At 40.2% G+C, this 72,089-nt stretch overlaps 2 protein-coding genes across 2 annotated transcripts; both read left to right on the forward strand.

Annotated features, from left to right (window-relative positions):
- Positions 1 to 933: 933 nt before the first annotated feature.
- Positions 934 to 4,674, forward strand: LOC113016372 (claudin-18). Its single transcript, XM_026159158.1, has 5 exons — positions 934 to 1,554; positions 3,703 to 3,867; positions 3,951 to 4,080; positions 4,173 to 4,283; positions 4,450 to 4,674. The coding sequence occupies exons 1-5, from the start codon at positions 1,335 to 1,337 to the stop codon at positions 4,589 to 4,591; spliced, it is 768 nt and encodes a 255-aa protein (XP_026014943.1). The 5' UTR covers positions 934 to 1,334; the 3' UTR covers positions 4,592 to 4,674.
- Positions 4,675 to 12,152: 7,478 nt separating this feature from the next.
- Positions 12,153 to 27,827, forward strand: hs2st1b (heparan sulfate 2-O-sulfotransferase 1b). The gene is made up of 7 exons (XM_026159290.1): positions 12,153 to 12,752; positions 16,772 to 17,013; positions 20,982 to 21,067; positions 21,450 to 21,588; positions 21,676 to 21,773; positions 26,440 to 26,597; positions 26,802 to 27,827. Exons 1-7 carry the CDS (start codon positions 12,629 to 12,631, stop codon positions 27,026 to 27,028), a joined length of 1,074 nt encoding a protein of 357 aa, XP_026015075.1. The 5' UTR covers positions 12,153 to 12,628; the 3' UTR covers positions 27,029 to 27,827.
- Positions 27,828 to 72,089: the final 44,262 nt, after the last annotated feature.

Raw genomic sequence — 72,089 nt, forward strand, 5'->3', positions numbered from 1 at the left:
GATCCCATCTCACCAATATGAAATTGTTTACACAGCTTTTGTATTGTTTGTACTGTAAATTTGGATTTTTCCAATATTTGTCTTTTCCTGCATCATTCTTGGGGGGGGGTGTAAGTGATGATTCAATCCAAAAGTTTCACATATACTCATCACTTCCTGTTGCCATGGTTTTCAATTTAGTTCTTGGGGAATTTGGCCTCTTGGTGTTTTCTCTCCTCTTCCTTAAAATATTCTTGAGGTTGTTTTTGTGACAGTCGCCCTTCTACTGAGACCATTTCTGTTGAGGGTTTAGCGAACAGTAGATGGATCAATGGTCCCTGAAAGATTCTTGTCAGTTTTGAATGGTAGCATGTTGGCTAGCTTAACAACTTTGCAGAAAGTGCTTATGACGTTACGATTAAATATTAAAAGACTGCTTGTTTTTTGAAACTTTCAAGAGGCGTGTGCTGACATTTGCAATCAGAGTCTGCTGTGTAATGCCTGACTGTGCAGTTTCAAGGTCCAAATGTGAGCACGCCCCTCTTGAGCCAAGTCCCCACAATCTGACTGTCTTGTATTGTTCTGGATTGTTTGGCTTTGGCTTTACTTTTATAAAACAGCAACGTATGATCCTCATTTTCCAGCTACTGTCACTCAAATCTGACCAAACCAAGTCTGAACAGTCCAGGTAGAAAGAACCTATTGGACTTAGTTATAAAAAACCAGTCTGCACACTATGTGTTCAGATTCGTTCAGAATCAGGAAGTAGGTCATTCTTGTGACACATTTATTGTGGTGACGTGTTTAAAGCAGAAGAAAATAGTGTAAAAGGATCAATTTCATGGCATGACTAAAACATGACCTTGAGTGTTTGTTAATCTAAAATCAAATTAAGTGGTCTAACTTTATTTCTTTTTAGATTAACGAACACTCAGATGATTGTTGTATAAAGCACTTTGAGTGTTCCAAAAGAGTAGAAAAGCGCTATATAAGAACCAGTCTGTTTACCATTTCTACCCAACAAATCTGGTATAGAAGCTGAATGACCTCCTTTTACCAATTTACCAACAGACCATCATCATTTCCCCATTTTAGATTTTCAAAGACCATTTACACAAACTCACAAACAGACTTCCAACCCTCTACACGACGAACACTCCTTACCAACATTAATCGACACTGATACTGATACGCTCCACCCAAATCTGTACATAAGTGCAAACACGCGGGGTTACTGGTAAAGTCCTTTTAGACTTCATACTGGACGATATCATATTCAAACACAGCTGCAGTGCTGAGGAAAGGCTGAGCTGAGAGCACTTGACGGTTTCCAGCGGCAGAAAGAAGACGCCAGCATGGCGGCCACGTTGTGTCAGGGTTTAGGCTTCGTTCTGAGTTTGATAGGAATAGCGGGAATAATCGCCGCGACGGGGATGGACCAGTGGGCCACACAAGACCTCTTTGACAACGTTGTGACAGCCGTGTACTCGTACTCGGGCCTGTGGAGGTCCTGTGTTAGGCAGAGCTCCGGCTTCACAGAGTGTCGACCATACTTCACCATCCTCGGCCTGCCAGGTATGTTTTAAATCAATAATACCAACGGACATGGCAAAAAAATGAAATTGACTTTTTTTTGGGGGGGGGGTTATGCAATACATGTAGGTGGTTTAAATATTAATTCAGAAAGAAGAACAATACAAAGAACCATGTTTGGCGTGTGTTTTCACACCCTGTTTCGAAAGGAGGGGAAAATGTGCTCCCCACAGTTTCCCGGAACCTGGAAGTAAGTCTTGGGTAAACATCAGATAAGGTCTGTTCCATGTCGAAGCCTACATAACAGCAGGCAGCAGTCAAACACTGCCATTTCATGACTGTCTGACTCTGGTGGTAACTCAGTTTGAGTGGAACATCTAAAATGGCTGCCACAATGACCCAGTTAATAGGATTCATGTTGTCGACGTTGGGCCTGTTTTTAATATCGGCTGCAACAACAATGGACGAGTGGAGCTTACAAGACCGATCTTTTACAGTAATAACAAATTTTTATACCTATTCTGGTTTATGGAAGTCGTGTGTAGGGACGACGTACGGTACCACACAGTGTCGGCCTTATTTCACCATACTTGGCCTGCCAGGTAAGAGAATTACACTCCAAGAGAAAAAGACATTTATCAAATATTTCTCGACATGTCGGATTAAGGAGAACATTTTCTAAAGGACCTCGGAAGGTACTTTAGAATATTTGGGAGGTTTTAGGGCAGATTTTCCCCCCCATTTCCACCCCCTGCCACTTTTCCGACCAGCCCTGGAATAAAAATGCAGTCGACTGCAGAAAAGATGGTGTCTCTCCGGAATCAAATAGAAATTTGATGAGACATCCAAAGCTTAGCTGAGCAAGCACAAGCTTTAGCAGAGTGTCACACAATGTAAAGTACATTTCCACACTCTGTACTTAACAGCTGAATGTAGTGTAGAGCATATTGTATATAAGGTCTTAAGGGATTAAATCTAGAATAATACAGGTACAATATCTGAGGACGCTGAAAGATGGCATTTAGTTCAGTGTGTTTCACCACACGCTGCTTTGATTTATGAGTGCTGGAAAATAACTGTAATGTGCTTTTTTTTCTCCCTTTTTAAAACATTTTAATTGAAAGTGAATGCCGTGAGTGTCGGGCTTTTCCTGCCTCTATTCATGATGCACATGTGCATCAGTAAAACTAATATATTTATTATTGCCGGGGATTTTGATCCCCTTTCAGAGACTTTTTAGAACTACTGCTAAACTTGTAATTCAGCCCAGTTATTCTTGTATGTCTATGGATTCATATATTTCCATAATATATGTAGAAGAAGGTAGAAATCCTTGCATAATAGTTGATTGTATTATGCTGTAAAACACCTTGATCTCTTTTTGTATTACATTTTACTCATTTTAACCACGGTTTCAAACTAATTACGAAAATAAAAGCAAGTTCAGTTTCTAATGACGATATCTCTTGTCTCTTTCATGCCAGATATTATCTTCAGCGGAAACTTTTAATGATGGCCGACCTGCCGTTTTCCTGTGACAAAATATATTGAACTATTGAAGCTGCTACCTTACAGTTATAATTAGTTTCTAGTGTGTGATTTGTATTATGGTGGCCATGATCAAAGAAGTACTCAGAAGTAAAAGTACAAAAATATAATTAGCGAAATGTATTGTCAAAACTTCAAGTGGTTTTTAAAAAGAGCTGATTATGACTGGATGAATATAAATGATGCTGAGTAAAAGTTAATTTAAACCTTTTAATATAATGTTGCGTAGTCAAATCATAATCACATTTTTTGTATATATTACCTTTAGTACATAATAACTAAAGCTGTACAAGGCACAGTGTTGCCTTCTAAAACATACAGCGCAGTACATTAACCATAAAAAGAAGATATTTTAACATGCATGCTTAACTTGCAACACTCCAGAAATATTTAAACCTAAAATTTGAACTTATGTATTATAATACAGTTCAATTTTCTACTCATTTGAAATATATTTAGGTTTGGGTTGTTTGAATATTGTATATCTTTTATTTATTTAAACTCATTGAGTTAATTGGCAGCATTTTCTTTTTCTTTTTTCATTTTCTTTTTGATAAATCTTAAAGTATCTACAAGGTAATACCAATCTCACAAACAGATATATCCTAAACATATGCTAAATGTCATAACTTTGATTTTCAGCTCTGCTCCAAGCCGTCCGAGCCTTGATGATTGTTGGGATCGTCCTTGGCGCTATCGGCTTACTGATCGCCATATTCTCGCTGAAGTGCTTGAAAATGGGGAACATGGAGGACAACTTGAAAGCCACCATGACTCTGTCGGCTGGGATCATGCTTCTCCTTGCAGGTTACTTCACTAACAATGCTCAGGTGATATCGAAGAAGAACGGTTTTGCGATAATACCAGCATTAATTCGGTTTTTTTTTCAGGTGTCTGTGGGATTGCTGGGGTGTCAGCCTTTGCTAATTTGATTGTACAAAGTTTTCAGTTCACTACATTTGCCAGTGGATTCAGCAGTACAGGCAATGTTGGTGGACTAACGGGAGCTCTGACGCCAAGGTAAAGATAAACTGAAATTAGCATATATATATATAGTAATATATTACCTGCTGAATTAATTTTGGTAATGTTTAACCTTAATAATCTTTCAGGTATACTTTTGGCCCTGCACTTTTCGTGGGTTGGATCGGTGGCGCTATCTTGTTCATCGGTGGCATCTTGATGTGCCTGGCCTGCCGTGCAATGACACCAGAGAAACACCGGTAATTTATAACTATTTGTGATCTTTAAAAAGATTGGTAGGGACAGTAACCTCTCTGTTCCTGAACAATAAAGTAGCAGAGATGTGAAAACTGCAAAATAGGGCAAAATACAGTACGCACATAGATTATATTTTCAGTGTTTGATGTATGTGACGCTATCCCTCAGGTATGATGGGATGGCCTACAAAGCTGCCTCCCAGAACACGATGTACAGGCCTGACACCAGATCCCGGCCCGTCTACAACGACTCCTACAAAGCTCAGAGTATGGATGAAAGGCAGACAAACCAGAGGTTTGACTACGTGTAGAACCATGTCTGTTTTAATACGCTCTGTGATAACTTTTCTACATTCAGCATTCATTTTTTATTTCTCTCTACTTTAATTTGGAAGACCGGTTTCAGGCCTAATTTCATGTTACTTTTTCAAATGTAATCACAATTATAAAGTCTGTGCTGTATATTTTGTATGTGTGTCTGTGTTAAATAAAAGGTGATTCTTACCTGTTCTGACACTAAATTCAGTAGCACAACACATAACGCATATATTAAACTCAGTGGAGGAATGTGCAAATGTCATGTTTGACAGGGATAAAAAATAAAAAATTAAAACAAAGGGATATTTGCACAGGTTCTTGTGAAATCTACCCAGTAGGGAAGCACTAAGATGCAATACAACAACTACTACTACCTACTGCTCCCACAGAAATTAAGAAATCCATATGCTAATTAAATGTACTTGATTTACTGATTATCAGCAAGTGTGAGCGCCTCTACAAAAGCAGAGGTTTTGGCAGTTTGCTGGTCTCGAGCTGTCGGACGTGTGTTGACATAATGTCCCTGCAAATTCACCTCAAGGTCAGATTGTACAGTGCTCAGAGATGTTGGAAAACTCCAGCAGCTACATCTCAGAATCCACAGTCTTTAGTTATTATGTAAATGTTAAAGTTCATGACAGTTAAATTAGAAAAACACTGAACAAGTATGGCTCTTCCAAGCAGAGGTGTTCATACATCCGTCAGCACGGTGTGTGAAGGTTGATGAGTTGTTGTGAAATTCTTCCACAACAACGTGAGACTGAGTCATACAGAAAATCATTCAAGTTACTGAATCATGAGGTGGAGTTTAGTTTTTCACAGGAACAGAGTCTTGCGAAAACGTTCTTTTTCACATGACCCACCTCTTGTTTTAAATGCTCCCAAGTTTTTTTTTAACAGTTTTGTTTGTGATATTATGTCAGTAACGTATCTTCTACTTACTTGGATGAAGGTCTGTTTCCAGGTTGGGGCTTTCCAGTCAAAGTCTTAATAGACAAACCTTTGCTATGCCTTTCGAGGAATTTAGACACACATCAGCTCAGTGGAACCACGGTTAAATTGTATCTGAGAGCCTCTTTAAGTGAACCTTTCTTTTCTTTACAAAGTCTTACAGAGTCTCTTTATGGACCCTTCCTTAACATCATACTATTTTTTTCAAAATGCAGCTACTGTTGCCAGCTAGCTTAGTCAACGTTAGCATTAGCAAATTAGCATTAGCTTGCTAATGCATCCCCATTTTGAACTGGAGTGGAAAAGACAACATGTTTGCCACATTAACCTGATACTTTAATAAATAAACAAATAATAAATAAATAGAAATAGAAAATGTCATGTCTAATTCTTGCCTAACTGAGCAAATGTTGTTGTTGGTACTATTGGTTAAATGGAATTAAAGTTTATTTTATGAATGTATTATTTTAATGTGCATTCATACATGCAGCAAAGTCATACCTGCTCTAACATGACTAACCTTAAGGCCTTTTATCCACCTAAAACTACTGTTTTAGGGATTATTTTACAACCTATAAAAATACAATGGCTTTGTTTTTACAGAGGCTAGTTTACTCTCCTCTTGAGCATGAATATAGCTTCTGGGTCTGAAAAGTAAAACAAATGCAAATGTATTTTGAAGGGGCCACTCTTCTGGTTGCAAAAAGAAATAATCTCAGTCAGAATCTGATAGACAACTCAGCAAGTGTTATAAAATACCAAGATCTGCTACTGTTTTCCAGACAGGACTTTATTAGCCAGAGCTCCCTCCTTACCATACAGTCTATGAGCCATATATACTGAAGTGTTTACTTTCTAGGACATTGGTTATGTTCTAATGGTGCAGCGACATTTAGTAGGTTTGTACAGTTTGAAACTAACCAGTGGAAAATGAGTGTGAAGAGGCTTGTGAAATGTACATATAATGTAGTTATTAATTTAGGGACAGCTGATTTTTCATAAGACTGCACCATAGTTTTGACACTCTTATACTTTGAAAGTTTTAACATGATTAAATTTTCTGCACTTTGTAAAATGTGTACTTGAAAGAAATCTTGAGAAAAATGAAATTACATTTATCAAAAGCCAAAACAGTTTATTTCTGCTTTCATACAAGTCATGCTCCAACCATCTGAAACAACACTCATATTGATTATTGTGTTGTTTATCCTATTAGCGTTATCAAAACAAGTGGTCATCAGTTACATGTTATCTCTTGCCCTGCAGCGCCCAATGATAAATAAAATTACTTCCACATTGTTTCAGTGTAATTGAATAAAATCTGTGCTCCTTCCTCAGATAGATGCTGTGTCTTTGGTATAATCCTTGCTGACTGTTCAGATGTAACAGGACTGATCTTTCATACCACGACAGCACAGCTGTCTGTTACTCTGCTGGATTATGCCCTTAAATCCAGCAAAGAGAGTTTCAGTGATTTGCATGAAATCACATTTCTTGATAATTGAAATTAATGAAAGTATTAAGTAGTAGTTACATTTAATAACATTTAATCACTCTTAAAGTGAGTCATTAATTGTTTTAATTTAATTTTAAAGGAAGTTATTGAGACTATGAGACAACCCTTCTTAAGCTTCTTTTCTGCTTAACAATTTTTGGCACAGCAGAATCATGTTCTATTTTCTTTTCCTAAAGCTTCACCAGTTATTAAGTAAATGTAACTGCGTTGGGATTGCAAAGTATTGCTCATGCATTACTTATTAACTCCCTAAGAAAAGTAATGTGGCACATTAACAGTATGAAACCTCGCGTGTTCATATGTTACACCTGATCACTGCAATTTTGCAATCTCAATCTTGTCCTTTCTGCAAAGCAAATCCACAGTACTTTGATCTAAAGTCACAATTATGGCAAAAGCACACACGAAAATGTTAGGATGCTTGGGTCGTTGACCCAGGGTTTTTGAGTTTATTATATTATTTATCATTTCTAGTCTTTGGTTTCTTTGAGTTCTGTCTTATGGTTTATGTCTCTGTCTTCTCTAGTTGCTCTGTCTCCCTTGTCAGCTGTATTCCCTTGTCTAGTTCGCATCTCTGTGTATCCTTAGTTGCTATATCCCCGTGTCCAGTCAGTGTCTGTGTCTGCCCTGGTCCCACTGTAGTGCCTGCATGTGAGTCTGTGTCTTTTGTTCAGTCTGTGTTTTGTGTTTCCTGTTTTACTTTGAAGGTCTCTGTCTTATCTCAGTGTGTTCAGGTTACGCTTCCTTGTCTCGTCAGTTCTGATTTGCCCCAGCTGTGTTTCCCTCCTGTTACCCATTCCCTGATTGCTCCCTCTGTGTATTTAAGCCCTGTGTTTCTTTGTGTCTGTGTTGTGATCTACCGTTTACTTAGCTGTGTGTTCTGTCAGTCTGCCGGTGTAAGTTTATTTTGATTTTTCCAGTTATGTTATATTTGAGTTTAACATTAAAGTTGTTTTGAGTTCACATCTGTCTCCGGAGTCTGCACCTTGGGTCCTATTCCTGTCTGCACACAGCCACTCACAACAGAAAAGGCCTGAACTAAAGTGATACAATTGTTTGATGAATAATAACAAATTGGGCAATGATTTTATGAACAGTGTTTCTTTAGACAAATAATATGATTACAATAATGTATTGCTTTTTTTTTTCTTGCCCCTTGCTTACAATGCATGAAAATTTTAATATTTTCACCGACACCTAGGCACCAGGGATTACTCTAGAGCTGAATAAATTAGCTGATTAGTTATTTGACAGAAAATTAGTTTCTTAAATGTGAATATTTGATCATTTTGCATGTTTCTGTGGTATAAACTCCACGTTTGGAAGTTTCTGAAAGTTAGTCAGACAACTAAAGATGTCTAAATAGGTTCATTTGGCACTAAAAGAATAATAATCCCTGTTTTTCGTTTCTTTCTGACATTTTATGCACAGACAGATTTCAAATATTCAGATGTTTTACAAATACACCTGACGACTGGCTGCAGTCTTGAAGTTCACTATGAAAAATATTACCTTTCTGGAGGATTTCTAGCCTGAAGTCCATTGGGGGTCCAAAAACCAGTAATCTAAAGCTTTGCAAGGCCGGGGCCACAAGGCCGAGCATGGACCCATTACATTTCATAGTGCTCTTCAGTAACGTCCAGCGGACAGGGCCCAGTTTCCATCACACTGGTCTTTGAAAAATGGCTCTTTTACTGAAAACATGTCCTCATACCCGGACCTCTGGCACCACCTAGCGGATCAGTTCAGCATCACTGCTTTTTTAATGAAGCGTAAATTCACGATTGAAGATCTTTTTTCCTTTTGTTGTTCTTATTTCCTGATCACTCTAAGAATCTGATCTTATCTACAGTACCTTCCTTAAAAAAATGCAGGAAAACAAAATATTTGGGCGGTTTTTCTTTCTCCCAATGTTGGAAGCCTAATAATCATCCCTGTATGACAGTGCAATCCAAACACTCCTGATTTTAAAATAGCAGGACCATAAAATAAAAATGTAAAAGTATAAATAATTTGAATCCATGTGTCCATGTACCCAGTGTATTACTCCAAATCAATAGGAAGTTGTTATGAGTGATGACCTTTATCCTTAAAATGAGGCACGGGGCATTCCACATCTATAAGGCGACAGTGGGTTTGGTGAGCACTACCATGAAGAAATCAGTAAATGATTCTACTGCGTATCCAAGTCCAGCTGCGACCAAAGCACAATGATGCAGTTTTTCTAGAACATGTCCCAGCAAAGCCAAAGATCTGTTAGTTATTTGACAGAAATACTAAGCTTAATTGAAAGTCTAAAAACTAGAAATGTGAACCTCTACATGACCACCGTAGTTGAAAAAAATATGAATTGTAGTGGGAAAAAAAGTAAATAGAAGTAAAAATTCAAAAGCAACAATAACTACTTTTAACACTATTTAATGTAGAAAATAATTAAGAGAGATCAGCCACAATATTAAAACCTTCTCCATAACTCTAAAACAGCTGTAGCCAGTCGTTGAGTGGACAGCAGATCTCTGAAACTGGTTGCTTTGCATTAGGATGTTGGAGGTTAGACCTCTGGATCTGTGGGCTTTAGCGGTGGTACCTCTCTGACCCGGGCTGGTTCAGTTGTATCCTTAAGATGCTCAAAAATATTGTGATCAACATCTGAGCAGATGTTGTCATGTGGCAGGGGTTTTTGTTTTTATCATTCTAGTGAGGTGTCGTTTAAAACCCTGGGTACTGGCTGGAATACATTTACTACACTTTAGTTGTTCTCAAACATCTTCTAGGGTCAAAGCTCGCATCCAATGGCCGCTTATACAATTTGAGTTTGCTGTGTTCACTGAGAGGAAGCGTCAAGATCCAACTCACAACACAGATTTATGAGGGAAACTAAAGGTTACCTGATACATCTCAATGCTCTGATAACTCACTTTGGTATCTCCCCCCTCTTCCCTACTCACATTGGACAAGGAAGTTAACTTATCTGTGAACAGCACACGTGCAATGAGACTTCTGTTTGACCTTTGAGGTGTGGATCAGCTCTGTTACCACCACCTCATGCATGCTTTTTTTTAAGCCCGAGTTCCGTCAGCAACCTGAACTTCTGCTGACAACGTTATCAGTACAATACCAAAAACATGCATTCACTTACAGAAATCAGTTGTCAGACCTCTGAATAGCTGCAATGGTGAAAAACTTGAGTTTCTTTATAATCATATCAAGTTTCTAAATATTTGGCTTTTGCCTGAAATTCAAAAATCCTGTAAGGTTTTTCATCTTTACTCACCCACAGATCCAAATTACATTCATTCCCCTCTGTGTTTAATTGGGAAGAGGCCTCCACACTATGTCAGTTGTGCAATGTAGTGGAGAACTAAGAGCATGTTCAGCATTTTAATAACTCTTTGAGATGGAGATGTGAGATAAGTTAAACATCTTCATAAAGCAGGTGATAGATTGGATGAGGTTAAGAGATTAAAACAGAACAAACAGTTTAAGAGATCTGTAGAAGATTTGTGCTTACAATAAAACAGCAAAATACACAGCCAGTAACAACATAACATGCAAACAATACTAAATAAATAACATGAAATATTTTACAAGCTTTTAAACCATGGATTTCCCAAATGACTAAAATCATCACTGCCACCAAAACAGTTCTTGATTTATAAAGACATTTCATAAAAATAGATTCTTAACTCCTCCTAATAACAATAAAATACCAAAATTCTCATCTTTTCCCAAAATCTGCCAAGATCAGGTTCAAGTGGAAGGATCTCTGTTGCAATTATGCAAATACACTTCTTGCTAAGGTTGCAGTTATCCAGGGTTCAGGGGTGTAGTTCTTCAGATTTGGAAAGTAACTTCTTTTTCCTTGTTTGTTTCCAGCTTAATGTAACCTTTTATAAAATAAATAATATTTTTAACCGTTTACTACCTTGCTACCATAATCATAGTGGAGAAAAACCTTTAAATCAGATGAAAAGTTATTGCTAAAAACAGAGTAGCACCTTTCATTCAAGTACTTCCTTGTGGAAATTTGTCAAACTTACCTTTCTTAATTTCTGGTACATTTTTTGCATTAATTTATGAAGGAAATGTCTTTATTTATATAGAGAAAAATACAAAAATAAGACACATGGTTGATAGTCGAACTTATAATGGAATGTAAAGCAAACCTTCTGTTATTTTTGGGGTTGTCCTGTGTCCTCACATGAGAGCCAGACTGCAACAGTGTGTTTTTTTTAGTCAGAAGTAACTTAAAATGTGTGAGCGTCACATGATCAACCCTTGGATTGTAGTAGATTAGATGTGTTTTAACAAAGTTTCTGCACATCTTTAAAACTTTCTGTGTATTTACATACCACAAATATATGTTTGTTGGGTTGTTTTAATGAATCGTGTATATCTGAACTATTGTATTGAGTTTATTTACTGACTTTGTTTTCTAAAAAACTAAACAAATACTACATTTATTAAATTACATGCATAACTATACCTCTTAGATTGTGACAGAAACAGCAGTGTAAGAATTTAAATATGGTTTTTGTATAGTCAGTGATGATGAACCATCTTTAAAGACAGCAAAATTAAGGTTTTATATATCTATTGGACTGTTGGGCTAAGCATGGTGGTTCTAACCTTTACTTATTTTCCGTCTCGTCTTCTTTTGATTGGTCCCTTTAGGGCAGGAATGGATCATCTACCTTACCCACCCTACCCCAAGCACCCTCCTGTTTCTGTATGGTCTTCTGCTTTTTCTATTGCCTGGCAGCTTCTATTTCAGCAACCTTTGTTCACTGTATGCGCTCTCTCTTCCGTGCACATGTCCACACCATCTCAGCCTTGCCTCTCTAACTCTGTAAGCACCTGTCCTGAACTGTCCTTCTGACATGTTTCTAATGCTGTCCATTCTGGTCACTCCCAGTGACCCTTCTCCATCTCAGCCTCCTTTCTTTTTGTCAGCGCCACCATTTCCAAATCATACAAAACAGCTTGTCTCACTAACATCTTGTGAACTTTCTCTATGCATTGTGGGGAATAATTGTTGCACACACTGCCGTCCAGTAGGTGGCGACATGAGCCTTTAGAGTTCTTCTGAGGTTGTCCAATGAAAACACAGGATGAAGAAGAAGCGACACTCCTGCTAGAAGCTTAGTTTGGACTCGGTTATCTTTCATGCAGTCACCTGTGTTTCACTGCCTTCATGTCTGTGAGCTCAGCACGAACTCGCGGTTGGCAAAGCAGGTTAAGTCCAAAATAAAACACGAACAGCGAAGCTGGTTTTGAAATATGCCGGTAGTGTGAGGTTGGCCAGTGTTAGCACGGAGCTAGCTGCTGTTAGTTTGTTTTGCTAACGCTGAGTTAACCCTGCAGGATGGCTGCTGAGCTCTATATCTACTAATGATGCTCAGCAACTAACCTCGGCGTCCGGATTTCGATTTGCAATATATAAATCAAAACATCCGAGTCAGTCCAGTTTCCAGCAGCAGACGCTTGTGCTGGGTTAAACGTTATCAGTGGATGTGAAACCTGAAGCTACCGGCATCCACGGCATGATTCATTCGGTTGTTTGATGGGGATTTTAAGGATCATGATGCTGCCGAAGATCCAGCTTTTGGCTGTTTTGGCATTCGGAGTGGCGATGCTGCTGATCGAGAATCAGATCCAGAAATTGGACGAGTCCAGAGCCAAACTAGGTAAGACCACAGCAAAGGTGGGTTCACCTAGTAACCCAGCTTATTGAGGCTTGAAAACTGCGGCAATGCAACATAGAATTTGTAATTTATAAAAAGTGAAAACATTCGGACAAGTTTTTACCAAAAATTACATTATAGGAAAAAAGTCAGGAGATTTTTAAAACTTAAAAATCATTTACATAACAATGCTGAAAGTCCTCAAACATCGACGTTATTGTGATCAATTTATTTTCATTTTTATTTTCAGTTCAGTTTGGTTTCAGCTAGTTTCCATAGTGGCTTTGCTTATTATTGAATTCAGTGTTTATTATACTCTTTGTTATTATCATCAGATTGTAAGACTGTAAGATAATTTAGAAGAGTAGTGTTTATCAACATAGACATGTGACACACATACATAGATATTCCAGTCTCAATAAGCTTATGCACCAAAGCCTCCCCAGGCTAATTGTGTACACGGATTTGACCTAATTGGAAAAGGATAAACCTGAAAACAACGCCAGTATGTTTTAATTTTGATTTTGATGGAAATCCATATTTTTCCACCCATCAGAAGTATATCCCTTCAAGCACAGGGTTTTCCCTGTTTATGTAAATAAATAAATAAAAACTTGGCACCCACCAAAGAATCTTTGGTCATCAACATAAGAATATAATATATAGACATTTTTTTCAAAAGTAATTTTAAACATTTATTGCAGAAAAGTACACACAAGTGATGACAATTTTTTGTAATCTAGCCATGTTGTTTCCTTACTGCACAATTACTTCTTTCACTTGTACCTTTCAAATGTGAAAACAGAGTGCAGCCATCACCTGCGCAGACTGCCAGACATTCCACATTAATATTCAGTAAAGATTCCTGGAAACACAGACAAGTTCCATGTTGGGTTACAAGCACAAAACGTCAAGCGTGGTTGAACACAGAAATGCTGCAATGAATCATTTTGTTTGGATCAGAGCTCTGTGAGGCCAAATCATCTACAGCAGGATCTGATCTTCATTTGGCTCTGTGTGTCTGCAAGTTTGAGCTCGTTTCCCAACTTTAGAAGAAATTTGGGACACTGAAAAACGCTGACACTGGAGGCTATATCCGTTTAGAAACCAGAAGATTAGTAGTAGTTTTGTGCAATGGACTTCTAAGATAAACACAAACAGTGTTTTTCATCACTTACTAATAAAGTTTGATTGAAGCGAGCTGTACACGTGTATATCGGGAATATGTGCTCACAGCAAAATGTGAAATAGTGACTTATAATAAATCTTATTAGTTTATATTCAAGGATAATAATTATCACATTTTTTTTGACTAAATTTATTCAGAGGGGATGTGTCGCCCTGGCAACCAAGAAAATTAACCCTGGTCATCTGCATTTTATAAGCCTAATCAAGCAGATGTTGTGGAAGTGATAATTAAGTATTTTAATGTTTAAAATAATACAAATGAATACAATAGAATAGAAGATGTTTCACCTCTCATTTGAGAAGCTTCTTCAGTTTTAAGTCCAAATGGCAGAGAGTCCCAGCTTTTTAAGCTGTATTGGGAGTTGTCCCTTAAGAGGGTCGTAGACTCATCACATGAGCCAAGGTATGAAAAAGGGTGTGGGTCATTATTAACAGAGGTATTGGGTGAAACCATTTTAAGACCTTGCCTCACCCTGTCCTGTGACCTATTGAGATCAAGTGACGTGAGTGGGTGTTAAGGTGCTTCGGAAGGGATCTCAACACTGGATTGCGGGTGGCAGACAGTTGGTGTTGGAAGCCACCCCCTCTGTGCACATACAGTGGCTTGCAAAATGAATCAATTTTATTGGAATTCCACGTGAAAGACCAACACAAAGTGGTGTACACGTGAGAAGTGGAACGAAAATCATACATGATTCCAAACATTTTTTACAAATAAATAACTGCAAAGTTCAAGGGGGCCGAATACTTTTGCAAGCCACTGTAGATGGCTCTTTCAGTCCATCTGTCTTCTTTGTCTTTTAGATGCAGATGTACAGCTGAGTCTTGTCCTGTTGAGGTGGCTCTTCCGTGTTGTGCCATGTGTTTATGGACTGGCTCTTTGTTTTCTCCACTGTAGAGGTCTGAGCGCTCCTCGATGCAGAAAACAGCATATATTACGTAGTTTAGTTTTTGTTTAGGAGTTTTGTCCTTGGGAAGAACCAGTGTTTGTCTGAGTGTATTGGTGGGTTTGAGGTATACTGGGATGTCATAGTTGGAGAAGATTCTCCCGAGTTTCTCTGATAAACTTGCTACATAAGAGATAACAATATTGTTCTGTTTGTCATTCATTTTCTCCTTAGTTGGTGTAATATTTTAAGAGCTTTCTTTACCTATGTGTGTTCCCTTTCTTTCCCTTCTGGCTTAGAGGGAATGTTTTTGGCTCAGTGTTGCAGGGTCCTGATTACTTCAAGTTTGTGTTCCAGAGGGTGGTGGGAGTCAAAGAATAGGTACTGATCTGGGTGTGTGGGCTTCCGGTAAACTTCAATGTTGAGGTTTCCTTTCTCTTCAAAGAGGAAGTCCAGTCGCTTTTCTTTCCAAGTGCCTTAAATTTCCATGACCTGGATGACTGAGAACCTACACAGACATTGTGTGCATTCCACAACATATCTGAAGTCATCGCTCATGATTCCACCCTTCTCTCAGTTAATGCCACATTGACGCCCTGCGAGATCAAGGCCAAAACTCATCAATCAAAGATGATTTAAAAGGCTAAAAACACACCCAAATCTGCAAACATAAAATTTCCAACTGAAAAAATCATGATCTTAAATATCAAAAGTTATACTGTATCAAAGTAAAGATGAAAGTAATTAATGCTTACAGGAAATTAACACAGAAAAAATAACTGTACATGTTTTTTTTAGTTTGAATAAACTGTTGAAGTTGTAGTTTCAGTATTTTTATTCCTCAGCCATCAAAGGTTCCCTGAAAATCTTCTGAATTCGATAACAAGAAGTCATATGTGTATCTACTAGGATGCTGAGTAGCACTGACGCCTGCCAGTGTACTTAGTTTAATCTTTTTTCTTGAGAAAGATTTTGTTCCAGATTCGGCTCCATAGCCATCTCAACAGCATTTTGACATTTTTACGTCATACAAAATATGCTTTCAAGCGGCTCTCATTAAATACAAATGCATTAGTTTAACCTCACCACTTACACTGTGCTCAATTTGGACTGCTTTCACTGTCGTTCTTGCTTAAAGACTGGTCTGACTATTTTTTCTTCCATTTAATCAACCCGTAAATAAGTTACCAGGAACACACGCCTAACAGAAAAATATGCACACATCCCATTTTCTTTAATCTTTAATATAAGTGACCATCCATCTGCCTTAAAATGGAGACAAAAGGAACTCAAACAGCCTCCACCCCCCGAGCTTCATCAGCCTTCATCGTGTCAGACAGTAAAGGATTTGCTGGACTGCTGGATGTTGCAGCATACTGAGCGCCACACATCCGGTCTAAGAGACACAAGGCCATTCGCGTAATTGTCTTTAATTAACATTGCAGTGGAGAAAAGAAGAGGGAGAAAACACCTTTAATTATGCCTCCTGTCAATGTTATCATCAAAAGCCTAATTACTTGTTTTGATGTTATTGTGCTTTGAAGGACTTGTTGTTTTCTTTAATTAAGGCATGCTAACTAACAAGCTTCACTGGCCTTATGCCATGTTCCTGTGGGAGGGGAGAATCTCATCTCAGGGTTTATTTCATCTGGCAGCTGCCAGTCTGCTCCTGCTCCTCACTCATTCCAGCTGTTTAGCTAATCAGCAAATACAAAGAAGACGAATAGGAAGACATAAAGGTTAAATAAATCTCTTCGAACAACATCCAGCTACCTGGCATGCAAATTGCTCCCTAAAACTACTGACTGACTATTTCATGGTGGTGTGATAAGCTGGAGTGACTGTCCTTTTTTAGTGCTAAATCGAATATTATAATATTGTGCTTATTCAGTTGTGCGCTGTTTAATTAAAATGTTAACAACAGACTGTGTTTACTTGCTTGTTCAGAACGCACCATAGCCAGACACGAGGTGGCCGAAGTAGAGCAGCGTCACAGCGAATACGGGGGTGGGCGGGAAGTTTCGCCGATAGTAGAAAACGACGACACGGTCATCATCTACAACAGAGTGCCCAAAACAGCCAGCACGTCCTTCACTAACATCGCCTACGACCTGTGTGGGAAGAATCGCTTCCACGTTCTGCACATCAACACAACCAAGAACAACCCTGTCATGTCTCTACAAGACCAAGTAAGACTTCACACACTCAGCCAAAATGACAGAGTAACGTTTATTATATTTTGCGCAGGAATACATTTTTAAAGGCTCTGTTTATGCTTCTATACCTAGACAGATCGCAGTGGAGTATTTTCCACTAATGTTTCTTCTGTATCTTAGAAATATTCATTATTGTCCCTCATCTCACTAGGTTGAGCTAACTTTGTTTTTGACATATTTCTGCAACTCTTACATGCTGAAGTCCTAGAGAGAATATTTAAGAATGTGCAATCTTCAGGTCAGAGAAAATGTGTTTTAACATTTAGTATCCTGTTTGCTTCCTTGTTTACTTGCAAGCGATCCCCTTTCCTGCTTTTGTGCCAGTGTTGGCACATTGCTGCATCTCTTATTCTCATTAATAACACTTGTAATAAACAGAGTTGCCAATTTCACGCTATTCTGATGATCCACATCACTCATGAAAAAGGTACTCTGTGGTGGTGGAAGGGAAAATCATCTGCGGCTGTTGTCTGTTAATGAATCCCTCTCTCCGGTGTGTTTGTTTGCACGTTGAAAATAATGAAACCTGATGATATTTTGGTTTGAGAATTGTCTGTGTCTTTCTCCGCATCCTGTTACTCTTAGTGAATGTTTACTGCTGAGAGCAGCTCAGTTCACACAGTGTAAATGCCCTGAAGCTATAGTGGTGTTATTTGTAGTTGCCAAAGTAATATCCTGTCTGCCGTCTCACAACAGGCTCGCACCTACTCACCACCCCCACCTCACACACACACGCACGCACACACACACACGTATGAGGGTAAACAACAGTCTGCAGTCCCGTCACGGCCAAGATTCATTTTTACATATGAACACTTTTGTATCAAGTTAAAACATCCAGTCCAGCCAAGGTATGTTTGACTTTGCGATATTTATTAATAGTGTAGGGTGATATTAATCTGTGTATGTTTCAAATGTCATAATTAATTGTCCATAATATTGTCCATGTGTGTAATGTGTTGTGTTTTTATGCTGTTGATCAGTGGCATAATTTACACTAGAAGCTAAAGTTTATAACGTCTAAGGCGTTTAGTTATTTAATAGTTTAGATCAGTGGTCCCCAATCTTTTTTGCGCCACGGACCGATTTAATGTCAGACAATATTTTCACGGACCGGCCTTTAAGGTATCGTGGATAAATACGACATAATAAAATGATACGACCAAGACAAAAACGGTGGTATTTGTAAATATAATAATAAACGCAAATTCACAGTGTAATTGTGTAACTTTATTAGCAGCATCCTCCTGAAATGTGACTAACATCCTCCTCTCTGCCCCTTAATGCTCTCTGGTCGCTATGGTAACACGTAAATACTTCTTTCAAAATAAGACAGAGAAGTACAACAACGGGAAAAGACCCAGGGAAACAGAGTTAACGATAAAAACCCTGAAAACCATAGATTTCACACCCGAGCCTCAACTCTCGCGGCCCGGTACTGGTCCGCTGGTTTAGACTGGTGGTGTACCCTAAAGCAAGTCCAAGGGGCCTCATTAATCAAAGAGTGGATGGGCTCCATATTAAGCGTGAGCAGAAAAAACAAAAATAGTTTGAGCAAATAAAAGGCAGATTTTAAAAAGGTACATATTCCACTTTGTAAATAATAATAATAATAATAATAGTCCATCTGGGAATGTATCTACACCAGCCTCATATCTAAACCTCTTTATGTTTACCACCCTCATTCCACAAATGGTCAAAGCACCCCATGAATATCTATGGATCATATTTAGGTTGGTGTTCATTGGTTCTTCTTACTGCAGTGATGTGTGTCACCGTAATTTGGTGAGTGTATTTTATTTGAGTTGGTGCATTATAATAAAAACATCTATTACCAGGCAGTGGATATGTGCAGGTGGTGATGATATGCAGGTGAGAGCTGCCACTGCGCATCCAGTGTATTCGTGGAGAGGCCATGTTTGCAGAATCTGAAAGAAAACTTAACATCATCCTGGTCATTTATACAGTTAAATACTGATGGAACCAACTGACCCTAACATTCTTCAGTGCTCTCAAATTTTCTGAAATTCATTACGGTAATTTGTCTTTCAAGGTAATAAGCATCATATATAAGGCAAACCAGACTTTCCTGAACCCTGCCACCAGCTTGATATCAACCCGCAGTCCAGTTGCCTTCTCTCTGCTCTGAAGGTGGTGGATGTGATAGGGAGATGGTGTAATACATATTAGACTGTTTTTATTAGGTTAGATTTGGTTTATATTTATCAACACTGCTGGTTTTGGTGTCTGTGATGAAATACATTTATAAGCGATGCGTTATATGCTAAGAGTGTTTACATATTGTGATTCAGCACGTCACCGTCTGCGTCGCCAGTATGTTTGCAGTCTTTCTGTCATGCTTGGTTTTATAACTCCAACTGTGGGCTGTTGTATACTGAATACTGTTCATACAAGCAGATATGATTGCAAATGTGAATGAGGTCTTGTGTTGTGCCTTGGGCACAAAAAGTCCCTGAACTTCAGATTAGCTTAGTGTTTGTTTGCTTCTGTTTTGTTTTCCTGACTGCAGCATTCAAGAACCAGTTTTATTCCAGAAGATTTCAATATTCCCATCACCCTGTTTCCCTGTGGGCTTGATATGCTGTGGTATAATTCTGTATGTGTCCTTACATTTCACTTTTCTGTAATAAAGTTTTGTTCACATCTAAATCTGTCTTTCTTAACCCTCTCAAAGTTTTTGGCCTTGTTTGCTCTCCTCAGCATTTGGTCACAGATGCTGCTCGTCCTCTCAGCATGTAAACGGCCTTTCTTTGACAGTATTCTTTCTATTTAGAGGCTTTTGTTCTCTATTTAGAAAATTCTATGAATCTATGAAGTAATTTTCAGTGATTTGTGCTTTGGTTCCACCTGATCCACTTTCCAGTGTTTTAGTGCTCCATGTGCAGTTTCCTTAGAAACCTTTTAGTAGACACACAATTTAATCATCTTCATTTCATCCGAACACTGTTTGAACACAATGTTACAGCTTAAGGAACCTTTTATACAGACGTCGGTGCCAGAATTTGATTGAAATAATTTTTTTAATGTTACCAGATTATGTGCCTTATTTAAGTAAGAACTTCTTTTCAAGCTTACATAAACACATTTTAAGTAATCTCAGAGTTTTAGATCATTACGTTATCATCATGTAATGTGTACACCATTAATACTCATGTTTCATTTCTGTAGTATCTTTATGATAAAGAATTTCTGTACTCCAGTTTCCTCCCACAAGCTGAAGACACGCATGTTAGATCAGAGTGCGATTGTGTCTCTCTATGTTAGCCGTTCAGTGGACTGACAGACGACCTGTTCGGTATGTATCCTGGCTCTGTGACAGCTGGGTTAGGCTCAAGCCCTCTAAATTGGATAAGTGGTTTAGAAAATGGATGGACATTAGCTACTTAACGCTTGTTTTTACTTTGACATTCTACTTTGAACTTCTTCTCCTTAAACGGCAGCTTTTGTGACTCATCCAGACCAAAAACATGCATGGATAAATATTCTGTCCATTCAGTGGCGCAGTGTAAGAGGAAAGACTCTGTCAAGGATGTTTTAGTGACTGGAGCTGTATGTGAAATTCAAGTGCTCAAAATCTGCAGCTTGTTCAGAGCTTGTGCTTGAAAACAGACGAAGAAGTGACAGGCATGTACTTCTTTGGGATTCACCTGCATGTTATAACAGCGTTTTGACCTACAGGGCTCCACCCTGTCACATGACCAAAAATTATTAGTATTTATTATTCATTATCAAAATGTGTTCCAGTTATAAATATGAATGCAAATGCTCATTTGTTCATTGGGAAGGGTTGACACTTTTGCTGTATTTGAACTCTGCGCTGTAACTGAGTAAAGTTTGTAGCAACATGTAGCACAAACATTTCTGTTGTGGCTCCGTTTCCCCGCGGCTCCGTAATTAGTTTCCATTATCTTTGTCTCCAGGTGCGCTTTGTCAGGAACGTCACCTCATGGAGAGAGATGAAGCCCGGCTTCTACCACGGCCATGTAGCTTATCTGGACTTCTCAAAGTAAGGCCCTTCATTTCCTGTAATACCATTAATATCCAGATTAGTTACAAACAGCCAGCAGAGCAGATAAAGGGAGGTCACGTATTGATCGCTAACATGTGCTTTAGTGTTGATTAATGGCATTGTTGTCCTTATCTCCCCTGACACTATCATCTCTGTGATCACAGGTAATTATTCTAATGGTCTAAGTGTTTCTCAGTGAGAGAGATTCGGTTAACTTGCACTCTCACTCCCTGATGCTGCTCCATGCTTTCACTAGGGAGAATATGCTTTTTGAATGCAATAAAATTCAGCAGCACAGCTTCATGTGCTGCTGCAGTGAAGTATAAATTAAGTCTCGAAAGATTTTAAAGAATGTGCCCTCCCTTTTCTTTTTGTTCAGACATGGCATGAAAGGTAAACCACTGTACATCAATGTGGTGCGTGATCCCATAGAGCGCCTTGTATCGTACTACTATTTTTTACGTTTTGGAGATGACTACAGACCAGGCCTTCGACGAAGGAAACAAGGAGACAAGAAGGTGCTTCTTTTACAGCTTGCATCCTTTTCGAATGACCTGTTTTTTGTCTGGATAATACAATGACAAGCGTTTCGCATTGTGTTTCAGACCTTTGATGAGTGTGTGTCATCAGGTGGGTCTGACTGTGCTCCGGAGAAACTGTGGTTGCAGATCCCTTTCTTCTGTGGTCACTATTCAGAGTGCTGGTGAGTGGGCTGCACCTGACAGCCCGATCATTCTCTTTCTCTGAACTGCTACAACTCCTGTTTAGGCTGCTAGCTTAGCATCAACGGGATGCAGCAGTGGCGCAGGGCAGAAGTCGTTTCGAAGGGACAAAATGGGAAATACAAATAAATGTAGAGAGGGTGCATGTCCAGCATGTCCCGGGTCATGCCACAGGGCGTCCTCCTGATGGGACATCCCCAGAACACGTCAGCCAGGAGCCATCCTTGTCAGATGCCCAAACCACTTCAAATGACTCCTTTCAAAGTGAGGAATAGTGGCTCTACTCTGAGGGCCTACCAGATGGCTGAACTCATCACCCTGTCTCTAAGGGAGACGCCAGCCACCCTTTGAGGAAAGCAAATTTCTGCCACTTGTATATATGATCTCATTCTTTCAGCCACTACCCAAAGCTCGTGACCGTAGATGAGGGTAGGAATGTAGATCGGCCGGTAAATACAGAGCTTTGCCTTTACACTCAGCTCTCTCTTCACCACGACGGACCCAATCCGTCTGTCGATCGCCCGCTCCCATCAATTGTGAGCTTCAGAGGACCATGGCTTCAGACTTGGAGTTGCTCATTCCCACTGCTTCACACTCAGCTGCGAACTGCTTCAGTGCGAGCTGGAGGCCACCACCTGACGAAGCCATCAGAACCAAGGTTCAAGGTTCTTTATTTGTCACATGCATAGTTATACAAGTATAACACACAGTGAAATGTAGCCTGACACGCTCCCCGACATGTGCAAAAATTGGGGGGGGGGGGGTGTAGAGGAAGAACATTTTATATATATATATATATATATATATATATATATATATATATTAGGGGTGCAACGATACACAAAATTCACGGTTCGGTTCGATACTTTGGTGTCACGGTTCGATATTTTTTCGATACAAAAAAAATGTTCATGCATTTTTTATTTGTCATTTATTAAAATTATAAATATATATTTTAACTCAAAAGTACAGTTCTTAAATTTAACCCTAACCCTTGTGCGTGTTTTTTATTTTGACAGCGAATGCGCACCTGCGGACCACTTATGTGCAGCCCTGGTTATTTAGCTCGTCATATTGCAGCCACAGAAATTCTTTTGTCCATGAAACCATAAAGCTGCACTTTCTTTTTGCCTTATAGTCTGATTTGTCATAACTTCTCCGTTTTGTGGTAAGCTTTTCTTTGGCTGTCACTTCTTCACCCTGACCTGTCTTATTTGGCTCAGCAGAACTGAAATGCTTTTACACACGCACTCACATAAGCTCAGCGATTCTCTGCGCGATCAACCTCTCACATGTTTAAGCTTGCTGCGGGAGATTTCACTTGTCATGTTTGCATAGTAAGCTAACGATTAATAAGACTATGTCAGAGGAATTGGTGCACAAATTATCATCACTCACAGATCAGTGCTGTCACTCTCTATACACAGTTCGCAGGATTGCAAAGTGAAAGCAAAAAAACAAGCGCAAATTCAAACGCGATTTCAATATGTCACATATTGACAGTGGCTCACCGATGCCAATGACATAATTACCCAGCTACATTTCTGAAAGAATGCAAAAGCATTGACCTTTATTTTTCCTACAATAGCCCGACGGGCAGGGAAGAGATAGATTTTGGTAGCCCGACTGAAAAAATCGCTAGCTCCGGGACGTCGGGCTAGCGATATTGCGAGCCCTGTATCTGATTGAGGAATCACTCATCTTTGGAAAAGAGAGTTTATTACAGAGAAATGGCTCTTTCCAAAATAAAAGCTATACTATCCGCTTCTTCTGGGCTATATTCTCAGCAGCATAAGGAGAATCATGTGCTAACAGCTGTCTAAATGACTCGGCTAAAGTTAGTAGCATGCTTGTTGTTTTTGTCTTTGCACTAGGATGATGTCGGCGTAAATGTGCAGTCATATTCGTTGTGTTCCCACTAGTGCTTTCAGGTTAATCTCGTTGAAATGACCTTAACGCCACAACACGGCAAATCTCCGTTAACGAGCTACCGCCGATCGCTCCGTGCATGGGGCTAGACGGCCAACACTTAACGAGCTAACTGCGCTAACACACTAGTTCACACCACATGAAAACCAAAATAGTTCCAAACGCCAGATCTGAATGAGGTTCAATTTGCCTGTTACAAGGAGAGCTTAACTTCTGTCTCGCTAGCTTGCCCTGCGCTCTTCCTTCTGACTATGCTGTCTGTGTTGAGCGCTCAGTGAATCTGCATTCGACTACTCCGCCTAGGCTGCACTGTCGAGCCTAGGCGGAGTAGTCGAATGCAGATTCACTGAGCGCTCAACACAGACAGCATCGCCAGAAGGAAAATTGATAAAATAAATTACAAATGTTGTATTGCTCGATACATATGCGTACCGAACCGAAAGCACTGTATCGAACGGTTCAATATCGATACGAATATCGTTGCACCCCTAATATATATATATATATATATATACATACATACATATAGTATATACACTGGGTGAATGTGCAGTAGTAGCAGCAAGCAGGTGAATTCTGTACATTAATATGAATAGACATCTGACTATTTTACAGGAAACATCATCTGCGAAAAGCAGAGATGAGATTCTGAGATCGCCCAAGTGAAAGCCTTCCACCACTTGGCTACGCCTAGAAATTCTGTCCCCTAAAAATTATGAAAAGCATCAGTGACAAAGGCGGAGTCCAACACCCACCTGGAAACGAGTCCAACTTATTGCCGGCTATACGGACCAAGCTCTTGCAAGGATCAAATGGCTCGTGGCAATGGGCCAGAAGCCCTATACTTCCGAGGCACTTTCCACAGAAGACTCAGAGGGACACGGTAAAACGCCTTCTTCAGAGTCCACAAAACACATGTAGACTGGTTGTGCAAACTCCTGTGTACCCTCAAGTAATCTCGAGAGGGTAAAGAGCTGGTCCAGTGTTCCGTGAAAAGGACGCAAACCACATATTTCCTCCTGTATCCGAGGTTCAGCTAACGGACAGACTCTCCTTTCCAGCACCCTGGCATAGATTTCCCTGGGGAGGCTGAGGACTGTGATCCCTCTATAGTTGGAGCACACTGTCCAGTTTCCTCTTCTTAAAGATCCATTCCAGAGGTATGGCCTCTAACCTCCAACAACATTGTAGAGGCATTGATAACCAAGACAGCCTTGCAGCATTGCCTCTACCAGGCATTCTTAGCGCACCTTCACTATACCTTTAGGGGCCCGCAGGTCTCTCCAGTATCATCCCCTGCCACAGGGTCCAACACACCACCAGGTGGTGATCAGTTGACAGTTCAGCACCTCTCTTCACCCAAGTGTCCAGAACATACTGCTGCAGATCTGATGATACATTTACAAAATTGATGATCAACCTGTGGCCTAGGGTGTCGTGATGCCACGTGCACTTATGGATACGCTAGGGTTCAGATCTGGGAGGCCGTTCCTCCCTTCACGCCCCTTCAGGTCTCACTGTCGTTGTTGACATGAGCGTTCAAGTCTCCAAGTGAGACGACGGAGCCCCCAGGTGGAACACCCTCAAGCACTCCACCCACGGATACCAAGAAGGTCTGGTACTCTAAACTGTCGTTGGAGGAGTGTCATTACATCTTAATAGAATCTTAATGTAAGGATTAATTGAATGTAATGTAATTAACTATCTACTAAAGTGTAATTCACTGTCAGTGTCTGTTATAAAATGTTAGATGACTGTTTTGAATTAGTCGCAGTGTGACAATTTATTCTTTCTCCAAGCTGAGTGAAAGAAAAGGCTCCATCTGTTGTTTGTAAACAGTGATGAGGATATGGTATAGTTCTGTTTAGGGTTTTTTTCTCCTCACTAATCACATATTACACAGACGATGTAAACAGCACATATATAGATATATAGTCCACAATCTGTGTACTCAGACTCATTAGTGACTGAACAGCCTGTGGCAGAAGCAGTATTTATATATGTCCAACCTAGGATCTTCTCATTAAAGCCTCCCTATCCTCCAAAAGAAGAAAAACATTCATCATTCATCCTCATAACCCTCAAATGTCTTTTGAAAGCCAAAGACAGATTTTTTTTTTTTGTCAGCATTATTCTAAAATTTCACCTCAACAATAGGAATATGTATATTTTTAGCTTTTTGTACAGTGAAATTAGAAATGTGACTAAAATCATAATTACTCATCTGTTATAAAAAGAAGGAAAAAAAACTTGTGTACAGTTTGGAAATGACTTTGAATTCCCTTTGGAGATTATTTTGATTATTTTCAAATAAATAATAAATAAACTGAGTCATTCATTTTCATTATTAGGAATTAAACAGTAAATGAGTGTGATCACAGTAACCTTGTTACTAATGCATGCAGTTTGACATTTTTCCTTTCATGTAGTCATTTTCTTTTAATGATCAGCATTCCTGGACATTGTGCTCCTTAAATGCAACAACGGCTTTGCTCATCACTGAGAAAATTTAGAGTTTGCTGGAAGAGAGCTAGCATGAAAATAAGAACGGCAGAATTCAAGAAAGCTGCTCAGTCTTTGCATAATACCCACCTATCGCTAGGGAGTATTGTGCAGTGATGTCAAAGACGTAGATAAGTAACAGAAGAAAAGCCTGGCCTTCAGATGAGGCGATCCAAATTAAACTCACTCACACTGTGATCTCCGTTTCTTGTGCAGGAACGCGGGCAGTAGATGGGCTCTGGAACAGGCCAAATACAACCTGGTAAACGAGTACCTGTTAGTGGGAGTAACGGAGGAACTCGAGGACTTCATCATGATCCTGGAGGCAGCACTCCCACGCTTCTTTAAGGGAGCCACAGATCTCTACAGAACAGGTAGCAACAAAACACAATTTCATACTGTTACTTCTTATTTGTGGCTGTGATGCCCTTAAAACGAGCCCTGTCAGTACTGGAGTTACTTTTATATGACGAATCCTTTTCCTGGTCTCAATTTACACTTAACTGACTGAATGCTTTTTTAGTAGAGCAGTAACAACATGCTACCTGGAATCATTAAACCTTCTTGTGTTCCTCCAGGAAAGAAATCCCACCTTAGGAAGACCACAGAGAAGAAGCCCCCCACCAAAGAGACAATAGCCAAGTTGCAGCAGTCAAACATCTGGAAAATCGAAAATGAATTTTACGAGTTTGCACTTGAACAGTTTCAGTTTGTGCGTGCCCACGCCGTCAGGGAAAAAGACGGAGAACTCTTTGTCCTTGCACAGAGCTTCTTCTATGAAAAGATCTACCCCAAAGTGAACTAAAAGTGTCAACAGAAAAGCATTAACAAAGCTGCACAGGGACAAGTCGTGTACACCGGGAAAGTACGAGACATTAAGCAGTGCTGGTTTCACTGGGGTCTAGTTGGGAAATCCTTTCAGACACTGTGGTGAAATTTCTACTTTTTTTTATTGCTAGAGCAGCTGTTGAGAAAACGAAGGTTTCAGTCTATACTGTGAGAAAGAATTTCCCAAACCTTAAGACAAGAAGAGTTTTTTACCATGTTTGATGTTTGGGTGGACTTTCAAAATAAAAGCAGGAAACCTCAACTACTTCAGCAGCTTCAAAACAGTGTTTAGTGCAGATGGTCACGGCTACATTCCTACATGCTGTGTTAACATGTTTTTGGACCAAATTGTAGCAAAAGAAAACAGATTGGATCATTGCATCCTTTGGTGCGTGACTGGTAATTTTTTATTCCACTGAGATCTTCTCAATTTTTACATGTTTCACACATTATTTCAGTGATTTATCACAGATATTAATGTGCATGTTTTTTCTTAAAAGACAGCTGCTGTTCTTTTGGGTTTTTTTAGTCTGAAAGGACAACCTGGAGTAGGAGAAAGGTACTAATGACTAACAGCTGGAATGTTTGAGTACAGTACTACTGCAAGCAAGAAGAAACTGATAGTGCCTTTATATTAATGTATAGAACATTTCTTTAATATTATTTTTCCTCTGATCCCACATTCACTTTCCTTTTATTTTGGCGCATTGCTTCTATGATTACTGTTGTTTTCCACTCTCCACAGTAACACTCTGAATATAAACAAATAACTGCAAGTTTGTGTGATGAATTTTGTGAATAAGTTTGGTTGGCTTTTAAAAGGTGATTTACTTGTTTTATGCAACTTTCACCAAATGATACAGTATGAAATGACTTCGACATACCCAGGATATATTTCACACACTGTAACAGTGGCAATCGAGCTATAAGCAGTAACACAAAAGTGTTGATAAACTCCATCCAAGCTATGAGCACGTTCATATGAAAGGGGTGTTGGCTGTGTGCCTGAGATGTAGACAAGTCCACTGACAGCAGAGCGAGGGATTTTTACAAAGGAAGATAAAACTATAACATTACAGTAGCATGAAGAAATTACACAAATAACACACGTTGAAAGTGGCACAGCTGCTGCAGACACATCAGCAGTATGAGTGTCTTGAACAGCAAAAGCTCTGTGTAAATGTTTATGGACTTTGGATGGTAAAGCTAGAAAGGAGAAAGGAGCTGCTGTATTAATGAAATGCCAGGAAAGAAAGCTGCAAAAATGCAGACTGTGAAAGTTGACTGTGTATTAATACTGGAGACATTGATTATTTCATTAAAATTGATATTTATATGAGTTTAAGATAGTTTTAGAATTAAAATCTATTAAAAATGTATGTCCAGAAAATGATATGCTTCATTTTAGGATCATGCATTCAGGGGCATGGAACAGTTGAGATTAAAATTCTTTGCAGCCAGTAAGCAAGAAAAAGAAGGAAAAAAAAAAAATCAAGGTTCACCTAAATTCACTTAATACTTGTGTATATAAAGGATTTTTCCATGGTTTTTCAATTGTATTCTTTGGTAATGTGGTTATTGTGGATTAGTGGATAATACTAACTTTCCACTCTCCACTTCTGGCGTAGAACCGATGGTTTTTTCCCCTAATTGCATATTTAGAAACTGGCATCTTGGAGCAGCCATTTGACTGCATTAACAGCTGGATCACTATCTGGGGATATTCGCCAGGTGAATGAATCAGTTCAGTTTTATTTTTATAGTGTGACCTGACAACAGTCACCTCAGTCTGCTATTCTGCATCAGTGTAGTTTTATAGACAAATGAATGGACGAGACCCCACGAGCCAAATTTGGCGTCAGTGGAAAGAAAAAACCTATTTTTAGCAGGAAGAAACCTCCAGGAGAACCTGGCTCGGGGAGGAGCAGGTATCAACTGCATGGGTGGGTTGGGTGATGAGTAGAGTGTAGTGACATTCACAGTCGCATTAATAGGAATTTGCGTTAAATTAGATATTTGAGAGTTTCGCAGCCAAATGTTTTGCAGAATCCATCAGCATACAGTTTCAAATACTCTGTATGCTTTATGTACCTTCATTCTATTGGATCAGGGATAGTATGGATATTGGATAGAAATATGTTTGCGCTTTAAACATGTTAAACCCATACAAGAGAGGTTCAGAAATAACTGGATCCTTAGCTACTAAATTTTTTAGTAGAGAACTCTGTCATTTCACCTGACTCCAACTTGATTTGGAGGAAGGAAAAATGTAATTGTCCACATACTTATGGTCTGGACCGTACTTGTGGACAATCCAACCTGTTTTTGCACCCTTTTTAGATCCGTTACAGTGATTTACATGAGCCCAGTAACTCTTGACTCTATTTCTCGTCTTTTGGCTCCATAATTACAGAATAATTGCCTCGCTATATCTTACTCAACAGGGAGCACTTAACCACTGAAACCGTGAAATAACACACTGGGACGGGATGATCTGCTGAAGTCAGCTGTATTACCAACTCTTGCCTCCTCTCTGATGGGAGAATAGGCAGTGGGGAGGGGAAGTGTCTGTGGGGGGAGAGCACTACCATGCTCCACCAGTCCACAGCCTGTTCCTGTGTCTGCACAGAGACGAGCACAAAGGCCCCAACCCACATTTGATGCTTTGTGGCCATGGACACAAGGAGAGGCTGCCTGTCTCAGAAAATAGAACTCAATTAACAGTTTTGCTGCAGGCATATTGGAACATTGTTTCATTAATGAGATGAATACAGTCTGATAATTACTTCATCTCAATTAGGAAAAAAGGCTACACTCTATATTGATTGTGCCTGATGAGCTTGAAGGTTAATTAGGAACACGATTTTTCAAAAGTCTATGCTGCTCTTGTAGCTGTTTGTGGTTGACATTCTGGTTTAAAGCAGGTCTTCCCATCACAATAAGACCACTTCATTTGTTTCGTTTAGCAAAAATAACCTGCTCTTCCTTAACCTTGAAGCCAGCCTGTGTTCTAAGCACTCTGATCCACAAGAGGGAGCCGTGGTGCTGCTGAAAACCTGCACATAGCAGCATGGGTTCTTGGACTGACTGCAACGCTTCAACAGGCCCACATTAATGCACCTGTGCAAAGCCAAATGGAACAAACTAACAGTGCATTACCATTAACAATACAAATTACACCATTAGGCACACTTGGCTCACAGGCCTAGTGACGGCTATAAATAGTTTCACTTGGTCTTGGACAATTTGTGCCGTACTTGCATAATGACGGCACTCAAATTAATTCAGGATGTGTGACTGAAGTTCCCTGCAAACAGGAACACGTTGGGCTTTTTTTAGTGGTTTGTCTCTTCCTTTGCAAGAAGAACTGATCAGCAGCTTTGATATAAGTGAAATGATCTAATGTATGCACAATAATGACCTCTTTTTGTCAATGGAAGTTGGCTGGACCTCTCCAAATGGCCCTCTGGATTGGCTTTGAAGCCTTTTTCAGCAGACCATAGGAGACCCAGCACAGTTTTTGCAGCTAGCTGACCTCAAAGTGGTTTCACTACTGCTCCATAAAACAAACAGAGCAGAGCAGAGGCAGCTTGACTGCCCCTCGCTGGGACTGTGGACAGGACCTTAAAGCGCTTGGCCAAAGGGGACCATTATGTGTACTACTTCTCTCTGTGTTTTATGTAAATGCGCCACGCTGCAGTGGAAGGTAAAATTAAGCCAGCATGTCAGAGGCTCTGGGCCAAGAAAACCTCAAGTGTCCCTGATATTTTACTGGAGCCTGGTGCAGATGATAGATTGTAGTTGATGGGAGGGAGAGAAAATGATGGAGGCCATCATCATCATAAAGCATCGCCAGACTCATCCATTAATGCTTTCTTGCCTTCTGGCCTGTTACTCATTGACATTTCATGATGTGAAAAGGATAGTTGAACAAGACAAAGACTCTTCAGCCACACTAGCAGCTATTTGAGGCTACACAGATAGTTTACCCCCTCCAGTATCAGCATTACATTTAAGACACGGGGCTAAGCATCCATTTCTATGGAGGAGAAGTACATGGTAATGTTTGGGGAAACTCACAAACTGCTTGCCTGAAAACACTTATGTGATCCTAAAATACACCAATAACCATCACACTAAATATATTGTGTCAACGCAAAAAAAAAAAAAAAAAAAAAGATCTTACTCAAACTGTTGAATGCCATGAAATTTCCTTTCACCCCTGTATCATCAGACCAGAATTTCTGTGCTGTGGTTCATCACCAAACACGTGCTAAAATGAAAAGTATTCCTGTCAGCAACAGTGTTGTCTAAGGAGAAAATATCAGTATGCTACACAAACTGAAATGGTGAACATGACTACGGTGAACACTGTACTGTTTATCATAGACTTAACTGGCTATAGGTATGAATGTGATCATAGACGGTTGGCTGACTCTGTGCATTAGCCCTGTGACAGACTGGCAATGTGTCCGGGGCGTACGCTGCCTCTGTGACACTGAACTGGATAAGCAGAAGAAAATGGATGAATGAAGGGATGCAAAACATTGACATAACTATACTGTGACATCAATCACAGTAAGAAATACCATTTATCTTGCTGGTGGCCTCTAATGAGGATCATAAATTACAAAATTATCATGATGTTGCATTTAATAAGGCCTCGAATCAGTAATTTAAACCTTAGTCATCAGAAAAGCAAAGAGGTTGTTCTCTATTATATTTACCTGGACGTCTTTTTCCAACCATGAGTCGCCCCCTGCTGGCTGTAGAAAGAATGTCGCTTTACCACAGTCTTGGACTAGCCTCACTATTTAGACTTGGAAGAACCAGTTTGATTTGGGTATTTGTTTTTTGTTTTTTTAAATATCTTCTTTGGAGTAAATTGTATTTAAGTGTGCTTTTCATCACACAGAAAGACTTTTTAAACGTTTTGAAATGAATTCCAAAAAAAAGTCCACCCATTATCTTCCACATCCAAAGACGGCTCATGGTGGCAGCAGGCTAAGCATGGTAATCAAGACATCCTTTTACTCTGGCCACACTTTCCATTTCCTCCCGGGGGATCCTGAGGCATTCTCAAGCCAGATGAGAAATATAATCTCTCCAGCAGGTTCTGGGTCTACCCCGGGGTCTCTTCCTAGTTGGCCATCCCAGAACACATCCAAAGGGACATGCCCAGGCTGCTCCACACCCCAAAACTATGCCTGGCACCCATCTCTTGGTGAGGGCTCCAGTTTTCCACTCCCGAGTGAGGTTAACTAGCTCTAAGAACTGTGTTTCATTGGGCTTTTCTGAATTGCTCTTTGTCTGGTCCCTACCCTGGGACTTATTTGGCATGGGAGATCCTACCTGGAGCTATTGCTCCAGACAATACAGCTCCCAGGATGACAGGAACAAGCAAATGTCTCCTACTGTGGTGTCAGTGAGAAAATATAGTAAGTGCTGATCAAAACAGGACATCATTGTTTTGTGTTACTCATGTTTTACTTATACAAGAGCGTTGCCAATTAGGGACCATCAGTGCTTTGAGCTAAATGCTAGCATCAGTATGTTGCAATCGAGCCTGATGTCATTACTCTAGCAGGTGACAGGGAAGGGAAGGCGTGTAGAGAATGGATGCCGTGTGCATCAAACAAAATGTTCTTTCATCCAGATGGTTGGAGGAGTCTTTGAGGGTTTCAGAAATTCTTTCAGAACAGCAATAACTCTTGGTGAATACCCCAAACTTTTTAAATATCACCAGTAATAGACGTTTAGCTCTGTGAAGAAAATAATCACTTGTCACTGCCATTGTCCTTAAAATAAAAGACATTTAGCTACTGAGTATAGGACCCAAGAAGTTTGGAGCGAGAGACGTTGTACGGATTAAAAGTCAGGAGGTCTCGGTCTCTGGTGCTTCAGGTTTGACCATTTTTCTTTTTAGTTTTATTTAAGTCTCATCATATCTCACTGTGGGTCTGTTTAGGGGTGACGTGGTAGCTCAGCTGCTCTACCTCTTTGGTCCACACTGAAATTTATGTTTCTTTGTTTTATTGCTGATAACATGATGCAATAAATGATGATGCAATAAAAGAAATGATTCAGGACATTTAATCTAATTTGACAGAAATACCAATCCTCTATCGAGTGATTGATAGAGCAATGGCTGGATTAAATTGAATCAGATAAAAGGTCTATCATTTGCCTGGTGGTGATGCTTTGACCTTTGCTTTAGCAAGAGGCTCTCTAAGGTTGTTAGAGTTCATTCCGAGGCAGACATCAAACTTTCAAAAATTTAATAAAAAGCACAAAGTTGGAATAACCTGGAGGAAAAGTCTGGGGGATCACCAAAGTAGGGTTCAGCCTCTAAGGGCAATGTACCAAACATAATGGCAATATATGTAATAGCTTTGGAGATATTGGTTAATTGGCTAATGAGCTGTGACTGTCAACTCAGGAAATCATCAACATTCGATGACAGTTTGCTCCACGCAGACCCAAAAGGCCCCTAAAGTATCAGCAGGCACAGAAACACTCACCTCTAATGGAAATCCATTAACCAAGATCCGGTGACTGTAGAGGCCATTTGACTACGGTGATCTCATTGTCATGTTCAAGACACCAGTTTCAGATGATCCGACCTTTGTGCAGCGAGTATTATCCTGCTGGGTAAGTAGAAGATGGGTGTACTGTGGTTACAAAGGGATGGACATGGTCAGCAGCATTACTCAGGTAGGCTGATTTCCTTAAACAACACTTAGTTAGATATACGGGGCTCAAAGTATGCAAAAAAGTATGCACAGAAGGCCGGATGGATCCATGCTTTTAATGTTGTTCGTGCCAAGTTCGGACCCTGCAATCTGAATGACCAGGGATCGGTTTTGTAATCTTATATTGTCTAGTTTTGGCAAACCTGTGTGAATCCTAGCCTCATTTTAATATTCTTAGCTGACAGAAGTGGCAGTCTGTGTGGTCGTCTGCTGCTGTAGAACATCTGCTTCAAGGTTCAACCTACTGCGTGTTCAGAGATGCTCTCTCCTGCATACCTTGGTTCTAACATGTGGTTATTTGAGTTACTGCTGAATTCCTATCACCTCGAAGCAGTCTGGCCATTCTCCTCTGAGCTCTGGCATCAATAGGTCATTGTCATTTTTCTGACTACTCTTTGTAAACACTACGGATGCATGTGTAGGATGAGCAGATGAGCAGTTTCTGAAATACTCACACCAGCCTGTCTGACAACAGTGGAGTTGCTGCCCATGTAATTGGCAGATGAGATATTTGCAATAACAAGCAGTTGAACATTGGACTGACTGAAATAGCCAGTGAGTGTATGTGTTACTAAAGTGAAAACTGTGAGGGACTAGTACTACTGAAGTCAACTGCAATCCATCTAATACTTGCTGAAATATTAAAAACCCAAATGTCCCCCATGGTGACACAAAAAAGGATTATTCTCCTCTGGGGACTCTTCATATAGCATGCTGTTAACATGGTTTAAAGTACAGCTCTCACACACACCTCTCTACGGTAATCTATGCAAACATACCGCTTGTTAAACAGGCAATGGCTATGCGCCTTTTTATAGATAAACTTGTAACATTTAAAATTGTATTGTAATAAAGATCAGAGTAAAAAAGATTTAATCAGGATCATTTCTGTCATTTACATGTTGAAGTACATAAACTAATTCTTAATGGACATTATGAGCCAGTGAGCACAACAGGGAGGTTGACCCCATACAGGAAACTCTCTGATACTCTTAATTAGATTGCTGTATTGTAGTTTGACCTTGGTGGAAGACACTCTACACTGCTCCATCTCTCTCTCCCCCTCCCTCCCTCTCCGTCTTTCTCTTGCTCTTGGTTGTGCCGGCAGGCTGAGAGAACATTGTGGAGCATGGGCATTTTCTCCTGGAGGGTAGGAGAGAAATGCAATCAGCAATTCAATCGTGGCCATTGTGTAGCAGTGCTGATGAGCTTTGCAGAGTAGATAATGGATTAAATTATTTATCCCCCCTCCTCCTCCTCCTCAGTGCTCATTGTTGCCTCCTCTTTGTGCTGCTACAGCGGTACACAGACGTAGGTTGAAGGCCTCGATCACTCCCTGCCTTTCATAGATCTAATTTTTCTAATTAGCGCCTGAATGAAGAACGGTCTCTCCCCCTTTTTACCTCCTGCTTCCACTGTGCTGTTCATTGTCAGATGCATTCCATGAGGTGAGCATGTGAACCTATCAGCGTTCAATTCAATGCCAGAGAATATCACTGTACCACCACATCGCCATCAGTCCTCCCCATACTCCTCTTATTGAACCGCTAAGTGATTTTGATAATAACCTAATCAAGGACAGTTTCTTTAAATGAGTGAATTAGACTGCAGCAGCTGAGCACTAGCTGATCTGAGATCTGTTACCAAAATGCCTCAGTGTTTTCATTTAGCTGGCGATGATACGGAGGCTCCTGGATTCACACTGAACCATAGACAAACATGTAAACAATGGCCACCAGCTGTCTTTATCAACAGTTTTCAAACCAATGTAACCTGCTACTCATTGCTTTCAGTCTAACAATGAAAACTCTAACGTGCTCTCATTTTTAACAGTGCAATTAAAATCTCAAACATCTCCCAAAACATGTAAAAAATTAAACAAAAATCAAAGTTGCATAAATGCTTTAAAATCAAGTGAGTCACAAGAGAACAGAATTGAGTGATTGAACCATTTAGAAAGCTTTAAACTTTTTTAAATGAATCAACGGAAGTTCTAAAATCAACAAAAGCCAGTAAAATCGTATCAGACGGGTAGAAGAAGAAAAAGGAACTACAGTAAATCATACTGTTTGATACTAAATAAATATTTTCACATTAATCTCAAAGTAATAGCTAAAATGAAGCAAAAAAGATTAAGAAGTTTTTAAAAAAAAACTTCACATAGTCAGATAATTTAACTGTGATATTTCTTGGCGCACTGAGTTGTAGTTTAGACCTTTCAGAAAAATTTTTATATAGAGTAAATCTTTCATACAAAACATATCAGCTGCCGCCACGGTGTTTGTACCTTTGTTTCTTTTAAATCAGACACAGTCATAATGGATGAATGTGTAGACCTGGGGCGTTTTCAGCCAACAATAACACTGGCTTTGCAAAGTACAACCAGAATTCACAGTGATATGAAGTCCCATCGTTTGGCTAGCATAAAACCCATTTAAAATGTAGTCACCAGGAAAACAAGAGGTGGCTTCACTTTTTTTGTGCATGTGTGTGCTTCCGTCACATCACTGCAGAAATCTTTTAATTCAGCCACATTGCAGAGGTTTGGGTATGGACAGCTTGTTTAAAGTTGGACCAAAGCATCTCAATCAGAAAGTTTTGAAGATCTAAGTCCAGATTTGACTTCAGTCATCCATTCCATTGCATTTATGCATCCGTTGCATAGACCAGGTGTGCTTAAGCTTGAGAGCATTAAGTGATATTACGTCAGGATTTTCTGGTACAGAGCAGAATTCATAGTTCCATCATTTAGAGCAAGCTAAAGCAGCCCAAGACCATCAGACTACAACCAGTGTTGGTTAAGTTACTTGAAAAAAGTAATCAGTAACTAATTACTGATTACTTCCCCCAAAAAGTAATCCCGTTACTTTACTGATTACTTATTTTCAAAAGTAATTAATTACTTAGTTACTTTTTGAAAACACAATTTACAACCTGAATAGGTGATAAAGAAATATATCTTTCAGCCCAATTATACTTTTTCTGCATAATCCATCATACAAAATGTAATCAAATGGAAAAGTCTCTTTTTAAAACTTGTTTTATTAGTTTTAATCTTTTAACTTTATGCATCAAGCAAAGATTTAATTATATGCAACATTCTCTGACTGGAAGAAATTTGTTTAACATTTAAACCTATTTTCTGCACATTCCAGCACATAAAATAAAATAATTTTTTTGTGTTTACACTCAGTCTTTTAAATAGATGCAAGTAAAACACAGAAGAAAATAAATAAAATCAAAGACTAGCGGTCCTGTTGCTCTATTTTCACCTGTAAAGCAGGACTACGGTATGCAGATCGCCACTCGACGGACTTTTAATAACTGTTCGTGCATGATTTTCACTGAAACCTGGCTGGACAGCGCCATTCCCGATGCGGCTATTGATCTAGCAGGCCGCACCGCCTATCGAGCCGACAGGTCTGCGGACTCGGGTAAGAAGACTGGCGGGGGGCTGTGCATCTATATTAACAACTTTTGGTGCACGAACGTCACGGTAACGGAAAGACTGTGCAGTACAGAGGTAGAACTGTTGGTGTTAAAGTGCCGTCCATTCTATCTCCCTCGGGAATTTTCTGCCGTTTACATCTGCGCTGTTTACATTCCACCAGATGCTAATGCTAAGCACAATTGAGCAGCAGCATCAATAACAGCCTGGTAGCACACCCGGACAGTGTCTTTATTGCGGCTGGGGATTTTAACCACGCGGACCTGAAATCTGTACTTCACAATTTCCACCGTAATGTGAAGTGTGCTACCAGAGGAGATAGAACGTTGGACCAGGTGTACACCAACATGGCGAATGCGTACAGAGCCCAGGCTTATCCCCACCTGGGTCTGTCAGACCATCTCTCCCTTCTGCTACACCCAATATACACACAAAAGATCAAGAGCACTGGGATTACAACCAAAACCGTGAGAACATGGCCGCAGGATGCTATTCCGATGCTTCAGGACTGTTTCCACTGCACAGACTGGGATGTATTCAAGGTGCAGGACACTGACAATCGTGTCGCATTGGACAGTTACACCTCCACTGTCTTGGACTACATCTGTTTCTGTGTGGACAATGTAACAACTTGGAAACGATTCCGTGTGTTCCCTAATAATCCACCCTGGATGACACACGGAGTTCAACAACTTATTCGAACAAGGAACAACGCTTTCAAATCCGGGGACCAGGAGGCATACAGTGCTGCCAGGGCCAACCTGAGAAGAGGCATCAAGACTGCCAAGCAGCAGCACAGGAGGCGTATCGAGGCCAGGTTTGAGAACAACACAAACCCAAGGCAGGTCTGGGAGGGCATCAGGGCTATCACGGACTACAAAAGAAGAACACCATCACCCTCAGCCGACAGTTCTACTCTGGCTGAGGATCTAAATCTCTTTTATGCCCGGTTTGATAGGGAGAACACCGACCCTGTCCTGTCCCCTCTCCCCTCAACCGATCCTGCTCCAGTCCTGAGCACTCATGAGCTGAGGCGTGTGTTCCGGAGCATTAACACCAGGAAGGCGGCCGGGCCAGATGGAGTGCTGGGCCGGGTGCTAAAAGACTGTGCTGCGGACCTGGCGGACGTCTTCACCTCTATATATAACACCTCGTTGTCCTGTTCACTGGTACCATCCTGTTTCAAAGCAGCAACCATCGTTCCCATCCCAAAACAGTCAAATGTCACATGTCTGAACGATTTCAGACCTGTGGCACTCACCCCCATTCCCGCCAAATGCCTGGAGAGACTGGTCATTAAACACATCAGAGCTGCTTTTCCACCATCCCTGGACTCGCACCAGTTTGCATACAGGGAGAATCGGTCAACCGAGGATGCGATCGCCACAGTGCTGCACACATTACTGAAGCACTTGGAACACAGGAACACCTATGCACGGCTCCTCTTTGTAGACTACAGCTCGGCTTTTAATACCATCCGGCCATACAAACTCCGTCCCAAACTCCACCAACTGGGACTTAACTCCTCTCTGTGCAACTGGATTGTGGACTTCCTCACTAACCGTAGACAGAGTGTCAGAGTGGGTAAGAACACCTCTTCCACCCTTGTGGTCAACACCGGTGCCCCTCAGGGGTGTGTTCTGAGCCCTCTGCTATACACTCTCTTCACCCATGACTGTATTTCCTCCTGCGCGTCCAATCTCATTGTTAAGTTTGCAGATGACACTACAGTGCTCGGACTTCTATCCAACAATGATGAGACAAACTATAGGACAGAGGTGCAACAACTAGAGTCATGGTGCCACGACAATAACTTGGTCTTAAACACCAAAAAGACCAAGGAGATCATTGTAGATTTCCGGAAGAGGGGTCATAACAACCATCTGCCTCTCTTCATTGGCAGTGAGGCGGTGGAGAGGGTGAGCAGTTTTAAATTCTTGGGGGTAACTGTGACCGAGGACCTGTCCTGGGGCAACCATATCACCTCAGTTGCACGGAAGGCCCAACAGCGCCTCTACTACCTGAGGAGACTGCGGAGCGCACACATTCCCAGATCTCTGATGTTGAACTTCTACAACTGTGCCATCAGCAGCGTTCTGACGTATGGATTTCTAGTGTGGTTCCCCAGCTGCACCAAGGCCGATCAGCAAGCACTCCAGCGGGTGGTGAAAGAAGCTGGCAGAATTATTGGAACAAGTCTGCCAGAGATCAGTAATATCTTCCCCACTCGCTGTCTGAGGAGGGTGCACAGTATCCTGCGGGACCAACATCACCCTGCGCGCCACATTTTCCATCTGCTGCCCTCAGGGAGAAGGTACAGGTCTATACAGGCCAGAACATCCAGACTGGCCAACAGCCTGTATCCACAGGCTGTGAGGCTCCTGAACTCTCTGCCCCCCTCTCACGGACAATAACCATATCCAACTTCTTAATAGCAATGAACTGGTCTGCATTGGTGCATCATATCTTTATTCTTTTCCCCCTCCTGCCCCCCCCCCCCTCTTTCTTAAATAGATAACTATCATATCTGATATCATATCTCACAGTACAATAATATTGAATGGGTTGCATTGTTGTATTTTGTCATGTTTCTCAGGTCTTTGTCTGAATTTCTACGAACATTATTGCTAAGGATTGTCTTATTGCATTGGAGTCACACTGGGTTAAATATGTACACTTGGGTTTTAAGGGGTATTTATTATTTTCTTCTTTTTTTGGGTTGTATGGAAGCCCCAAACGCAATTTCATTGTTCTTGACAATGACAATAAATAAATACTACTATACTACTACTACGGTAGGCGGAGGTTTGCCCTGGTGCAGGTGTGCTGCAGCGGTCAGTGGAAGAATCTGCGAGTTTCTCTGTAAACTTCCCATTCCGTGGTAGCGCACTCGGTGCTTGCTTGGAAGTTTAGGGGTTTTTTCGCTGTAAAGAGAAGTTTTCTTCCCACGCACAACGACGCTAATGTTTTTGTCACTTTTTATGGAATCAAACTCAAAGTAAGGTCAGTACTTCCACGCTTTAAACGCTGCACGCTCATACTCTCTCCCGCACTCGATATATTATCCATTGTTGATCTGCACACAGCTGTTGCCATGAACGTTGCACTTGCTTACGTCATTGTCATGAGATACTCTCGCAAAAAAATTACGGTTTTAGTAACGCAGTATCGCAGCGTGCTTACGGGAAAGTAACAGTAATCTAATTACATTTTTTTGTAATAGTAATCCCTTACTCATTACTTGAAAAACTTACTTGGCAGTAACAAGTAACGCATTACTGCCCATCTCTGACTGCAACCACCATCTCTGAGTACATGATACTAATGGTGCTCAACCCTTTAAGAAAGTTCAGCTTTTGTCTGGGCAGGCCACAGACTATTTTCCAAAAGGTCTTGGGAACCATCGTGATATTTTTTGGCAAATGCAGTCTTTAATGAGGCATGTGCAAGTTGTTTAGATATTCTTTGGGTTCTTTTGTGGCCTCCTGGATGAGCCATCATTACTTTAAGTAATTTTGGTGGGCTGGCCTCTCCTTGGAAGGCTCATCACAGTTTTCTCCATTTGTGGATAACGGCTTTCACTGTGGTTCACTTTAGAGCAGGGCGATATGACCAAAAATATTTATCACGATATACATTTGAAAATTTGCGATAACGATATTTCTGACGATAAAATTGACACTAGACAAAATACTTTACAACTCCACAACTTTATTAGTGCAAAAAAAACCCCCATCAATGTATTTTCACTTAAACAAGCAGCTGTTTTTTATGTGCATTAAAGTTATATAAAAATTTAACAGTGCAAATGCAAATTCCTTGCTGACAGTTTAACCAAAAGGCATTTCCAGTGAAAACCATAACCATGTAGAATATCCACAAAACTTAAAAAGAGGTTATACACACACACAATACGGTAATATTATGTTGAAGCACAGTACGTATCACTCCGCGAGGCTCCTGCCTACGATAGCCGTAATGCTCCGACAATCCATCAAGCGGTGCGGGTTCGTAGCTTAGCAAAGTCGTACTGAAACATTTGACAGATTTTCGAGCGCCGTGTACACATAAAATCGTTTCGAGGTCAGTAAACACAACCAGAATTCATACATAAGGCACACGGGATTATAAGGGGCACTGTCGATTTTCAGAAAAATCAAAGGATTGATTTTAAGTGTGCCGTATTTTCCAAACAACACGGTAATAATGACGGCCCGCTAGCATGCTCTACCAAAAATAGTGCTTTGTTGTGTTCCACACCACTGAAGTTGCAGCATTTTTACAAACCAATTCTGGTTCATCCGTTTCATTCAACGATCCGCTTTCGCCCTTCTCATTCTCCATCGCCGCCATGCTTTTTTTCCCGCCATGTGCGTATGAAAACAAAGGCATGCGCGTTTTACCCATATTCTATCGCGATATTTCATTTTCTTAGCTCAACATTATACCGGTATTACCGTGAATGGTATGATATGGCCCAGCCCTAGTTCACTTAACCCTTTACAGCCGATCGGAGCGGGCACGCTCTGTTTTGCGTAACTATTTTTAAATCCCGGTAGCTCTGCAACCAAGTAAGCTAGCGCAATATTTTTTTTTGCATATGAAACTGGAGGAGTTGTACTTACATCTTATGCCATCAGCTTGTCCTCGGTCACAGTTTCCTTCCACATATAGCTTTGCAAAAACTGCATAAAAACCACTTGCAGCAACAAAAACATGATATTCCAGAAACACGCTTCGCCGATCCATCAGCTGTTTGTAACACTTCCTACGTCCATCAGCGCGAACTATCACATGACCGCATGACCTGCCCGAAACCGGAAGTGACGTCATTTTGCGGAAATGTAGTTTTTTACGATCGGGGCCTTATGAGCTTGTGTTTTACTTGTTATGTGTTTTAAAAAGTTATGTTTGACTTTATGACTTTCTGTGTCGTTTCTGGGATGCTTAAGACTCATATTGCACTGCTGGAAATAGTTTATTTTGATGCATATGCTGTTATTTTGCAAATTTGCACTATAATATTTATTTTCGTTTTTCCTGCAGTATATAAAAATTGGTGTATTTCAAAAATAAAACTATGAAGACACTCAAAATAAATTTCCTGTGGTGGGAAACTAGTTTGTGTAACTTTTTTGTATTTACAGTTTTGAGGGATAAGCCTCTTACATTTCTCTAACTAGAAATATATGTTAAAAAAACAAAAACGATTTTCAATTTTTTTGTAGTTTATTGCACTTTTTTGCAATTTATGTAATTACTATGCACCTAATGCAGACATATTATTAAAGTTTGGGCTATAATGGTTGTATTGATGTATAGCAACTTGAAATGCTCCCAAAAATGGCTCCACAGCATGTAAAAATATAATATAAGCTCTGGCGAACTTGGTTCTATGGTAGGTCTTAAAGGGTTAAATCCTAAAGCCTTAGAAACAGCTGATAGATAGTTTCTTTGTTTTTATGGGTCATGGCATGATGCTTTTTGAGATCTTTTAACCACACACTCAGAGTGCTATTTAAATTTGTGTTCCACTTTCAAAGTGACAAAAACTACAGATGGGTTGAACATGCCACAGAACTACTCAGAACAGAGTTTGGGATCTTTGAAAATCAATATTTTTGGCTCTATGTGTTTTTTTTAAACAAACAGGAAGGAAGGAAGCTGGACTTTAAGGGTGAGATCTTTGAATGATGCAATTCAACATTTAATTCCCAACTTTGCAAGAGATGTAACCACAGTCCAGGGTGGATTTGTTAGGCAGGGGGAGGTGGGTTGTTGTTTCTTAACTGACGCATTATTTTATGCACCCATGCTCAAAATTCAATTTAATCTGATTTCTTCTTCTTCGTTTTTTCTGGATTTTAATAAACTTTTAACACATTGATTGAATGTTTGGCTGCACAGCACGAGTTTGTAATGAGAAGCAACAGCAAAGAAATAAACAAATCCAGATTACTGGTCCTTTGACAAAAATGTAATCGTTAAATCTTCCATTTTATTATCATTGTAGTTTTTTTCCCCCCCTTTGTTGTCAGATTTGCCTAAGGATTAAGGCTGGCAATATTTTACACTCTTTTTATTGTCAGCAAATCCCTTGAAAAGGCTGAAATCAACAATGCAGTCTGTCTGAATACTTTGTGAAATTTAAAGCCCCAAACTCACCACTTCTTACAGAAGAATGCAGATTTTTAAAAACGGGATCACAGAGATGTATTTTCAATTTTAAGGGGGTCAAAGAAATGTCCATAAACAGCTGTGCCACAGATTTCTTGGCAAATGCAACAAAACTGGACATTATCAGTCCATTGAATGGCTACTATCAATTTCCGTGTTGCCCTCCTCTGCCTACTGGCAGGTTGATTAGGCTGCTAGGAACCATTTTAAAATGAATGACAAAAAGAGCAAAACATCATGCAGGCATCTGTTTTGTGAAATGCACGTAGAACAGTGGTAAAAACCAGGGTAAGACAGCAAATGAATCCTTATAATGTGCACTTGTAACAGGGTGTGTTTTAATGAAAATAGATTTGGTGCACAAACCAAACCAAAAAGCCACTGAACACATCAAATAATAGAAAAAGATGAGATAATGACCGCAACGTTACCCAATGGAGTTCAGAGTTACTGTCACGGAAGGAACAACAGATTAATAGAGCTAAGTAAGTGCCTTAAACCTGCATCATTTTTAATGGCCCCCAGGGGGCGATACCTGTCGCTACAAAAAGATTTCCAGGCCTGTAGAAGTCTATGGGGAAAAGAGCTTTATGACTAGGCCTTTTTAAATTCTTTCCCAATGAGTTTACCATTTCACTTGGTCATTTCAGGGAATATTGAATAAACTATTGAGTTCACTTTGTAAAATCTGGTAATTCTATGTTTCAGACAGGGGGATTATCCAGGTTTATCATCTGGGTAACAACTTGTGACAAGAAAGATGGAAGTGCTAAGAATAAAATGTTCATAAACTGTATCATACACATCTGCTCATGAGTAACAGACAAAAATAAAGGAATAAAAAATCAGGCATACACTTCTTGGACAATCTGTTAGTACAGTTTACTGCACAGAAGCCACATTATTAGTCAGATAACTGCATTAAAAATCAACAGCAGGCACCAACAGCACACACGTGTTTCTTAAAGCCGTAATGTTGGATAGTTTAACATGGGAGTCTATATATAAATAAAATTAAATTGATGTAAGTGGAATTAACCTGAAATAAACTAAACCTAGATCTTATCAGTAAAGTGATCCCAAACAGCCAAAACTTATGCGCACACACACACACACACACACACATATATATATATATATATATACATATACATATATGGATGGATAGATAGATATAAATATAAAAGTTGCTTTAGCTATTGAACAGTTGCATACTCCCTACAGTATACAGGACTAGTCCCTCATTGTTCACTGCTGCTGACAGTAATAGTGCTACGCATGTGTCTCTGTGAACATGTAGACAGAAAAAGTCGTCTTTCCACTCCTGACATCAGCCATGTGTGGCACAGCAAACACAAGCCCGTTTAAGAGTGTTGACAGACAACGCAACTGTTGTGGTCACACTGAAAAAAAGTGCCACCACCAGCGTCTCCCATGCAGACTGATGCAGACTCTGTGTCTACAAACGCTCCCTTTTTATTCCTGTGGTGGCCGACAGAGGCTTGCATGTACTGTAAGTTCCAGAGCAATGTGGCCTGCTTGTGTTACATACTTTTGTGGGCCGCCTCCCTGACAACTGGCAACAAAGGAACCATTGAGCAGAGGCAGTGAAGAGGGGCTTTGATGGGTAATCTGCATACGTTTGTAGAGGGAAACTGGAGCTGGGTTAAAGGAAACAGGTGCAACTAATTACAATATCCCCAGTACTCCTTACCTCTGGATTTCCTCCTGCTGTCTCCATTTCTTTCATTTTCTTTATCACCCTTGTTTACCTTATTGCGAAATCTTTCACAGGGGTAAAATTCCCTAATGAGACTCTTCTATGCACACACACATACGCTGTATAGTGCAGAGCTGCGGCTTCATTCCATTCTTCCTCACAGGTCAGACATCAAAGTGGTGAGGTGAAAACTTGGAGGGAAGTAACAGGAAGACGTTTTAATTTAATAACTTCACGCCACACGTGTTACGGCTTTGTTCTTTGCACGTCATTAATGCGCTTTCAAACCTTTGATAAACTGAAAGCAGGATAGCACGCTCCTCAGTACAATACGGCCTCTCTTTGCACGTAGACAGCCTGCACAGCTACCTCGGTGTGCACTGAAAAATACGAAACCTCTTGGCTTCTAGTAGCACTAGCTGTACTGTACACACGATCGCCAATATTTCAAATAGCAGGCTTTATTTCTGAGTTTGGATACACGAGAAGTCATTTTCTGTAGACAAACTACATATAAATTTAAAACACAACCCAGCGCGCAGACCTTCCCTCCATTTTCCTCAGAGCTCGATTCGAGCAGGGGCGATTGGCCAAATCCATACAGATAAATCACAAAAATAAGCTGCTCAATACATAATGCATCATCGTCTGTGGCATTTTAAAATCATAAGCAGATTTTTTTTTTCTAAAGAGTAATATACTGATATTACATTTGGCAGCATGGACCATAGGAGGGATTTCCATGTTGATAGTTTATCCTGACATGAATGTGACATAAAACTGACCCTTCAGTAGATAGCTTAGAGACTGATTGCAGGACTGTTGAGCTTTGGATCTCGTCCTGTGCCAAGCACAGTGTGGCTGGTGCTACAGTAAGAACAGCATGTGAAGACTTTGGAGGGTACTGTTTTTTATTCTAGCCTTTATTAAGCAAACGTGTGTTTTGCGTTTAAACACAAAAAAACCTTTTTACCCAATCTATTCTTCAAGGTTGTGTTTCACTGCACCTCCCAACTGCTACCAAAACTACTTCTCTTTTCAGCTTAGTCTGTACAAGTTCTGTTCTGATTATTAGCCCATCTGTGACGTCCATCGAGTCCACTCTGCTGTCTCAAAATGATCACTCGTAATTCTGGAGAAGAGGATGAACTCATAGTCAGCCAGATCAGGCAAATATGACATGCAGTGGGCAAAGATTGAGTTGGTGTGGCAAAAAAAACCCCTTGACCCTGGGGTTGAATTCACAATGCAAAACATCCTGCTCATGTTCCTGACCTGATATGAGACCTCCAGGCTATGACAACATAAACTCTTCCACTGAAGACCAGTATTTGAGTTGTAGTGGAAACCCAGGTAACTTTGGTCGGTTTGACACAGAAGCTGGAATTTGCTCTCTTTGTGGTAAAATTCCCAGAGCACACATGCAAAGGGTGAGAAAGCGACTTTCAGGGTTTAAAGGTAGCAGCTGCTTTGGAAATGGTTCAGAGGTGCACAAGGGGACAATCGTGAAGGTGGTGACAGCCAAATTTATACAGGCAAGTTTTTTATTTTTTATTTTTATAGGTGCAGTCGTGGGACCTTCTAATTGAATCCCATATGTTATCATTCAAATGAAGCATTCATAATATTCATTAAGTAGTATTGAGATCATTAACATATTAAAAGACAGATTGAGCATAATTTAAAAGTGAGACTTATTTGCATTAGCATAGTCGATATAAATCCATCTCAGCAGCTGCAAGTGAGTTAGTGAGGGTTTTTTTTGTTATTGCAGTCTCTTTGACATAAAAGCTGGATCAGGCTGTTAATTGATGCCTTTAGATCTCCGTCTTTTGTTGTACTTCTATCTCGTTTGTCTAGTCCTTGAGCTCTCCTTTTTATCAGCGCACCATCAAAATATGGAGTCATTAATTTGCAGTTCTGTGTCATGCAGTTAAATTTGCAGCAAATATAGTCAAAGACTTTCAATAAAACAAGGTGCTGAACTTGTGCGGTGTCTCTTGTGTATGTTGGAGAGCTTACACTGACTCATTATAATCTCGGCGGTTACTTAATGATACAGATCCATTCACGATGAGTGAGTCATATTAAGACAATTCAGAGCCTGCTAGCTGCAACAACACATTCCAAAGTCTGTGTTTCATGCAGAGAGCAATATCTCCTCCTGCCCTGCCACACCTCCAGCACAGATTAGCTCCATCTATGTGTGCGCGAGGGAGGAAAGGAAAACAATCTTGCACTAACAAAACCATTATTAGTTCATTATGAATTAGAGAGCCACATCTGCAACTAATACATGGCCAGGTGGGATTTGTAAAGAGAGTACAGTGTAGAGTTTGTTCCACTAATGCATTATAAACACTGAGAGAACATGTGGCCTTTGAGGTTCTAGTTACACTGAATATGGAGCTCGATGCTGCTCAGATATAATGTTTCTCACATGGGTCAACATTTTTGAATTAAACAATCTGGGATGAAACGAAGCAGCGCCCTTGTTTTTGCTCGCAGACGGCTTTTATTCCTCGCTCTTTGCTCTCTCTGCAGTTTCACGACAGCATTTTCTGCTTTTTCCTGCGACCGTGAAGACAAAAGAACGCGCGGAGCTAAAGAACTCATTTTACTTCAGCCTCAACATTCATCTAGATTCCATTAAGCTTAGCTGTCCTGTCAACTGTGAGACCGGGAAGGTGGGTAAAAGACCATTTTCCCAGGCTGCTCAAGCAGATTTTGGCTTGAAAGAGAAGCACCGCAATGAGAGAAAAGGGACATCAAAATTGGCCTCTTGTCATCGGGCCCTGGTATGATCCCATTTGCCTTTCTCCGGGTGATCCGTCAGCAAGCCTTGATCAAAAAGGGATACGTCTTCCAGCATTCCCCCTTTCCAAGAGATGAGTGTCCCTCACTGTCCCATTGCAATCACTTCCTGTGGGCCAGGAAGCCCCAAACAAAGGTCTGCCTCTTTCTCCCGAGCAGCGGGAGTGCAGAAAAAGAAATACAACTCATATTTATAAGATTATGTGGCATCTCGTGTTTCATTGTAATGAAAGAAAGAATTGTTTCAGCTTTACAGAGCTGAAACATCTGACACCAGGAAATGGTTTGGTGCTGTTACTCTCTTGTCTGAGAGAGGCAGCGTCTTTTTCTTGGCAGGAGAAATAAGTGATGATGCTGTTCAGAAAGCGGTTGGACAGAATGGGAGCAGCAGGGGAGAAAAGCAGTTGGCTATTTGCAGGACTTACTGAAGATGCAATGTAAATGAACACATAAGAACAATAATAAATGCTAAAACGCACAAAGCGTGTTTTGGGTGAACTTTTCACGAGGCAGCGGTAGCCTGAAGTAGGTTTGTGTGTGTTGGACTCTGCACGCCAGCTGGGAAAATCTCACTGCAGAAAAGGAATGAGTAATGTTTTCGCCTCCAAAAACAACCATTTTGCTCCCATTTGTTCCGCTAATGCAGCTCAGAGGGCAAAAACTAGATGTCGGCAGTCGCGAGAGCAAGAAAAGAACATGCATGCTTAGCAAAATATTTCCCATGACAAATATAGGCAAAAATATACACAGCCACAGGGATGGCTGCCCTAGACGTCTTTGCTCTGGATGCCCGAGTGGGACTGCTGGACTCTCAGTGGGATCAGCTGAAGCCCAGCAGTACACAGGAAATGATTGATAAAAGAAAATGTCCTTGTTTTGACTTTGAGACAACCGATTTTAACTTTGAAGAAGGGGAGAAGCTGGGTGTTGATCCTGCTCGGAGAGACGTGAAGCCTCGAGTTACGTATTATACATTCTCTCCAGAAAACACTGAGCCCCTACATTTTTGCTCTTTGTGTTGCAGGGATCATACTTTGCTTTTATTCTGTGTATATAGCCGACTTTAATAGCATAAAAACTACTTATGAAATACTGGAAAATGTAGTATGATACATAACACTAATTAGATCATAGTATGCAAGACAGCATACAGTAGTAAATTAATTTTTGATGAGGCTCATCTGTCAACTTAAAAACCTCCCACATGAACTCACAAAGCTGCTCAGGGATTAAAAATACTGTAAAAAGCTTTTAACAACAGTGTCTACTTTGAGGAATTAAGAAAAGATAGCACTGTCTTAGTCAATCTCCAGGTGAATAACTGCAGTCAATCTGTACCATAAACTTTAGATTGACGTAATATTACTCAGTGATTTTACACGATAAATTTTTAAGCCTGTTGTTGTTGTTTGTTACACATGACATCATATTAGGTGCCACATAATAACAAAATTGTTCAAGAAGGCAGCAACAACACACATGGCTAAGATGTCCAGTTCAGTGCTTCTGGTTAGCAGAGATGAAGTCTTTCAATTGTCTGTGGCTGCACCCACATGTATCAGCGCACCTCAGTCAATAAAGTCACATCCCGAACTCCAGTATTCACTGTATATGCCACTTTGTTTGTTGTAGTATAGTTTAAAAAAAATCTTCTTTCACGAAACAGTGACTCAGGTCTTCTGTGTTGACGAATACCCCATCAATCTGTACCACTTTTATAAAGTTTAACATAATTCAGTACTTTGTGTTTCATGTTTTAATCCAGTTGTGTGATATGTGGCTCTTTGCTTACTGATCTCAGTGAGCATGGCCCTCTGCCCGCCCTCGGCTATACAGCCAGCAAACATAAACAAAACTCTCGAAGGAGGCGTGTCCAAACTTCTGAATGTAATCATAATTATAATGCAAAGACCTTATTTCAAAAAATTTCCTTCATGTAAGCCAGTTTTTCTCAAACTGCGTTATGATTTGAAAGCATTTGCACTTTAAAATAACTTCTTAATCTCAGATAAGAAATTTCTTAAGAAACGAGCAAAAAAAAAAAAAACTAGTTAGATGAACATTAACATCTGGAGCTTTCCATTTGTTTCGGATCCACAAAAGTAACTGGTAAGTAATTTTGTAATTTTCTGACTGCTGGGTAATCTGTCAATGTAACTGAAGCACTGCAGCAGGTAGTTTGGAGAGATTGTAACTAGCTGCATGTAGACAACAGTTTGAATTAGCCATTTAAAATGGGTTGCTCCGTAACTAATGTTTACATGTACCAGTAGGTAAGGCTGCGGAACAGATTTGCCGTTTGTGCCGTTTGGAATTCAAGAGCCAAATGTTGGGGTGACTCCACTCGGTTGGTGGAGGTAGGATGTTTATTTTCTATAATCAAAAGCTTTCCCTCAATGCTATTCATTAAGAGCATCATAAAGGAATTCCTTCTATGATTCTGACACGGTGCACATACGGTCTCCATATGTCTGTTCACTACATATAGACGAAGCTCAGAGAAATGAATGAACTAAAGAAGCTCCAGAGAGAAGAGCATCATGGGCAATCATAGTAAAAAGAAAAGAAAAAAAAGGAACACTCCACAAAATATAAGAATCAGATTTAAAGGAATAGTTCAACACTTTCGGGAACTACATCAGCCAGCCACAACATTAAAACCACAGACAGGAGAAGTGAATAATATCAATGTGCAGTGTTCTCTCCTTGGAAACCTTTGGGTCCTAGAAGAACAGAAAGCAGATTTTACTTTGACACCACCTACCTAATCACTGCTGCAGACCAAACACACCCTCCCATAGCAGCAGTTTCCCAACATAATGCATGCATCTTGAAAACAAACCTGCTCAGGAACAGCTGGAGGAACACAACAAAGAGTCCAAGATATTGATTCAGCCTCCTAACAAAGAGTGGAATGAGAAGATTGATATTACACACATGCTTTTGTGGAAAACTATCAAACCACTGCTAGCAGCTGATTAGCTCAGCTTAGGTACTAGCAGCATTTTTTCCCCCAGACAGTAGCAGTCACTTCCATTCTTAATGCTAAGCTTTGGTAGTTTAAGATTTAGTGCAAGGATATGAAGTGCCACAACCCTTTTTCTGATTCCACAAGAAGGTTTTAAATGAGCTTCTTCCCATCCGGTATAACAATAAAAATTTTGCTTCTATGTTTCCATCAATGTTCAAAGACCAAAGTTTACTTAAATAGTGAGAAAATATATCAGACGAAATTCAAGATCAATATGACCACACTACTTGTATACAAATAGAGAGATAAGATAAGATAAGATAAGATAAGATAAGATAGAACTTTATTAATCCCTCGGGTGGGTTCCTCTGGGAAATTCGATTTCCAAAAAAGCACAGCACCGACAGAAGTTACAGAGTTACAGAATATTATATATACACACACACACACACACACACACACACACACACACACACACACACACACACACACACACACACACACACACACACACACACACACATATATAAATACAGAGACAATATAAATAAAATATACGAAGGGGATAAATAGAATAAATAGGAATAAAAAATAAAAATACAAGTGAATTGCACATTTCAAGTATTGAGTCTATTGCACCGTTGACTATTTACAAAAAGTATTGCACAAAAGGTATTGCACAGTGAGGTGAAGAGGCACTACAGCTTAGTTGTTCCCCCCTCCTTTGTCCTCCTGTTTCCCCTCCCTCTCCCCTCCAGAGAGGAGTTAAACAGTCTGATGGCGTGTGGGACAAAGGAGTTTTTAAGTCTGTTAGTTCTTGTCTTTGGGAGAAGCAACCTGTCACTGAACAGACTCTTCTGGTTGTTTATGGCCGTGTGCAGAGGATGCCCGGCATTGTCCATAATGTCCATCAGTTTCTTTAATGTCCTTTTCTCTGCCACTGTCACCAGAGTGTCCAGCTTCATGCCGACCACAGAGCTAGCCCTCCTGATCAGTTTCTCCAGCCTGGATGAGTCCTTCTTTGCTGTGCTGCTCCCCCAGCACACCACAGCATAGAAAAGTACTCCAGCAACCACTGACTGGTAAAACATCCTCAGGAGCTTCCTGCAGATGTTAAAAGACCTCAGCCTCCTGAGGAAGTACAGTCGGCTTTGGGCTTTTTTATACAGGTGCTCTGTGTTGCATGACCAGTCCAGTTTATTGTCCACCCACAGCCCGAGGTACTTGTACTTGTTGACCACCTCCACCTCCTCCCCCTCTATCTGAACCGGCAGTGGACCTGCTCTAGACCTCCCGAAGTCCACAACCAGTTCCTTAGTCTTTGAGGTGTTGAGTTGCAGGTGGTTTGTGTGACTCCATGCGACAAAGTTCCTCACCAGACTTCTGTACTCCTCTTCCTGATCATCCCAGATACACCCCATGATGGCTGTGTCGTCTGCAAACTTCTGAATGTGGCATAATTCAGAGTTGTAGCCGAAGTCAGAGGTGTACAGGGTGAAGAGAAGAGGGGACAGCACAGTTCCCTGTGGTGCTCCTGTGCTGCTGACCACTGTGTCAGACGTGATGTCCTTCAGCCTGACGTACTGTGGTCTGTCGGTGAGGTAGTCGGAGATCCAAGCCACCAGGCAGGGGTCCACCTCCATCCTGTTCAGTTTTTCCTGAAGCATACAGGGCCGGATGGTATTAAAGGCACTGGAAAAGTCAAGAAACAGGATCCTGACCGTGCCTTTTCCCCCATCCAGGTGTGAGTGGGCTCTGTGTAGGAGGTACAGGATGGCATCTTCCACTCCGACACCCGCCTTGTATGCAAACTGTAGTGGGTCCTGGGCATGTTGTACCTGTGGTCGGAGGAGGTTGAGGAAGAGCCGCTCTAGAGTCTTCATACGATGTGACGTCAGTGCCACCGGTCGGAAGTCATTCAGCTCATTGGGCCGGTTCTTTTTGGGGACCGGGACGATGCAGGATGTCTTCCATAGGGCGGGCACTCTCCCCAGTCGCAGCTAGGAAGGATGATGATGATGATAACTGATGTAGCAAAACAATTTCCCATTTTCTTATCTTTACCACAGGAAGGAAAGAAGAGAGCGCAGCAGTGTGATAACACCCAAAGAGTCAAAACCCAAGCCAGCAAGAAAAGGAATATAGTGAACTTGATGGAAATATGGAAATAAGTTAAGTTATTGATAACACACTTTTAATTAAGAATGTTATTAGATTAAGTAGTGTTTCTTATTACAAATAAAACAATAAAGAGGTAGGGAACATGACTAGTAGGCATTTAGACTCATACACTGAAGCCTGATCTGCCAGGGCAGCCCCCTGCCTCCACTCCAAGATGTCTGTGGGTGCAGACAGGGTGGCAACAAGAAGCCTAGCGGCACAGGGAACCATTATGTGTACAAGATGTGAAACTTGAATAAAAACTCTTTTAATCTTGCCTTGAGCTGAACTAGAGCCTGATTGAATCTGCGATTTTAGAAAGAGGTGAAAATGCACAATTGTTATGGAAATTAAAGACAACCGGAGTTTGCATCTCATCGTATATTGTTTCCATACTTGCTGAAATCAAACTAAAAATGAAATTGCCCATCCACAGAGCAAAATGACAGATCGATCGATCGATTGGTTTGTTATATGCGCAAACACAGGAGAGGAATAGATTCGTATTGTTAATCATAACCTTTTAGGACACGGATGAAACGCTGACATTTCACCTTCATTTTTTTTTTCCCGTTCAAGTCAAACCTTCCTTTCAGTCTTTTAAATCTATGCAGACCTGTCCGCTCAGTCATATGGAGGAAGGATTATTGTTTCATTGCCTTACATTGATTTTCCGTGTTGCTGTGCGTGCACCTGCCTCAAACATCCTGGCTACAAATGCACAACACCAAAGGGTGTGTTTTTCTTCCACACATTGATTTTTTTTCTTGAAGCATTGATCTTGCCTCACTTATCCTCATCACAAATCAAACAGAAAATAGAACACTCTTTCAGTGACTAATTGCACTTTGTGACACGTCACCTGATTTCCCCAGCAAATCTGATGGGGCTTTCATTCTTGATGCAGCAAAAAAAAATAATAGTCCAAACCCTCCCTCCCTAGCAGAGGATGTTTTCTCCCCCTCTGAGGAAAGCTGTGGGAGGCTGAATGTACCCTCTTATCTGCTTTCATCACAAGCAACCTTAGCTGCTATAAATGAGGCAGGGCAGTAGAGCTTTGCAATGGTAAATAGGGTGTCTGATTGAAAGATTGGCCCACCTTGCCGTGACTGTCAGGAGGCCTCATCCGAGCGCAGGCAACCACAAAGCTCACCCACTTGCCACTCCGTGACGCCCAAATAGCCTGGGACGGGACCCGTGTCTGAGGAGATTGCTTTCGGGGCGCAGCGACTGGACCCTGATAGAAGAACACTTATCTCTGGGTAATTACTCTCTGTGCACAATGAATAAAATGAGAGACAGCTCCATAATCTAAGGTCTGGCAAGCTCGAAGATTACACAGCCACTCATATTATTATTCACCGAGATTAATATGCAAATATGATAAACAAGCGAGGTTATCTTTGGCTTGTCTTGATATGAAGTGAGAGCTGTCCAGTTTTATTTTATGTGGAAATTTATTTCAATTTAATTAGTAGAAGATTTGGAAAAAACAAAACAAAAACACTTTTATTGGATCTGCACGGCTCCTTTGAATCTGGCATGCACACTTCAGAGAACGTCTACCAATCTGGGTCACATGCACACAAGCAAACCAAGAATGCAGATTTGATTTCACTCCTCAGGAAGGTGAGAGTGTCACTCCATGCTCATGGATATTTGTAACTCTCTGTAGTCCCTCGTCTTTGTGGAGGGTATAAGACTTCCCCACTCCATTGTTGAGCTTTGTAATTGGCTGTGTGTTCATGACAAAAGAGGCTCATGGAGGGACTCTGATGAGAAACTGCCTCAATCCAGCTCCTCTGTTTCTGGATGGGCTTAATTAGAATTGCTGCAAAGACCCTAAGGGTCCGGAGAGAGGGCCCATTTCATTTTCCTGTTGTCTTTTGTCGTCCTCACATCGTTTTCCCTAATTATTTCAGAGCTAGGAAAATCTGCTCAAAGGATTGCTTAAGTGTCTGAAGAGGTCAGTCTCTTAGATGACGCAGAAATGTGCGAGCAGAGCTGAGGAAGAAGTAAAGTTTGGGAGAGAAAAAACTAATTGCATTGGGGTGCTGCAAAGGATAAACATTCTTCATATATAATGTGTCTGTTCAACCAGTGCAACTTATAGCTAAATCCGATAATTATATCAGCGTTAAAGACCAACATTATGCATAACAGCCCAAGATTGGAATTCAGCATTGTACCAGATGTTGTTTTGCATAACATTTTCTGATATGAGATACAGTTTTTCCTGCTTTAAGAACACAATAATGAATATTTTCAGTTCTTATTGTAGGTCAGCATTTCGACGGATTCATGTGGTAAAGGTGATCTGCAGTGAAATTCAGATTTACTGTATATCATTATGGTTTGTCAGTACACAGTACTGATAAACGATTACTTTTCTGTGTGTGAGATCACTGCTAATTCTGAATAACCCTGAGGTACAAACTTATCTGCATGTGTGTAAATATGACTGTTTTCTACAGTTGTTACACTATAAACTACTGAGTTTATAGTCTTTGGTCATCTAAATTTAGAGGATCGTTAGCTAAACTTGCAAGCAATTGTTTACTTTACATATCCTCCACATTGTACATTAGTAGTCCGAGATGATAAGAAATTTGCTAGTTTTAAAACCAGTTTTTGGCTTATTTTAAAAGGGGCAACAGTCTTGGCAGGTGGGGATCTGACTGCAGCCCAATCCATAATGCATTCAACACCCAACCCCAACCTATGTGCCTGTTATAGGGTAGGCCCAGTTGGGCCCACGGGGTAAAAGTCAGCCATGAAACGCTTCCCCTTATTTCCCTTTTCCAGGCCTGGACCAGGGTGGGCCCAGGTAACCCTGTCCCTGGACAATATCCTTTGACAGATGTTTTCTCACAGGGTTTTTTTTTATTATTATTATCTTGGAGTTATTTACAAGTGAGGGAGACTGGAGCAGGAAACTGACAGATTGCTGTGGTGTCTGTAGTGATGCAGATACTATACCAGTCTGTCAAAGGGAGAGCTGAGCCTGAAAGCAAAGCTGTTGATTTAGCAGTCGACCTACGTTCCTACCATCATCCATGAGCTGTGGGTACTGAACAGAAATTCGCTTCTGATGAATGTCTGGGATCTTCGTTGCTCATTCAGAAGGGGCTCAGAGAAAAGCTTCTATTGGACACACCAAAAGGAGCCAGTTGAGGTGGTTCAGGCATCTGGAAAGGATGGCTCCTAGGCACCAAGGACTGGTGTGGCATTGGCATGTCCTACCAGGAGGAGACCCCCAGCAGTTCCAGAGCAAACTAAAGAAATTATTTCTCTCAGCTGGCCTGGAAATGCCTTAGTGTCCCCCTGAAAAAGATTGTGGAGATTACTAGGGTGAAGGAGGTCTAAGCTTCTGTGTTTAGACTACTGATCCCACAACCCTGACTGGGTGGCAAAAATGACTGGATGTCTCATTGGCTGGTTTTAAAGGGGACTTAACATATAAACAAGTCTCAAAGATTGTGAAATGGCTAGTGCAACACAATTTGTGTATTAGCTTGATTTAGAGTAGCCTGCAATACACTGACAGGGTGAAATTGTAGCTGAGCAGAAGACATCAGATCTTTGACGACAAAATTATTGTTGACAAAACAATTCAAAGTCAGGATTATTAAGAACAAAATTAGGACAAAACAATAATAAAGGGCAGGGATAGCTCAGTAGGTAAAGTGGTCGCCCCATGATCGGAAGGTCGGCGGTTCGAATCCACTTAACGGCTACCCTGAGGTACCCCTGAGCAAGGTACCGTCCCTACACACTGCTCCCCGGGCGCCTGCTTAGTGGGCTGCCCACTGCTTCACTGAGTGAATGGGTCAAATGCAGAGAAAAACAAGTAATTTCCCCATGGGGATCAATAAAGTATCCATTATTATTATTAATATTTGGTCTTGTTTATTGCCTAGCGTCTTTTGGCAAATGACTTACATAAAATAAATGAATGTGGGGAACTGGAGACAGACTTTAACCATAATTCTACAAAAAAAAATTGTTACAGTTGAAGAATAATGAAGAACAACAAGCTAAAGGCCTAACAGCCATCAATAGTACATACAAACTGGGGATGAATTATGTACGATACTAGGATGTGGTTAAATACACACATGATATCAATATTTTGTTTTCCTAAATATCATCATAGTTAATAAAGGTACATTCAATCTTCCTTACTAATGATCAAAGAAGTAACATTTCCAGTCCGGAAATGCAACTTACATGCAACACGTAGATACATGGAGGGCCAACCTCTGGGCATCAGCGGTCCCTCACTGTGCAATCTGGATCACAGAATTCCTCCTATAATGAAAGAGGCCACAGTGCCATTACTGTACACAATATGAGGCATTCAGAGAAACTGTTACTTGGAGCAGTTAGTCACTTGACATAAATAACCTTAAGAGTAACAATTTACCTGTCGAATTTTGCGTGCAAAGCCAATCACATTTGTTCCTACTACACATACTGCCTGTACTGTAGTAGAAAGCTGTTTAGTGGGGATGTTGCGCTGTATGAGGGTGATAGGAGTAATCAAGAAGAGGAGGGGGCTTCTCCATAGGAAGTTCCTGCAAACAGAGTGCACCCACTTTTTAAACCCCATTTGTCTTGTTAATGCTCCCCTCTGATTACCTGATTGCACTGGATGACTGTGGAGAAATCTGATTGCGTAAAATTATATAGAGCAAACTTTTGATTGGGGAGGGATCTGGCGAGCTTGCTCCCACCATTGACAGGCTTTGTGAAATTTGGCCTCGCTGATTTGAAATCAGCTAAGTGTCACGTCCCATAATTGTAATCAGAACTTAATTTTTCATCCTTGTTCTCTTTTCAGAGCACAACTTTTCTCACGCAAACTTTTCAAGCTTGAACAACACTGCAGCTATGTTCTACATACAATAATAATGCTCGAAAAGGATTGTCCAACGAGACCTAATCCCCACCTTTATGGGTAAATGACTCGATGTTCTGCGTGTGTCTTCAACACAGTATATAATCAAATCATTAGCTTGCTCGCCACAGTTTACACATATTGCCTTAACCATATATACAGCGCATGTTCTCGCCTTTTCTTACTCCATTTTGCACTTGAAAGCCTCTTTTTTCAAAGGACTGAACCTCTGCTTGGTCTTCCTATCACCTGGATCAAAGCTGTTTAAATTCATTCTAAGTAAAATAGATTTAATTCATCTTTATGCATCAGCAGCTGAAACACAAGTGGAATTTTTACATAAATGCTTTCAAGATTGAAAAAAAAGCATTTAATGGATCAAAAGAATTATTAAGGTTATCTGTCTTCAGTCATGCAATGAATTTTTGTTATGACGGCTTTATTCATTTCTCAAAGTCAACACTGGAGTCTACGGGGAAAGAAATCTGCAGTGCAGTATAAGTTAATAGGCAAAGCTGAATATTTCTTCTTTATTAGGTTTGCGATTCAAGGTAAATTAAAGATAGGCTGATTTATTTATTTTTTTAACATGGGTGCTGGTGACATTTCAATGATTGGAACATAGTCAAAGGCATTCACAAATCTATACTTCCACAACATTGCATACTCTTCATTAATTAACTTCCTATTGATCACTGACCTTGCCACTTCAACTTATTTTCAATTCACACATCGGCTTACAATTCAGCCAATGTGTGTTCCAGTAAAACACAGCGCAGGAGAAGAAATAAGTGGTGAGGTCAAGTGGGAGTTAATTTAATGTCGGTATGTTTAAAGAAAATGCAAGTTTTCATAATGGATTTTTCAGAAATGTAAAGTGCAGTTTTGAGCTGAAAGACCCGTGCAACTGCAGGCTTAGGAGGCTGGAGGACGCGATGGAGTCTTTGTGGGCCCGACTCTGTCACTGCATTTGAATCATGAGCCGAGCTCAGTTTTCAAACTGAAATGTCACAGCTTACAAATGCAAAAAAAAAAAAAAAAATAGGTAGCTTTTCTAGTAGTGTAGAGTGCAGGAGGTTCTTGTAAAAAGATTTTAACTTTAGCTGCCAGGAAAACATTCTCCATCCCACCACACCAACAGCAACCTGACAAAAAATGTCAGTTTGAGTGTATTAGCTGATCTGCAGCCATACAGCAGAAATCTTAGCAGAGAGACTTAATCCCCAGTCACCACGTGCCTAGTTTTGGTGAGCCAATGCCCACTGCAGCTATAGATTTCTCTTCTTGGCTGACAGGAGTGGAACCCAACCTGGACCTCTGCTGTTGTAGCCCATCCTGCTTAAATCCGAACATATTGTGCAGTCTGAAATGCCTTTCCCCCTCATCGCAGGTTCTTACTACAGGCTCTCCAACCATTCTTCTTTAACCCCTCATATAAAATGCATTTTCATCCTCCAGAAACTGCCCTGCTCTGTGAAAGTTATTTGAGATGGTTGTGAGTGAAGACCACAGAAGGCCCAACCTTGCACGAAACAGACTTCTTACATCTCCCAATTGAAATGCACAATCCTAGCTATGGTGATTGCTGTAGAACAAAAACCTCTGGCCATCATTCATCAGTAGTGAGTGTAGGCTGTCAGTCTGCTGTTTACCTCAGCTGGCAATATACTGCATCTATGTCTATTTACTCTGGAGGAAGCTGTAAAAGTTTGTTGATATGAGTTGGTAATTGAAACTCTTCTGCCTCATGACAGGGATAGTGAGGTGAGTTGTTGGGATCTTGAACTTTTCTTTCTGTAAATTTTTGCCGTTGTTAGCTTTTGTTAGTGAAACAAATTCTAACAACATTGGACTCAATGCTCATGCGATATAAGAACGCAATTAACTAATCTGCTGCTAATAAGTAATTACAATGATACTGGGAATAAAAAAGTATATTGATACATGTTTTCGTGTGTTAGAGCCCAGAAATTAGTTCAGGAGATGAGGAGGTAGAGATTGAGATGGAAATAAGGGAGGAGAAAGAGCAGTTGTGAAGGAGGAGAAAAACAGATGTTAAGTGGTCGTATATAGTTTCAAAGTGCTATTTGAGATTTTTAAATTAAAAGAGATGTAAAATTTAAAAGGCGTACTATGTATGTGGATTGTCTCTAGGCACATACATAAAAAGCAGTTAGGCAGAATAATGAGTCCCATCCTAGCCACCGTTTTCAAAATGGGATAAAGATGGCAGCTTCTACAAGCCGGCACCAACTCTGATGTGTTTTTAATGGATTAATTTTAAGTTTATGACAATGCTTTACATTGTTGGAAAATGTATTTTAACACTAATCAATATATATTTATGAGTAAAACAGTATTTTTTCTATCAAAAAAACCAAACATTTTTTTTACTCTATTGTTAAGGGGTGTACATGCAGAGAGAGACTAGCAGCAATGTGGCAATCATGAAATAAAGCGCAAACAAACACCAAAAAGGCATAGGTGGTGGATACTCCTCTCAACTCTGAGGTAAAATCTAAAATTAAAAAAATAAGAACATGACTGTTACCAATGCTGGAGACAAATATGGGCTACAAATCAAACCCAAAGGCTTTAGATGAGGACACTGCTTCAGAGCTCTTCCAAATTAAAAAAAATATGGTGAAGTCTACTAAGTACTATATTGGAAGCTCCTTTTAGCTCATACTCGAGGACTAAAACATTAATAATCTTTTTCCAGTGAGAAAAAAAAAAGGTGATGAATGATGTAACAAACAGTCCTCTTCCAAGTCTTCCAAAAATATTAAATCTTCTCTTCAAGGAGACATAAAAGTTGTTTCTGGTATAAAGCTTACATGTTTTATGAAAGCTGAGGATAAACCAGTACTTTGTATAGGTCAGGGAAACACCATGAAAAGATTAGATTATAGTAATAGATGCTTTTGCTGGCTGTTGGATTGAAGCGGGGAAACAAACCATTATCCTTGCTTGTATTGGTGACCCATTAATCCTAACATCATACCGTATCTTCAAATGCCACCTGAGCATCACAATTACACATATTGAGTCTTTAGCCACCAACAACAACACTGATCCACCAACTATGGCAAAACTGGCCACCGGCAGACAGCAGCTCTCTTTAGTCCATGTAAAGGTCTATGTGTGCTGTTGAATACGTTACAAAAAGTCCCCCTCACACCCCCTTTGTGTTAATGAATGAGAGGTTAGGAGTGACAGTCCCATTTCACTAATGCCATAACCCACTACGTCACACACCACTATCAAAGGACACCTTGTGTGTAACTGAGACACGCCAGCAGCTTTGACAAGAATGACATCACTTTACGCCACGGGAATGGGAACAGCCTGTCAAATTACACTGAAGATAACATTTGATCCTTGGTAGCTATAAAATAACATCTGCAGCCTTAAGATAAAACTGTAATAGGAATTATACCTGTGTGTACAACTCAATACAACTGGCCCAAGTCTGTCATCAGAGAGAACCTTCAACTTAAAGAAACAGATCACACACACACAGACACACACTAAGCAGACAGCAGTATGAGACAGACCAACACTTAGCAGCTGCCCCAGTCCTCTCCATTTGCATAAAGCAAGCATCAAACAGTCAGCTGGGCAGGCCTGTAGCATTAGCACAGTTCCTTTCTCCCATAGTCTACGTTTTCTCCTTGTTGACTACCAGACAGCTGACACTTAGTGAATTAAATCGAATCATAATGACTAACTTAAAAACAAACAAACACCTTTATAATTTCTTTACTCCAAAATTTTAAAAACAGTAAGACCAAGGTCCTGTATTATATTCAGGGCACTGGATGTGCTAGTGTGGTGGTCCGTCAATGGCTATAGGTACTGACCTGTGTTCTTATTAGGGGTGGGTTTTGATAATCGATTTATCGATTAAAATCGATTCTGGCTTGGATAACGTGATATCGATTCATTAAAATCCTGAATCGATTTTTTAATATGAATTAATTTTGCCCAAAACGCCAGAATCTCAGGTTAAACCTCACAAAATTCCAACAACCACCAAACAGCTAAAACAGTAAATGAGAGCAGGTACACGGATTCTGTTCACAATCACAAGGTCCCGAATCGATTCGGGACCTTGTGAATCGGAATCGAATCGATTCTAGAAATCAGTGACGATACCCAGCCCTAGTTCTTATCTTGCTGTTTCAAAATAAGAGCAGCTTGTAGATACTTTACAGAAATTCTTGGAATACCTAAAAGGCTGCGAGTGCTAAATCATGTTGTGGATACGGCAGCATGTGCAATTTCCTGTATTTAGGACAGAGTAGGGTCAACAAAGTTGGGGCCTCAGAACATTTAATGTGGTCTTGCTCAAAAAACAGAAACCGCAACAAAGCAGACGCTTGTTTTTGATCCAGTGTGCCTTTTTATGGAGTGAGGCTGTGTAAGCTGAGAGTGTCCTGTAAGACTATTTGCTCTGCGCAGAGGAAACACCCCTGTAAAACTCAACAGCTCCTCAACATTTTGGACTATCTCCATGTGGCATTCTTTTTTGACTCCTGAGCCTCCAGCCACCTGCACGACTTGTAATAAAACTGTCACAAATGAATGAAAGTCTGGGCGAGGGGGAGGGGCAGCAGGGGGGGTTAACACAGATGTCCAAATAAAGTGTGAATGATTCATTTTGCCAAGATTAGCGGCATTCTCCGGCAGAAACTTTCCCATGGCAAAGGAACTCCGCTGCTTTCATTACTGCCCCCGTGGATTGTCATCATAAACTGATTTTCTCTCAAAGACAAATTAAATTGCATATGAAATACAACAGAAAGAACAAGAAAGTGTCTGTTTCTCCATTTTCGTCCACAGCTCACAGTCCCTCCCTTCCCTTTGTTGTCCTCTTTTTTTTTGTCAATTTCCCATGTCTCTCACATCTAAGTGATCCAGAGTGTTCAAACTTAAATTAAGATCTCTGGCAAGATAAACAGTTAAAACCAGTTCCCATAGTTACGGCTCGCACAGCGTGGTGATTGCATTATAATCCGACAGCAATCAACTCTAAATGAAACAGGGATGATAAGGCTGCTATTTTCTCTGTGTGTGCGTGTGTGCTTCAGTGTAGCTTATTTCTTTTCCTTTGTTCGACTTAGATTTTTATTACCTTCCAATCAGGTCAGCTCCACAGCAGAGGCTTTTTGGACAAACATGGCCATGATGTGGGCAGAATGAGATTAAGATGCTACAACAAGGCCTCGGTGAAGGGCCTTCAGCTGCTGTGGAGCGTTCAGTGTCCCCTGATAACTCAGAAAATGCTTCAGTGTGAAAGTGAGTTTGCCCTTCAACTTTGAGCAGAGTCTCATCCCGCAATCCTTTTACTTAAATGAAAAATATATCCACAGATTGCGACTGCAAACATGACTGCTTCACATAATAAATGGACAAGACACGAGATAAAGACATTAAGAAATACTTGGCCAAAGTTCCTTATTAAATTTAATAAGAAAAATGATTTAGATGTATTTTATTTAGCACCAATTAAACATTTTTATAATCAGTCTTTGTTGTATGTTTTTGGTCTTAGGCACAAACCACAGTAAATTTAAAGGAAGATATCAAGTGTTATTAAAAGGTTTAGGCCAAACATCTTCAAAAAGCTTTATCTCTATATACACTTCATAGCCAATTCATTAGGTATACCTTACTAGTACTAGGTTGGACATCTTTTTGCCTTCAGAAATCTCTCCATTGAATCATATTTGTTATTATATCTGGCTCTCTTCCACAGCATGTCTTTTATCCTGTCTTAATTCCCTCACCCCAGCTGGTCACGGCAGATGGCCGCTCCTCCCTGAGCCTGGTTCTGCTGGAGGTTTCTTCCTGTTAAAAGGGAATTTTTCCTTCCCACTTTCGCTAAAGTGCTTGCTCATAGGGGGTCATATGATTGTTGGGTTTTTCCTCTGTATGTATTATTATAGGGTCTACCTTACAATATAAAACGCCTTGAGGTGACTGTTGCTGTGAGTTGGCGCTGTATAAAGAAAACTGAAATGAATTGAATAGAACTGCCTTCATTCTTTGTTACTAAAATTCATCAAGGTATTGGAAGCATTCCTCAGAGGTCGGTATGGTTGTTTCCTGCTGTAGCTCATCTTGCTTCAAGACACAAGATTTTGTTTTCCTATTAGTTCAAAGCAGTCTGGCCATTCTCCTATTGTTTCAATAATGCATTTTCACCCAGAGAACCAACACTCGGTGGATATTTTCTCACAGCGTTCTCTGTAAAATCTAGAGATGGTTATATAGGAAAAGCTCAGTAGATCAGCAGTTTCTGAAAATAACCAGGCCAGCCCATCTGGTCACTGACAACAAAGTTTCATTCAAATTCACTTAATCACCTTTCCCATTTTTATGCTTAGTTTGAAAACCTCAGCAGGTCATGTGATTGGCGATTAGATATTTGCATTAATGAGGAGCTGAACGTGTGTACCTTATAAACTGGCTGATGAGTTTATAACTCAACTAAACATTTTAAAGTAAGTGATTTTTTTCCTGTTAACGTGGTAACATTGACAAGAGAATCCTGGCCTGGTTGATTTGAGAATGCGTGCATGTTGTATGTGCACCATTCACGGTAATCACTGGCTTGTAATCAAGGCTGTGATTACCGTGGACCTAAACATACTTGTGATATCAAGAAGACAGTTGAGATAAAATTGCAGCCCTCAGATGAATTTAAACACATAATTTTTTTTAATGCAAAGCTGGCAAAAGGTTGACTCAGGGTTACCAAAATGGAACGTCATCTGGCAAAAGGTTGTGTTATCCGCTTTGACTTGCCCTAACATCGGTAGTCAGAATAAGTGATTGCATTAACCTGGTTATCAAAGCGCTAGTGTTAACCCAGGGTTCTGACTATGAGCATGTTCACGCATGCCGCTGGCAGCATCTGACCAGTCACGCTGACTATTGGACCGGCAGCTGAAAATAAGAAATGAACTATAAATTTTACAAATGAAGAGGTTACAAAGATAATACAGAATGAAAGCAACACAGATGGTCCACTTTTGTCAATAAGACTGGAAAAGCACCACCTGTTGAGAAATAAGCTAGTTGTCGTATGAAGCCTATTAAAAAAGTCAACCAACACAAAAGTTGGTTGACTTATCAATATCACAGCTCTGTCATTAAGACACAGAAGATACTGTTAGATTATAATTGAGTATCTAATAAATTCATCTTTAAAAGACACTCTTTTTTTTATCTCTCAGCTGCAGCCTCAGTCATGTTTAAAAATAAAGAATAAGTAAAGAATAAATATAAAAACAGAATTCAAAATGAGTCTGCGGGTCAGCAAGTACAAATAGCTGCTCTGTTTTAGGATCTTAATGTTTATGCAACAATAGAACTGTTGTAAAATCATTTGTAGCCAACAGGAAAAGAATAAAATAATACAATTGCCTCTTATGAATTTCTATACTTATATATTCATAAGATGCTATTAGAAAACTTTAGACCCTTCTATTGTCAGCACACTCTAGGAATGGTGACATGATTTTCCAGAGAACTGATTGGTCAGAAGGCAGTGATGTGATACCTGTTGATCTCTAATCTGTAACCCAACTTTCTCTAGAGCATGCTTGGTTCACAACACAATTTACCAAGGTGATATTCCCTGATACCCGAAATACTGAAAACTCAGGATTAATCCAAAAGTTATCTGGATAAAACAAAATTCTGCCTCTGGTCATCATAAACCTAAACTCTGCTGCTCCTGTTCATCCATTCTGGTGCATACAGGTTTTGTACGAAGCCATGAAAACAGGAAATGAGTGCACAGAGGCACTTTAGTGGTATGTAAATACCAACAAGTCAGCTAATTAAAAACAAAACAAAACTGTGAGTTTTGAAACAGCTTCATCAACATAATCCACTGAACATCTGCAGATTTTAATTTATAAGCATGCTTGTGTTAAAGTCACACTGAAGATACCCACCCATCCTCCCAGTGAGGTTTTCCAGTGCTATAAGATCTTCTTTACCTCCAGACACACTGTAGTCATTAATAAATCTACAAAAGGCACCTGACAAGCAAACATCTGGACAAATAACCAATGATGTAAAAAACTGGCTTTTTTTTTTAAATTGAAGTGCATAATCCTAGCTATGGTGGCCACTGTAAGACAACCAACTCTGTTGGCTTTTGATCTGTAGTGAGTGTTGGCTGTCAGTCAGCTGTTTACCTCAGCTTTAAGCTTTCAATATACCAAGTATCCACTATTTGGACTGTAAAGAGGTCAATATGAGTCAGTGAAACTCATTTCTCTCTGATGACAGAGTTGAGTTGTTGAGGATATTCTGAACTTTTCAGTCCTTAAGCACTGCTGTTTTTGCCAGTGTTAGCATGGGTTAGCGAAACTGTGTTTGAAGTGGATCCAAGTTGAAATTTTGGATTCGGATACTTAAAAACAAAACTTTCATACTATTTGAGAATAATCAAACTGTTTATCAGAGGCAAAGTGTGATTTTTTGGGGGGACACTGGAGTCTAACATTAGGTGATGCAATGTTAGTTTAGGACCAGCTGGTGTTGTTGTTTAGCAGGTTTGCCAGCTGTCCAGAGAGAGGAGGGTTGCATGTCTAATCTGATGACAATAAGTAATTTCAGTAGTACCATATTCTTTTTTTCCATTGAATAAGCTCAAAAAACACTGACTGAACCTTTAAACTTTTGAGACATTCATTACCCAGCTGAAGGTCCTTGGAGTTTGCAGTAAAGTAGAGCCAAAGTAATACAAAGTAACGCATGTTAAGGTCTTTCACTCAAAGACAGCCAACACCTGAACCCTTGTGCACATTTCTCTCCAACATCAGTTTCCCATGGCCTCGACACTAAACAGAGACACTTCCCCGCTCACTCTTTCATGTCTGAGACTTGGTGTCTCTGTGGGAAGAATGCAGCTCGTCTGAGATGTCTGCAGGTTGTCAGAAAAAGAGGCAGAGGAGCGAGGGGAAGGCGAACCCCGAGGCACCCCCAGGACAAACAAGAGAGGCATCTGTGAGTGGAAACCACCGTCAGTCATCTTAAAGAAATTATCCCCTCTGCCATGTCCCACTGATCACCAAGGACCTGCATGATCGGACTGCGGTCTCCTCACAAACAGACAAAACCCTCTTTCATTATTGACTTGTTTTAATCACTGCTTCTCTCCACTTGCTTCATTTGAAGTTTTAGATGAATCGGTAAAGACGGCACAGGTAGATTCGGCCTTGTGCTTCACTGAAAGGAAAACGAGCAAAGTAGAAGAAATGCCACTCCCAAAATAAACAGCAAGATCGAAACAAAGAAGCAGCGCTGTCACTCACGCTGCTCCGTACTGTATCACAGAGACTGAAGAACAGTATGCAGCACACAGCACATCGCTGTAAATAAAACGGGAAAGAGCAGTCATTCAGTAAAGTGGGGTTAGAGCCAAATGAAATATGCTCCCAATTATTGCAATGGGTGTAAGGAGCTAATAAAGTGAATGTCCCTACAAGACACTGAACCCTAATGGATCCCAACTAATTTGCTTTGACTGATGAATTTCCCGCTCCAGTTGCGTGGGGTTGAATAATTATGAAATTTATCACAAGACATTGAGACTCATTAAGGATTCGCGACATTTCATTAAAGCAACGTTGTTAGAGGCAGCACATGGTGTTCTGTTTGTGTTTGTACGTGTGCGCATGCAGAGAGTCTGAAATAGTGTGTAGAAGCAATTATCCAACGATTAAAGCACTTAAAGGAAAGGCTGTTTTTGCTTCTCTGTCATTTAGTCTGAATTCCATCATTTCACGTCTCTCTCCCTCTCTTCCCCCCCCCCTCCTCTCCCGTCACTGAAATGTTTTCTGGCTCTGTTGTGCACATTCATTACTGTCAAGGGCTTCGGGTGCATTTGGAAATGTGCACCCTGATCCATCAAAAAACGTACAAAATCCATTACATTTATAGGAAAATGTCATGACTAGATGGTTTCATTACGCAGCTTTACGAAAGACGTCTGTCTCTCAATCCTGACCTGTACAGACTTAGCACGGTTAATTTAGGAGAGCAAAAGTCCCCCTTTTATTTAGAAAAGCATCAAATGACAAAATGTTTGTTGAAAGAAAAATAGATTTAGATATCGTGTGAGGATATGAAAGTGACAAACCACCAATAATGCCACCAAAAGAAAAAGGAAATAGTATGTAGGAGCAACTTATAACAAAAATCTTCTTGTCCTGTGATGATTTATGACCTACATGGAAGTAACCAGTACTGTCCAAACACGGTAGTCTCCCCATTTTCCCTTTAAATAGATTTAAAATGCAAAAACTTTTCTGATTCAAACCATTTAGCTTCTCCCAAAAAGCAACATAACATACCAACTTTATATATAAAGCACTTTAACTTAACTTCAGCAGGCACAGGAGATACAAAGTGATGTACACAAAAATGATTAAATACATCGAAGGCCAAGGAGTATAAATGTGTTTTACGATGAGTTTTAAAATCCAGCAAGAAGAATTTGATGAGGTCAAACGGTAAAGAGATGTAAATAGAGGTGTAACTTTGATCTTAATGCTGGAAACAGGCGACTAGCATTGCTGGGACAGTTTGTTTTAAAAGAGTACTGTTAGGTGGTCTTGGGTGGTTAGTTAAGTTAGACATAGAGAATGTAGCCTTGCGAGAGTTAACGCCATCTCAGTAAATTCAACTGCAGGAAATGGAAATTCACACCATGTCTGCCAAAGATTCAATGTAGCGTCAAAACCAAGATCATAGTTGTATTTGCCATCAATAATCCGTAGAATAAGAGAGACATGTTTTGGCCCACCAAACAAATGTCCTAATACACCGACCTGAGGGCAGTAGCTCAAACTCCAGTTCATGCTTCAGTTTATAAACTGACTGCAGGTGGAAATCTTTAGTTGTAAATGCTCCACTGTGTTCACTAGATAGTTTTTCATGTTTTGTCCAGGGCAGGTAGCTCAAGGTGACTTTAGCATTTTGTTGTCTAATGAGAGAACTGAGGCTGAACCAAAGAAATAGAGCTCCGGGCCAAAACAATGAGCTTTAATTACATCTACGTTAGTAGCTTGCAGTGATGTAAATCGGACATGATGCTTTCAACCAGGATTCCCAAGTTTGTATCCCACGTGGATGTAATTTAATTATTCATTTGGGGTTTTTTTTGCTGGATCTATAAGATTATTGCATAGATTTGAAGAGACCCTTTCACCACCAACTTCTCTCAGCAACAAACTTCTCCAATTTCTTTGTTAACACAGTGAATCCTGTTCCAGGCACTAGTGACGAACCCACTGCCTTTTTAATATCCATTTACCCACATAATGAAAAGAATGCCGACATAAATTACTGGTGTTTTCAAGATTGCTTGATCTAATTAAAAAGATCTCTATAAAAAGAAATAATTCGAAATTGCACAAACGTAAAACTTTCCTCCGACATAGAAAACAGTTTTTTGGTACAGCTGTGAGCAAATCATTCCAGTGTAGGCCATTAGACAGTGATGGACCAGAGGTTCAGTTAAGTGACTTGAATTATTGTGATCAGCTCCAGTTGCTTGTGTCTGAACACCTGTTTATCAAAGTGGCCATGCCCTTACCTCCAGTATCCAGAGGGATTCTTTAAAAAAATAAACAACAGCCAAAACTTAACATAAACTTCCTTTAAAATACTGTAAAACTAGAAGGCAACAGCAAATCAGAGTCTGTGGGGACTGACTCATTTTTTTTGATGGCTGCCTGAAGTGGCCATTGAAAAAAGCTTCAAGAAGCTTCCTTTTTTACCTTTGGGGGTTGTTGCTTGATTGGAACCATATATACAAGGGTATCAAACCCTAATTCTAGTAAACCTTATCAGCTCATGTCCCATTCTAGTATCAATGGAACAAACTCCTTAGACAGTCTTTGTTTTGCTATCAAAATGAGCTTTTCCTGTTTTAGTACCAAATAACACCTTATCACTAAACAGCTCTCTAAATACAACAGCTTTAAATGTGTGGGTTTTTTTTTTTACTTAGTATTGTACATATAAGGAGCTCCTTATATGTCTTATTTTATGCTAAGCTAGGCTAAACCTAACTTCAGCTCTGTTTATTTAATGCGCATTGACACATCAACCTCGAATGTCACCCTGAGATGGAAAACAAATAATTACATTTTCCCAAAATGTGGAGTGTCACTTTAAAAAACCAAGAAATATCTCTAATATTGAAGTTTGGATAATGGACTCTGACTTAGTATCACTCTGCTTTCTTTTTATGTCTAAAACTTCAGGCCACTGTATTGTTGCTGACATATTTTTCAAATTTCTTACTCCGGAAAAATCAGAAACTTCCAGCAGAGGTTTTAACTAACCCCTCTGACACAGATGAAGCATTTATTGAGCTGTTGATTTCTGTTTACCTAAGCTTGCTTGTTCTCTGTTTAATTACAAACGATAAATGAATGCGATCAATACCCCCAAATAAATGAAGTGAGGCACATTTTAACGTGGGAATATCGAGCTAAACACTTCAGGCTGTTTCATTGTTTCGTGACCCAAGTCGAGTTGGAACCACCGCAGCATACCACAAAACAAAGCAACGCAGCCGTGACCTCAGATTGAAGGGTTTGATGAAACTTTAGTCATTATGAATGTGCTTATTTTCATACCATTTCTGCTACATATTGCACAACTGTATTCTACCATAACCATAAAGTGGAGTGATTTGCTCTGTAGTGAGCTGAATGTGGTCGGCTGGATTCTTATTTGTTGTTCTTTTCGTGTCTAATTTACCTCCAGGCTTCACTGCTATTAAATGTTTGAGCAATCGAATCAACGAACAATGCGAAAATAAAATGTGGTTATCTGCATTCCACAGGAGATTTAGATGGTATTTAACATAATTTTGCGTGCTACGTGTAGGTACAGCCATGTACAACCAGTAATCTGTTAACGCAGTTAAGTATAGTGGCTGGGGAAGAGACAGACAGCTTTTAGCACCTTTTGAGCAATAAAGGGGATAAAATGTGAGCAGAGACCTCCTGGGTTGGACAAATGAAGCCAGTGTGGAAGTGCCAAAGCTGCAGTTCCACAATTGGCCATGGGACAGACTCCAGAAAAGAAAAAGCTTCACACCCTGGTATAAAGAAAGGGTTTGGTTCTCTGTAGCAAATCCTAGGCAGGCTTCACTGTTCAGCTGTAGTAAAAACCAATCTAAGTTTCACAGACAAATGGGTGATGTCACAGTTGCTACATCTGTCTTTCAATATGTTACTTGCTGGCCACACAATCAGAGTGTCAGCACGGCTGTGGTGTTATAATTAGCCACAAGTCAGGATGTCCAAATGCAGAAGCAAAAGCTCAGTCAAAAACACAAAACGTATTAACAATTAACAAGCCGGTGATACTTTCAAAAACACAGCCAAACTTAAAAGGGAATCCTAAGCAGCACCAAAACCAGGAAGCAAGACGGGTTAAACACTAGAATCTCAACAGAGGATCTGATAAACACAACTGGGGAGAGATGACTATGTATGCACATGAGGCTGATCACACGATGAGAAAGAGGAATGAGTACAGGACTGGTGACAGCTTAGGACACAGCCTAGCCAATTTCTTCCACCATAGACTGTAAAAAGATGAATGGACTCATTCTTATATAGCGCTTTTTTACTCTAAATGAACTTACTCTAAACTCTAAATCAGCCACCCCTACCTATGACTGATGCATTGTCCCCACTTCCTTTCACTTTACAAAAGAGACGCTACACTGTTATGGAAATGATAGTGTATGCTGCCATTCTGCTCCTGTGACCAGATTCTGTGCAGTAGTGAGTGGAAAACACTGCCTGACTTTGAGTGGTCAGTAAGAATGCAAAATTGCTATATAAATCTTGGGCTATTTACTATTGAGTACCGCCTACTTGGCCAAATGTGAGCACAGATGTGCTATGACATCCTCAGTTAAAGTTTAATTAAAAACTTTTGGTGTTTGCTTACAAATAACCCATTTGTAAATTATTTTGGTACCAAAAATCAGTAAACATCAGAAACAAACAATACTATATTTTCTAGTATATTCACATGAATAG

This window comes from Astatotilapia calliptera, chromosome 23 (assembly GCF_900246225.1).
Source record: "Astatotilapia calliptera chromosome 23, fAstCal1.2, whole genome shotgun sequence".
Classification (NCBI taxonomy): domain Eukaryota; kingdom Metazoa; phylum Chordata; class Actinopteri; order Cichliformes; family Cichlidae; genus Astatotilapia; species Astatotilapia calliptera.

Bases quoted from the DNA above. Each gene is read 5' to 3' on its own strand.
- LOC113016372 (XM_026159158.1), top strand. From the start codon at position 1,335: ATGGCGGCCACGTTGTGTCAGGGTTTAGGCTTCGTTCTGAGTTTGATA. The intron at 1,555-3,702 runs GTATGTTTTAAA...TTTGATTTTCAG, and splicing joins CACCATCCTCGGCCTGCCAG to CTCTGCTCCAAGCCGTCCGA. The intron at 3,868-3,950 runs GTTACTTCACTA...TTTTTTTTTCAG, and splicing joins GATCATGCTTCTCCTTGCAG to GTGTCTGTGGGATTGCTGGG.
- hs2st1b (XM_026159290.1), top strand. From the start codon at position 12,629: ATGGGGATTTTAAGGATCATGATGCTGCCGAAGATCCAGCTTTTGGCT. The intron at 12,753-16,771 runs GTAAGACCACAG...TTGCTTGTTCAG, and splicing joins CGAGTCCAGAGCCAAACTAG to AACGCACCATAGCCAGACAC. The intron at 21,589-21,675 runs GTGCTTCTTTTA...ATTGTGTTTCAG, and splicing joins GGAAACAAGGAGACAAGAAG to ACCTTTGATGAGTGTGTGTC.